Raw genomic sequence first — 64,101 nt, 5'->3', positions numbered from 1 at the left:
GAATCACGATAAGGCTGGTTTAGCAAACATTCAATGGATATTTGAACCACATAGTATATTTTTGTTGCATACAGATTTAGAATTCCTAGGTTCAATCTTGAGTTTGTTCTGACTTAGATGGCATCAGCCAGGACAAAGGTCGTAAACAGGTCCTGTACCCTCTAGGTTTTAAGGAAGTAACTCAAAATTTTCATTCCTTGAAGTCTGTTGAAGTGTGCTCATTTCTTGCAAGAACAGATTAAGCTTTGAGGTGATACTTTCCACAGCCGACCGGTCACGGTCAAATGTGATCACAATCTTGCTGGAGGTGGAGTGTTGGTCCCTCAGGAAACTAGAAGCAGATTAACGAGGAACATTGAAGTAAGAGAATATTCGAGAAACTGAAAATTAAACCTAGTCTGTCCTCAAACTGATAGTGAAACAAGATGGTTTTGGTACCAGGATAGGGGGTTATTGACTTTCAAACTGGAAATCAACATGAAAGGTCACATTACTTCTTTTAACTGAAGAATAAAGTGGATATCACTTTTGACCTAGCTACTCATGGAAGTTTCAATTTATTGGTCAAGTATATAAACTGTACCATTTGTGCAACAAATAACTTATGTAAACCACTCACTACATTCAGAAACAAGTCTGACATTTTATTAGGCAGCGGACAGCAAAATAGAGCATAACAGCTCAAATAGTGATTCACCAGGCTGAAGGGGTGAATGAGACAATTTTGAGAACAAGCAGAATGAAACTGGAGATGGACAGTAAATTAACCAGAGGACTGTAGAAACTGGATCAGATCTTGCAATGACTGTCAAATACAAGTATCAGTTGATGGAGTGTAATGTCAGTGGGACAATCTAGTTCTAAAGTTCTACTTCATTCTTGCTACACACCATATCCAAAGACAGCAGATACCTTGATCCAAGTACATTGCTGCTCTGACCAGTTCATTTGCCATATGGAAACCATGATGCTGGAAGTTGAAAGAGAAAATAGTGTTGTACCGCTCTCCAACAACGGGAAATGGGAAATACATATTGAACAGTCATTATATTCCCTAAGAAGGCATCAATGGACTGGCTGAGTCAGTGAATAAGTGATAAATGGAATCCAATCTGAAGAACTGAGCGGTCATGCACGTGCAAAGGGAAAACAAGGCAAAAGATTACACAATAAATGGGAGGGTACCGAGAACAGTAAAGAAACAGGAGGATTTTGCAGTACATGGCTACAGGTTCCTGAAGGCAGTATGACAAGTAGATAAAATGGGATATTTTCCTTTATTAGCATAGGCAAAGATTATAAAAGGCCGGAAGGTTGTGCTGTAAATTTCTAAAACACGAGTTTGGACGTACCTAGGGTACTGTGCTCAGTTCTCATCACTGTATTTTCAGACAAAAAGCAATCACGCTTAAGAATAGAGAAGATTTACAACGATGTCATCAAACCCAAAGGAAAGACTGGCAAAGTTAGACAGCCATCCTTGGAAGAGAAGGCAGCAGATAACTTAACCAAAATGCATCGAGAGAGAGGCCTGGGAAGTTATTTTCCCCCTGCTCTATTTTCAGAAGCAAATAGACAAATAAACAAGCAGCTATTTAAAGCAATTGGTAGCTGGCTTAGAGGGTACAAGGAGAAATGTTCCATTCAGGCAATGGTGGGTACCTCAAACTCAATACCTGAAAATGGTGGAGGCAGAAACCTTTGTTACCTTCAACAACGGTACTCAAAATCTCTCAAACTACAAGGGTACGGACAAAAAGCTGGAAAGTGGAATAGCGCAGATAGACATGATAGCCTCTACTTGTCCACTTCGAACTTCATCACAAGCCTTGGTCCAAAAATGGACAAGAGAGTTGAATTCCAAAGGTGAGCTAAAAAGACCTTGCCCTTGACATGAAGGTCACATTTAAGAGAACATGAATTCAAGAACCACTGATAAAATGGAAGTTAATGGGAACCAGGGGTATTCTCTTGGGTGGATGGAATCATACCTGGCACAAAGGATGGTGGTTGTGATTGTTGGAAGTCAATCATCTCAGCCCAAGGGAACCTCTGCAGGTGTTACTTGGGATAGTGATCTCAGCCCAACTATTATTAATGGCCTTCATCACAGAGACCAAACTGGGCACATTTAGTGATGATTGCACAATGTTCAGAACCATCACCACTCCTCAAATACTGAAGCAATACGTGTGCATATGCACTAAGTCTTGGACAACATCCAGGATTGCATTAAGTGCCAAGAGACATTTGTACACAAGTGCCAGGCAATTACGATCTCCCAACCATTGTCCCAAGATATTACATGACATTACCATCACTGAATCCTTCGATATTAACATCCAGCAGGATACCGTTAACTAGAAACTGTTCTGGACCAATCATACAAATACTGCGGCTACTATTGTGGGTCAAAGGCTAGGAATTCTGCAAATCACTCACCTCCTGACTGGCCAAAGCCCTCTCCACCATCCGCAAGGCACAAGTCAGGTGCACAAATCATGAAACACATTCCATTTGCCTGGATAAGTACCTCTCCAACAACACTCAAGATGCCTGACACCATTCAGGACAAAGCAAGCTGCTCAATTAACACCACATCCACCTAAACATTTAATCCATCCACCAGCACACAGCTGCTGGGTTTATCTACAAGATGCACTGTAGTAAGTGACCCATGATCCTCTGACAGCACCTTTTAAATCCACAACCACTATCACCTACAAGGACAAAGATAGCAAGTGGAAAGGAATACAATCACCTGCATATTCCCCTCCCAACCACACACACCACCCTGACCTAGAAATACATCATTCCTTCACAGTTGCTGGATCAAAACCATAGAACTGTTGGTTCCCTACACCACATGGACTGCAGTGGTTCAAGAAGGCAACTCAGCATCACATTCTCAAATGCTATGAGGAATAGCACACAAACAATGGCCTAATCAGCAATGCCCAAATCCTACAAACTAACAATAAAATTCTATCACCTTCACTTTTTTTGGTAAATACTCAATAGCCAAATGTTAATTATCTGTTCAACTAAATTCAGATATGGTGCAGAAATTTTATTTTCAAACAATAGCAAATTGACCTTATACTCAAGTCCCTGTATGAAGGCTTTGAAGATTACATAGGACATTTCCTCAGAAATAAATGTTTCATGACTACACCAGACAACTGAACGTATAAAACATGCACAATGGAAATAACCCAAAATGATCAGCTTAAATCAAATGCTTTGCTTATAAAGCAATGCATTACATAAAGGAGACATCAGTTCTGTTAGATCACAATCTAGTTTAAACGTACAAGCACAACTACACTATTCAACCCAGCAGGTCTGCTCCACCATTCAACGAGCTGATGCCTGATCTGATATCCTTCAACTCTAATTTCCTGCCATTTTCCCTATGACCCTTGACTCCTTTAGTGATTAGAAATTTGTCTATCTTAGACTCGAATATACTTCACCTAGCCTCAAAAGGATCTCCCACAACAGAACTAATGGTAACTTGTAGTTTATGACTACAAAGGCTGTTGTGGTGCAACGGTAATGTTCTTAACTCTGGGCCAGAAAGCCTGGGTTAAAGCCCACCTGCCTAAGACATGTGAACAGGTTGATATAAAAATATCCCCCATATGACTACATAACGTAATGGTTGGGAAGACAGGATTATTTCCTTTATCAGACAAGACCAAATAAAGGGTTTTTAGCACTGGATAAATCACAGAGTGTAGGGGCTTGAGTGGGAAATGAATCAAGATCCATGTAACTATGAGCAGATGACTCCGTAAACCACAGGGTTACTAACTCCAGAATCCTTTGGTTATCTGATCTCAGATTTAGGCAACTGGGCCTCTTACTGGATCGCCTGCAGAATAGCACGTGGATGTTGAGTATAGACAGGCAACACCCACTGACACCAAAAGACAACCAGTAGAATACAAGTCAAACTGCATCCTGGCATGAGTCAGCTTCATCAAGGGAAGAGAAATTAAGATTGAAGGGACTAGGTAGATACACCTTCATTTCCATTTGTAACTTAGAGGGTCAGTTTTGGTGTATTCATTTCACGAGTGACAACATTTTGTTCATTGAGTAGGTTGGTTATGTCACCAAATCTTAAAAATGAATCAATTTTCTTGAAAGATCTCACATTCTCCTGTCAGATTTTGTTCAATAAAATATTAATTTAAAACCATTTAACACATCCCCTGGGGGCAACATTTTTAGACTTATCTTATGTGACTTGTCTAATTCAACATTTTTGGATTCAGTTATTTTCAGGCACTGTCCTTGGTGTTGATCACAAAAAAAAGTATTGCCCCATAATTAATCAGTAAGTGTTAATAACTGGTTACAACTTACTTTTTGAACCATTTGAATTCCAATAATCAAGAAAATAAATTTAAAAGGTGAGGGAAAGCAACACGTGAAAATGACTATTTTGGTTTAAAAATCCCACAAAATATTGGTTGTCACAGTCACCACGAACAGGTTGAAATTTCGCGTTAAACACATTGCGAATGAATTGTGATATCATTTTTAAGACAACCAGATCCTCTGAAAAGTCAGCGTTTGTTCTAACATCCAAACACTCACCGAGAAAACAAGAAAAACTTAAAATTTAAATTCCCCATAGTTCGCACCCCCACCTCATAAAACGCCCTTTACAAAGTCAACGGGGCAAGCAAGGAGAAAAAGAGGGGGGAAAAGTTGAGAGCGGGTTGTTAGTACCTTATGGATTTTAACCATAAGGGCAATCTTGAAGGATGAAGGCAGCGAGGGATTAAAGTTTGAAAGGCCGGCAAGGCCCGAAAGCATGAAGGAGGAACAGGCTGCGCGGAGGTTTTTGGGGGGGAGGGGGTGTTGCGGGGTAAAGGAGTACGAAGAGGGGGCTGCATAAGCCCTTAGAGTGTCCCCGATGCTCTCGCGGTGGTACAGCGGGGTCGAGGGATGAGGCGAGGCCCGAGTTTGGGGACAGCGGAGAGCAGGCCGTCTCGCTGTTGAGAGAAGTGGAAAAAAAATAAAACTCGAGGAGAGCGAGAAAAAGGCCAGGGTCGATGGGCCCGGCCTGGGTATTTCCTCCCTCCGCCCCGATACCGCCGCACGTTGAAGGCGAAGGGGAGAGAAAAAAAAATCCTGTCAAGAGATCGAGGCCATTTCCCATTAAAAGAAACGGTACAAACGCCCCGTCCGCCTCCTCCCACACTCACTGTCTGTCCACCAACCCCCCCACCCCCCACTACCAACACCCACCCTCCCACCCCTTCTCCTCCCACCGTACACACTCACTCTCTCCCTCCCTGCCGCTTACCTCGACTCGCTCCTGCTTCTGTCTCGCCGCGCCGCTCCTCTCCCCGAGCCAAGATGGCGCTTGCTTTGGAGAGACAGAGGTTGCGATGTCTGACAGAGGGAGCGGGGCGGCCGGTTTCGCAGCCGCTCTGCCTGAGTCCCTCCGAGCGCCGCCGCCGCCGACCGCCATTGCGGCTCTACCCCCCCCCCCCCCCCCCGCGACAGCGCCTGTCACCCCAACCCCTCCCCCCTTCGGCCGCAGGCCAGGCCAGCCGAGCGCCGATCGCGACGCCACCACGCCCGCGCGGATCCGGCTGCCCCCGCGGCCAGCCACTGTCGGGGGAGTTGGGAATCTCACGCCCGGACACCGATCTGCTCCGGATCGTCAGGGAAAGGGACAAACTCAAGGGACGGTGAGTGTGGATCATCGGTCGGATCGATCATCGACTCTCAGGCCCTCGATCGACGGAAAAAGCCGAAGTGTGCGTGACGGCACTAGGGCGGTTGACCAATCGAGAGGCCGCTTTTTGTTCCTCGTGCGGCTCCGCGAAAGGAGGGGCGGGATGCCAAGGACGTCTGAAGAGGGAAGAGGGCGTGGCGGTGGCCGTGGGTGAGTGGACGTAGTCTCCTCTCGCGATATCTCTCCTCTAACGGTCGGAACATTTCAAAAAGGCAAGAGGCGCGATCGGCTCGTGTCAATCACCGCGGGGGTGGAGTTAACTGCGGACGGCGCTTGCGCGAGCATGTGATGCGGACTGGTGTCGCTCACCCCTTTGCTGGTTTTTGGGTGGCGACACCATGGACTCGGCCTGGCTCCGGGCGCTCCTCAACAAGCGGCTCCGGATCACGCTGGACTGCGGCGCGTACTTAGGTTGTCTCCGCCATGTGGATGCCGCCACGAAGGCCGTCGTGTTGGATCAAGGTGAGAACCGCGTGCTTGCACAATGGGTGTGGTTATGGCAAGTAGGACAGAGCTGGGAGAGAAAGGGCTGACTTTATCCAGCATCAAGCCACCTAGAGGTTTAAGGTACAACTGTGTTGACGTTTTTGCAGAAGTTGAACGTTGCGGACGCAGGAGGATAGGATTCTGTGGAATGTCATTCAACGCCTGTCCACCATCTACAAGTCAGGAGTGTAATGGAACACTTCCCACTGGCCTGAATGAGTGCAGCTCCAGCAGTATTCAAAAAGCTTGATACTATCCAGGATAAAACAACACGATTGATTAGCCTCTAATAATCAACATATTCTCACCACCTTCAACATTGATTCCCTACGCCACCAATGATCAGTGGGAATCAGTTTGTACCGTTTACACGATACAATCCAGTACCTCACCAAAGTTCCTGTGGCAGCACCTTCCAAGCCTGTGAATTCTACTGTGTAGAAGGAGGAGGACATATGGGACAAGGGAATACCATCACTTGCACGTTCCCTTCCAAGCCACATATCATCCTTACTTGGGAATATGTCATTGCTCCTTTGCCGTTGCTGGGCTAAATCTCAAACAGTCCCCCTAACACTCCAGATCCCCATCACCATCATCTCCAGGGCAATCAGGAATGTGCAACAAATGTTGGCCTAGCCAATAATACCTGCATGTAGTTAATGAATGGATGCTATCTTTTGAAGGAGCTGTGAATCTGAGGGAATGTCTGCCTGGTCATTTGATTGTATAAGTTCTGACTTTACAGGCCAGTTAGTCTTACATCAGTGGTCGGCAAATTATTGGAAAGGGCTCTGAGAGATAGGATTTAAGATCACTTGGAAAGGCACAGTTTGATTCGTGATAGTCAGCATGGATTTGTGAGGGGTAGATCATGCCTCACAAACCTTGTTGAATTCTTTGAAGAGGTGACCAAACAAGTGGATGAAGGTAGAGCAGTGGATGTGGTATACATGGATTTAAGTAAGGCGTTTGATAAGGTTCCCCATGGTAGGCTCATGCAGAAGGTAAGGAGGCATGGGATAGGGGGATATGTGGCAGACTGGATTCAGAATTGGCTGACCCTTAAAAGACAAGGGGTGGTAGTGGACGGAAAATATTCAACATGGTGCTCAGTTATGAGTGTTGTACCACAAGGATCTGTTCTGGGTTCTCTTCTATTTGTGATTGTTGTAAATGATTTGGATGAAGGAGTGGAAGGCTGTATTAGCAAGTTCGCGGACAGTGAAGGTGGGTCGCATTGTGGACATTGCGGAGGGCTGTTCTAGGTTACAAAGGTACATTGATAGGATGCAGAGCTGGGCTGAGAAGTGGCAAATGGAATTTAACCCTGAAAAGTGTGAGCTGATTCATTTTGGAAGGACAAACTTAAAAGCAGAATAGAGGGTTAACGGAAAGATTCTTGGCAGTGTGGAGGAGCAGGGGGATCTTGGGGTTCATGTTCACAGTTCCCTGAAAGCTGCCACCCTGGTGGATAGAGTTGTTAAGAAGGCGTATGGTGTGTTAGGTTTCATTACTAGAGGGATCAAGTTCAAGAGCCGTGAAGTTATGTGTCAGCTATACGAAAGCCTGGTTCGACCACATCTGGAGTATTGTGACCAGTTCTGGGCGCCTCATTACAGAAAAGATGTGGAAGCATTGGAAATGGTGCAGAGGAGATTACCAGGATATTGCCTGGAATGGAGGGAAGGTCTTACGAGGAAAGGTTGAGAGTGCTAGGGTTTTTCTCATTAGAATAATGAAGGATGAGAGATGACTTGATAGAGGTGTACAGAATGATCAGAGGTATAGATAGAATGGACAGCCAGAGATTTTTTCCTAGGGTGGAGGTAGCTATTACGAGGGGGCATAGTTTTAAAGTGAGTGGAGGTAGATATAGGGGAGACGTCAGAGGTAGATTCTTTACTCAGAGAGTGGTCGGGGTGTGGAATGCAATACCGGAGAGGGTAGTGGAGTCGCCCTCATCAGGGGCATTTAAGCAGCTATTAGATAGGCATATGGATGATAGTATAAGGTAGGGGTGGAGGTTAGATAGAATTTGGATTAGGGTAAAAGTTTGGCACAACATCGTGGCCGAAGGGCCTGTACTGTGCTGTACTGTTCTATGTTCTATGACTGCTTTGTAGAAGACTGGAGGAGGTACCTTTGTGTTTTGACCAATAATTATCCTTGAGTGACAATTACGGAAACAAATTGTTCGCCATCCCATTGTATAAGGTTGCTGTACACAAACAGCAATTTGACTATCCTATTTCCTACGTGAAGTTTGATTACATGAAATAAGCAAACTTCCCAAATGTTCCCAACAGAAAAAAAACTAATGGTCAAGATTTAACTTGTTAAGATATTTACTGTAACATTCCAGCCAAAATCAACTTGGAAATAACAAGCAAATTGTATTATATACAACGGATAGCTGATATATGCAAAGATCCTACTGGGTCAGAATACAATTTTTCAAGAGCTCTTGGGGTTTTCTCAAACTCATTTTAATTTTGGGGACTATTGATTTTCACACAATCATTTTAAGAGCTGATGCAGTCATGGTCTGTATTTCTATATTTCTGTTGTCAAATGTGGTATTTGGACTTGAGCAGAAAGAAAATTAGAAGAATAAATCAATATCCTCACTAATTAACCCACCATTAAATTTAAAACTGCAATATGCAAGGAAAGCATTAACTTCCTAGATGCTCCACTATTTAAATGGCGAAAGAGAACAGGCATGTCAACAAACTGTCAGTCACTTAGGAAAAAAATGTTCCTTTGCACAAAAAGCCAGTACCCTAAATACCCTGTATGGGTATAGCTGTTTAACAACCTAACAATCAAATTGTAAAAATTCAACTTGAGATACCATCTGCCATGAAAAGCATTTTTGGCAACACCACATGGCAGCCACATCAGCTGAAAAGGACAGGCAGTTAGTTGCAACTGAAAGGGGAGGGGTTAGTGGGGATTTTGTTGCCAAGAATATGAATTGTAACTTCCAATGTCATCATCTCGAAATTGTGGAGCAGCAGAGGACTTGAAACTAAAAATGAGGGTGAGGGATTAAGCTGGAGTAGATGTAGCCAATCAAAGCGTAGAGTCCAAGAAAGAGAGTAAATCAGTGATATGAGCAATGAAGGTCAAGGGACAGGAGAATTAACGCAGGAATATGCAAACAGTCAAGATGCAAAGATGGATTCGGCAAAACTGAAGGCCCTGTATCTGAAGATACGTAGCATTTGTAAGAGAGTAAACAAATTAATAGCGCACATTGAATAGAATAAATGTAATCTAATGACCGTTGTAGTGACACAGCTGCAGGATGACCAGATTCGTTTATGAATATTGTGACCGTCAAGAATAGAAAACTAGGGAAAGGTGTTAATTAAGATGGAATTGATGTGATATTTAGAGATAACCTTGGCTCAGAAGATAAGCCGAATAAAATGAATACTTCAGGTTGATACGGTTTTGGCAATTGACAGTTTAAAAAACAAAGATGATAAATTGAGATAAAATATAGGTCAGCCAGAATCTAATTGAACAGCAGCTGAGGCTCATGGAATGAAATGGCCTTTTCCTGTTCTTGTTTGAAATTGATCAGTTTCTAACATTATTTATCTATCTTTCTGCAGTTGAAGATTTGGAAAATAACAGGAAGCTGCCTGGCATCAAAATGTTTTTTGGTTATGAGATCAGAGACTGTACGTATTTTTATTGATTCCTCCATTTTTCTCTGAAATATGTTTTTGCTGTTTTAAATGAAATGTCCTGATAATCCAATCCAGTGCCATTCCAGAATAGAGGTGAATTCTTTTCCCTAAAGAGGACAGGCAGAATTGAAAAAGCTAAGGATATATACTCACTTGGATTGTCTTGGTAATCAACCTGCAGTCACCCTAGCCAAATTATTTGGCTATTTAGGTTGTAGAATGATTAGAGAAAGCAGCTTGCAAATATGTATTTATGTTAATGTGTACATTTGCTGTTGAGAAATAAGGATAGAATAACATGCTAACTAAATGCTAGACATTAGTGAAACACTTGCATGTAAATAATCTTATTGAGAGCTCAAGTTTAGGTGAAGTGTGTTCAGTTCTGATGTGGGTGACACAATGTTAATACCTCCCTGATCGCAAGTCTACAACAAGAATTTGAGGAACTGATTGGAAAGTAGGTGCAGTTGGTTTTCAAATCGTTCTTCAACTCCTGTACTTCTCAGCAAGATGCCAAGTTCTGTGCAGGATTCAGTGTGCACAGGTTATATACAGAAACATGGGCAGAGTTTGAATTCCATTTGCCTCTCCCATGTCATAGGTGTAAGAATTTTGAAAATGTGGTTTCTGTGTTATTTCGACACACTGTGGTCCCTAATTGATGAAAGTGAGCCTTGGACCACTGCTATTTCTATAGCAGGCAGCTGATGGACCAGAATGTTGCCTACAGAGGTTGCACATGCAGCCTACCAGGTCTTGTCCGAGATGTATAGAAGAACAGCTAGGTGCAATTTTAGATGCTGTAGAAATGCTCATTCATTCAAAGGCTGTTTCTTACCCCTGCTTATGGTCGATAGGCTGGAAATGCAGTGAGAAACAGCAGATGCTTAAGACAAGCAACACAGTCGTTAAGCATTAATAACCAGTTGACGACAAGGGAGTCTGTGCATGCAATATAGTCTGGTTGTTAGAGCAACTCTGACCAAGTTTGTGTACAAAAAGCAAGTTGATCACACATATACATCTTGTTTTATTTCCTGCATTTGTCAAATTTTATTTTCAATTTAATGTCTAATGTTATACCAAATGTTATCATTCTGAATTTACTCATGGGCTTTTTGAATGAGAACAAGTATTGTGGTGTCTCGCACCAAACACTTGGACAGCTGTGCTCTTTTTCTTTCCAAAAAAAAATTAGTGTTACACAAGTGAGCCGTAACATTGCCTCTCAATTTGCTGTAACGACATGAGATCTCGGAGCATAGTAGATAATTCAGCCCCTCAAGACCGTTCTGCCATGTAATACAATCATGGCTGATTTTATTTCAGCCTCAACTCCACATTCCTGCTTACTACCCATAAACCTTCAACCCATTACTAATTGAAGATCTGTCTATATCATCCTTTAAAATGTGTTTTTTGTCAGTGTCCTGGTGTCCACTGCATTCTGGAGTAGTGAATTCCACAGATCACGACCCTTTGAAAGTAATTCCTCTTCATCTCTGTTTTAAATTTGCTGCACCTTGAGTGTAAACACCTATAGAGTGGGGATAAAGGAGTATTTTTCTGGTCAGCGATCAGTGGGTAGTGGTATGACTTTGGGATCAGTTTTGGGACCTCAATTATTTGCAACTTACATAGATTATTTGGAGTTGGGACCAAGGGTAGTGTGTCATAGTTCGCAGATGACACTACTGAGATGAGTGGTAAAGTGTGCAGAGGACACTGAAAGCCTAGCTCGGCTGTGAATGGGCAAGGGTCTAGTTGAAGTACAATGTTGGTAAATGTGAGGTCATCCAGGAATGGCAGCAAAATGGACTATTATTTAAATGATAAAAAATTGCAGCATGCTGCTGTGCAGAAGGACCTGGGTGTTCTTGTGCATGAATCTCAAAGTTGGTTTCCAGGTGCAGTAGGAAGTTAAGAAGGCAAAGGGAATATTCATTGCAAGAGGAATGGAGTTGAAACACGGGGAGGTTATGCTGCAGTTGTGTAGGGTGCTGGTGAGGCCACATTTGGAGTACTATGTGCAGTTGTGATTTCCTTACTTGAGAAAGAATGTACTGGTGCAGAAGAGGTTCACTGGGTTGATTCCAGAGTTGAAAGGCTTGGCTTATGTGGAGAGATTGAGTAGACTGAGACTGTACTCATTGGAAGTTAGGAAAATGAGGGGTTGTCTTATAGAAACATATATGAAATTATGAAGGGATCAGATGAGAGAAGCAAGGAGGTTGTTTCCACTGACGGGTGAAACTAGAACTAGGGAGCGTAGCCTCAAAATAAGGGGGAGCAGATTTAGGACTGAGCTGAGGAAGAACTACTTCTCCCAAAGGGTTGTGAATCTGTGGAATTCTCTGCCCAGTGGAGCAGTTGAGGCTACCTCATTGAATATTTTTAAGGCAAAGATAGATTTTGAACAGTAAAGGAATCGAGGGTTATGGTGAGTGGACGAGTAAGTGGAGCTAAGTCCACAAAAAGATCAGCCATGGTCTTATTGAATGACAGAACAGGGTCGATGGGCCAGATGGCTTACTCCTCTTATTTCTTAGGTTCTTATCCTGAAACTGTGACCCCTCGTTCTAGATTGCTGCACATGAGGGAACATCCCTTTCAATGTCTACTTTGTCAATCGCCTTTGGCACCTTGTATACCTCAAATAGATTTTCCCTCATTCTTCTGAACTCCAGAGCGTGTAAGCCCAAAATGCTCAATCTTCCTTCCTGAGACCAATCCCTCACCTCTGGATACAGTCGAGTGAACCACATACAAACTGATTGACTGTTCCTCTTAATCCTTCCCATTTTTTTAGTATTCATCTAAAAGTTCATCTAAGTCAGTAACCAATGGTCTGAATGATCAATTGCACGATCAGTATACTAAACATGACAAACATGCAATTTACAACGTAATACATTCTCTCTTGCAGTTAGGTTTCTGACAAGTGAAATTACAAATAAGATTATTCCATTATAACCAATATAAAAGATTCAGTTAGATTCTGTAGGACTTTTTTCATCAGAAAACATTAAAATGTCCTTTAAGTGAAAATACCTTGTGCGTTAAATTCTTATTTTGGTGAATGAAACAAAATAAATGTTATAACATAAAAGAAATATGCCAACATCAAAGGAACAGAAAAGCTGGTGTTTCGGGTCAGGACCCTTCTTCAGAAATGGGGGAGGGGTTGGGGGATCTGAAATAAATAGTGAGGAGGGGTGGGGCTGGGGAAGGTAGGCGGGGTGGTGATAGTGAGTGCAGGTAGGCAATAGTGGGGGTTGGTCAGTGAGGTGGGAGGAGCGGATAGGTGGGAGAGAAGACGGACAGTTCAAGGAGGCGAGGATGAGAGGGAGGGTTGGTCGTGGGATGAGGTCAGGTGGGGAGATTTTGAAGCTTCTCTCCCACCTATCCACTCCTCCTACCTCATTGACCATACCCCACCGTTACCTACCTGCACTCACTATCACTACCCCACCTACCTTCCCCAGCCCCATCCCTCCTCTCTATTTATTTCAGAGCCCCTTACCCCTCCCCCATTTCTGAAGAAGGGTCCCAAAACATCAGCTTTCCTGTTCCTCTGATGCTGCATGCCTGCTGTGTTCCTCCAGCTCCACACTGTGTTATCTCTGACTCCAGCATCGGCAGTTCTTACTTTCTCTGAAAGAAATATGCCAACTCTCGCTGAATCTCGTGCTCCCTCAAGTCATGTTTGTTGCTTCCCTCTACCAATGCCACCCCACCTCCCCTCGAAGTGAGTAACATGACCTCCTTTGACTTGCAGAAGGGAGGTTTGACGTGAGGAAGGATTGGCAGCAACTGAAAGAAGGAGAGCTATGGATCAGAAGTGTGAGAAGTTGCAAGAGGATGGCTCAGGGAACAGGAGTGGCATGGTCGGCAGTGACTGGGAAAAGCCACAAGAGGGAAGGTTGAGAAGCAGGAATTTCCACAAGACAAAGGGTTCTGAAATAACCATTCAACCCTCTGTCAGACTTTATGGAAATTATCTTAAAACAAAATTTTCAATGCTAAACAACATTGAACAACTTAGAACAGAGTTTTGTTGTTTGGAGCATGCAAGACCTGACAGCTTGAGACCAGTAACACTGTGTGGCCTCTGATGCCAACGTCAGGGGAATTAGGCCATCTCCTCCCTCAATATTGTGATTGTTACTCACATGACATTCCTGCGCATAGTATTTTGGCAAACTATTTGACTGGGGTATAACAGCCATGCTAGACATTGCTTTCACCTGATATCCATACATGGGTACCTGATCTCCAAATAGGAGAAGAGAACTAGGCTGCTTTTTGAAGACTTGAGACCAATTGCATATTTCCACCCACTGCAATCTGCTGAGTTCACCTAACTTGATTCCGAGGAATGGAATCTTCCTGGTTTATACGGCTCAGCTACTTATTGGATAAGACTATTGAACCAGGAAGTAGTAAGGATCCTCATAGATTTTATTTACGGTAAAGTTGCTGAAATTGCATGCATGTAATGTAACATAGATTCCATTTCTTAATTTGTGAATTTCCTGTTTGTTTCAGTGGAAATCCTTGATGCTTTGCCCACCAGATCCATGAATAAGTCAGCAAATAGCAAGTAGGTGACAGCTTGCTCATGATGCACAGCTTTTCTCATTTTAACTCCAATGACCTAGAAACATATCATTGCTGTTATTTCATTCTTTGTGCTATATTATGCTGATTGAATATTGCACCTTAAAGCTTCAATGATCAAATCCAGTCTAGTCCAGCATGATCCAAGCGTTTTGGAGTAGCTTACATTCCTAATATTACTCAGCAACCCAGTGATGGCAGAAAAGTATTCCTTGTGCTCATTTTCCAGATCGACTTCTATTCTCAAAGACCCTTGGCCACGCTCAGAATTGTTCCTTGAAATGATGCAGAAATTTTTTTTATTATTTTCCACGAAAGCCATCTTTGGAATGACTGAAATTTAGCATTGAATTGGAAGCGTTTTTGTACTGCTAGCTCTTGTCCATTAATGAGTGGATTAACTCTGATACTGCAACCCCTCTTGCTTTCATTCAGAATCTGAAGGACCTTTCAGTGTCAGTTGAATTTGAATCTGGTCACAGCAAAACAAGACTGGTGTACTGAACCATTCTGTGGAGCTGCTAAATTTTGATTTTGATATTTCTGAATTTGTTAGCTCCTGGCAACTGTCTGAGTCTCAGACTGTTGAAGTTTTCATCTCATTTTTGACTCTTGACATGAGATTCCAGTCTTACGTCTGCAATATCACTAAGTCTGCCCATTTCCACTTCTATAACATTGCCTGACTCCACTTCTACATCAGTTTATCCGCTGCTGAAGCCCTCATCCGTGCCTTCGTTATTTCTCGACTTGACTGTTCTAATGCAATTATTTTCAGCTACTTTTCAGCTAAAGAACAAAGAAAATTACAGCACAGAAACGGGCCCTTCGGCCCTCCAAGCCTGCGCCGATCCAGTTCCTCTATCTAAACCTGTCGCCTGTTTTCCAAGGATCTGTATCCCTCTGCTCCCTGCCCATTGCTGTATCTGTCTAGATACATCTTAAATGACACTATCGTGCCCGTCTCTACCACCTCTGCTGTCAACGCGTTCCAGGCACACACCACCTTCTGCGTAAAGAACTTTCCACGCATATCTCCCTTAAACTTTTCCCTTCTCACCTTGAAATCATGACACCTAGTAATTGAGTCCCCCACTCTAGGGGAAAAAGCTTCTTGCTGTCCACCCTGTCTATACCTCATGATTTTGTAGACCTCAATCAGGTACCCCCCTCAACCTCAGTCTTTGTAATGTAAATAATCCTAATCTACTCAACCTCTCTTCATAGCTAGTGCCCTCCATACCAGGCAACATCTTGGTGAATCTCCTCTGCACCCTCTCCAAAGCATCCACATTCTTTTGGTAATGTGGCAACCAGAACTGTACGCAGTATTTCAAATGTGGTCGAACCAAAGTCTTATACAACTGTAACATGACCTGCCAACTCTTGTACTCAATACCCCGTCTGATAAATGAAAGCATGCCGTATGCCTTCTTGACCACTCTATCGACCTGCGTTGCCACCTTCTGGGTACAATGGACCTGAACACCCAGATCTCTCTGTGCATCAATTATCCCCAGGGCTTTTCCATTTACTGTATAGTTCGCTCTTGAATTGGATCTTCCAAAATGCATCACCTTGCATTTGCCTGGATTGAACTCCATCTGCCATTTCTCCGCCTAACTCTCCAATCTATCTATATTCTGCTGCATTCTCCGACAGTCCCCTTCACTATCTGCTACTCCACCAATCTTAGTGTCATCTGCAAACTTGCTAATCAGACCATCTAACTTCCTCCAGATCATTTATGTATATCGCAAACAACAGTGGTCCCAACACGGATCCCTGTGGAACACCACTGGTCACAGTTCTCCATTTTGAGAAACTCCCTTCCACTACAACTGTCTCCTGTTGCACAGCCAGTTCTCTATCCATCTAGCTAGTACACCCTGGACCCCATGCAACTTCACTTTCTCCATCAGCCTACCTTGGGGAGCCTTATCAAACGCCTTACTGAAGGATCATCCAAGATGCTACTGTTACTGAGGCCAAATCTTGTATATCTTTTGCTTATGTGATCACTTACCTACAGTGGCTCTCAGTTAAGCAACGTTTTGATTTTAAGTTGCATCCTTGTTTTCAAATTGCTCTAACTTTGGCCACTCAAACACTGTCACTGTCTCTGGTCCCACAGTCCTTGTATCTGTGCTGCTCTGATTCTGAGCTCTTGAGCATCATCACTAATCACTCGACCATTGGTGTGCCTATAGATGCCAAGTGCCTAAGCTTTGGAATTTTTTCTAAATTTCTTCTCTAACCAGCTCCTCCTCCTTTGAAGTATTCCATTAAAGCATCACACAATATGCTGGAGAAACTCAGTAGATCTGGCAGCATCTGTGGAAAGAGAAACACTTAATGTCTTGACTCGAGTATAGAAACATAGAAGATAGGAGCGGGAGGAGGCCATGTGGCCCTTCGAGCCTGCTCCACCATTCATCACAATCATGGCTGATCATCCAACTCAATAGCCTTATCCTGCTTTCTTCCCATAACCTTTGATCCCATTTGCCTCAAGTGCTATATCAATGTATCTTGAATACATTGTGTTTTGACATCAACTACTTACTGTGGTGATGAATTCCACAGGCTCACCACTCTTTTTGGTTGAAGAAATGTCTCCTCATCTCTGTCCTAAATGGTCTACCCCGAATCCTCAGACTGTGACCCTTGGTTCTGGACACATCCACCATCAACATCCTCCCTGCATCTGCCCTGTCTTGTCCGTTGGAATTTTATAAGTCTCTGTCTCTGTTCTTGCCCCCCCCCCCCCCCCCCCCCCCCGCATCACACACACATTATTTGTCTGAACTCTAGTGAGAACAATCTAACCTAGTCAATCTCTCCTCCTGCACAAGTCCTGCCATCCCTGGAATCAGCCTGGTAAACCTTCACTGCACTGTCTCAAGAGCATCCTTCCTTAAAAGGAGACCAAAATTGCGCACAATTTTCTAGGTATGGCCTCAGTAAGGCCCTGGATAACTGCAACAACACATCCCTGTTCCTGTGCTGAAAACTCAAAACATTGCACAATGAAGACCAACATACCGTTTGCCTTCTTTACCGCCTGCTGCACCTGCATACTTACCTTCTGCGACTGGTGCACAAGGACACCCAGGTCCCACTGCACACTCACGTCTCCCAATTTACAGCCATTCAGGTAATAATCTGCCACCTTGTTTTTGCTTCCCAAGTGAATAACCTCACATTTATCCAAATTATATTGCATCTGCCATTGATTTGCCCACTCACCCAACCTGTCCAGATCACGCTGATGGATCTCAGCATCTTCATCACAGTTCACCCTCCCACCCCGACTTGGTATCATCTGCAAACTTTGAGATGTTGCATTTTGTTCCCTCATCCAAATCGTTCATATTTATTGTGAATAGCTGGGGTCCCAGCACCAAACCTGTGGCACTCCCCTAGTTACTGCCTGCCAATTTGAAAAGGACCCATTAATTCCTACTCTGTTTTCTCTGTGCCAACCAGTTTTCTATCCACCTCAATACACTTCCCCCAATCCATGCACTTTAATCTTTGACAATAATCTCTTATGCAGGACTTCGTCAAACGCTTTCTGAAAGTCCAAATATACCACATCGACTCACTCCCCCTTGTCAACTCTGCTAGTTAAATCTTCATAGAATTCCAACATATTTGTCAAGCATGATTTCCCTTTCATAAATCCATGCTGACTCTGTCTGATCCTGTCACTGCTTTCCAAATGCTCCGCAATAAAGTCCTTGATAACAGATTCTAGAATTTTCCCCACTACTGATGTTAAGCTTGCTGGTACTGTATTTTGCCCTTATTAATCAATCCCTTGGTCCTTTGTTGAATTCTAAACTGCTCCCAATCCTCAGACATATTATTTTTCTTGGCCAATCTGTATACTTCTTCCTTGGATTGGATACCATCTCTAGTATCTTTTGTAAGCCATGGATTGGCCCTAATTGTGTTAATTTCCTTTTTAACCAGCAATGCCACTCCTCCACCTTTTCCTTTTTGCCTGTCCCTCCTAAATACTGAATACAGTGGGACATTCAGTTCCCATTCTTAATCACCCTGCAGCCATTTCTCAGTAATCCCAATTATATCGTACCCGTTTACATCTATCCACATGATTAGCTCATCCACTTAATGCATGGACCATTTGCAATAAATGCATAAAGCCTTTAAGCATGTCTTTTTAACTTTGTCTCGCTCTTATTTTTCTCAATAGTACCGTTTGAATTTGTCCTTGGTTTCTCTGCCTATCTCTTTGTTTATTCCGTTTTCTACCTTTTGTTTTTGTCCTTGCTCCCTCCTTCTCTGACTCCTTACATAGGTTCCCAACTCCCTGGCATATCAGTTTAAACCCTTCCCAACCACTCTAGTAAACACTTCACCCTAGGATATCAGTCCCAGTCCTGCCTAGGTGTAACTCTTCCAATTTGTACAGGTCCCACCTCTCCCAGAACCAGTCCCAATGCCCCAGGAATCTGAAACCTTCCCCCTGACTGTATTTTTTCAGCCACATATTCATCCAATAGATCCTGTCATGTATATGACACTTCTTCTGAACCGGTTCAGAATCAACTTTAGCAGGTGCCAGTCTCTCCCCATAATTTTTTGTGAAATATGTAGTATTATCAAAGGCTTAGAATATAAATGAATGGGACAATGGTGGGTCACTCCTCTGATTATTTAGAGGTGGCTCAGTTTCAGATCCCATATCTGGAGTTCTAAAGGTAGTCTTTGTGATGATAGCAATTTTTATTAGGAAAATCCCATTTGGGTAAATAGACAAGGTCTTTTCCTGGAGTGGCTGGCAGAGTCCAAAACTAGAGGGCATAGGTTTAAGGTGAGCGGGGAAAGATTTAAAAGGGACCTAAGGAGCAACTTTTTTACGCAGAGGGTGGTGTGTGTATGGAATGAGCTGCCAGAGGAAATGGTTGAGGTGTGCGCAATTACAACGTTTAAAAGGCATCTGGATGGGTGTGTGAATAGGAAGGGTTTAGATGGATCTGGGCCAAATGCTGGCAAATGGGACGAGATTTATTTAGCAGGTCTGGCAGCATCTGTGAAGGAAAAAATAGAGTTAACGTTTCAGGTCCAGTCCTTTTAACTCTGTTTTTTCCTTCACAGATGCTGCCAGACCTGCTGGGCTTTTCCAGCAACTACATTTTTGATCCTGATTTACAGTATCCGCAGTTCTTTTGGTTTTTATTTAAGATTTATTTAGGATATCTGGCATGGACCAAAGGGTCCGTTTCCACGCTGTACAGTGTCTCTAAAATGAAGGACCTAATTTCATCAGTCTGAGAGGTCAATAACTAGGTGACATAGAATATAATTAGAAGGTGGTGGAGGAGTAATTATTTTTATTCATTCGTGGGCCGTGGACATTGCTGGCTGGCCACTGTTTATTGCGTGTCCCTACTGTTGTCACCCATAGTATGTTGCATCTTTGGATCTCACTGTCTGGAAAAAATCAGAGGCAGAAACCTACAACGCATTTTAAAGAAAAGCGCTTGTGTTGCCATAACCTACGGAGTTACAGACCAAGAGCTGGAAGGTTAGATTAGACTGAATAACTCTTGAGTGGTAAGGACATAAAGAACTGAATAGCCTCGTGTTCGATGTGCTCGTCTGCAGTCTTGAAATTCCTGCCCCTCTTCAAAGATAGATGCACTAAACTTAATGTTATCGCAGTGTGTGCCTGTTTTCATAACGTATTATTACGCACAATTTGCTTGCAGCATCACTTCTCTGTTATGAATATCATCTTAAATTTGAATAAGATGAAAGTCAGGAGTCCCTCTGGTTACTTTGAAAAGGGTCCGTCAATCAAAATTGAGAGTCACTGGCTTAGGCTATAGAGCAATGACTATTTTTATCACTACAATTTTAGGGCAAATCAATTCAAACACAAAATTTGAATGAGATATTATTACATTTCTTTTTGAAGATATGGACAAGGTACAGGAGCAGATTACTTGACCCCTGTTCTTTCATCTGGAAGATCATAGTTGATCTGATTTGTATTCTGGAATCCACATTTTTATGTACCTTGATAACCTTTCAACACTTGTTTAACGTAAATCCATCTCTACCTTAAAAATATTCAAGGCTGTACTTCAGGAAGAGAGTTCCAAAGAGTCATGACTCTCAGAATATTTTACCTTATCTCTGCTTTAACTGGGTAGCCCCAAATTTTTGGTTCTCCTATAAGACGGAACGCCCTCTCCATCAACCCTGTCTAAAAGACCCCTGACTTCTTGATGTTTCAAACCGCCTTTCGCTTCTAAAGTGCCAGTGAATATAAACCTGCCCTGCCTGCCCATTCCAGATAGTATTTTGTTAAATCTCTGAACTGCTCTTGATGCATTTACATCCTTCTTTAAATAAGGTAACCAGTACTATGCACAGTACTCCACATATGGATTCCTCAGTGCCCTGTATAGCTGAAGCATGACCTCTTACTTTATATTCAGTTGCCCTTACAATAGATTATCATTTTTGCTAAGTCCTAATTACTTCTGTATCTGCATTCTAACTGTTGGTGATTCATGCACTAGGACATACAGATTCCTGTGCATCACTGAGCTCCGCAATCCATCTTTGTTTAGATAATATGCTGCTTTTTCATTTCACACTCTACTTGCCAGGTTTTTGCCCACTCTTACCTTATTTATATCTTTTGTAACCACCTTATGTGTTTTCACAGCTTAGTTTCCTGCTATCTGGAGTCATCAGCAAACTTGGCAACCATACCTCTGGTCCCTTTATCCATATTATTTGTGTAAATTCTAAACAGTTGAGGCTCCAGCACCCATCCCTCTGCTACCACATTCATTACGTCTTGCCAAGCTGAAAAAGATCTATTTTTGCCTTGTCTCTGCTTCCTGTTAGCCAGCTAACGTTCTATCCATGCCATTAAGCTAGCCCCTTCCCTGAAGCCATCAGCTCATAACTTGCACTCTAGCCATATGTCACTTTATCAAATGCCTTCTGCTTTGTTGCAATCCAAATAACTGGCAAACTGTTCCCAGGTAGATGCCAGTACAGCTGTTCAGCCAGCCGTCTGGAGGTTCACGGCATCTCCAACTCCCAGTTTTTCTCAAGGGTCTGTGGTTCACGTAAGATCTTAATGTTGAGCTAATCCATTCATATCAAAGAGTGAGCTTGTCCTTTTGGAATTGTGACTAAGTTCAGCTACTTTTGACTCTACTTTTTAACATACAAGGTTCTGGGTTCAGGCTTCGAGTGTATTTTCAGTACAGCACTATGGGAATGTTGTACAGTCAGAGATGCCATCTTTCAGCTGAGATGCTAAACCATGGCCTTGGTTGCCCTTGCAAATGGATGCACAAGATCCCATAACACTACTGTCAAGTAGCAGGAAGGCAGTTATTCCTCGTTCATATTTACACCTCAATGAACATCATTTTAAAGAAGAAACTGATTATTTGGTCATTATTACGGTCCTGTTTGTACGAGCTTGCTGTGTGCAATTTTGGCAATTTTTGAAGCATTTTGAGATATCTGACGCTTAGAGTGCTACAAGAATGACTGTTTTATAACAAATTTATGCATGTTATCCAGGCATGTGTTGTACAGAAGTTCATATCTGCTTTTGAAGCTGAGAGAACAGGTATAATTTATACCTCACCGTTTACATAAAATTATGGGGAAAGCACTGCCAATCATAATTATTTGTTTGTATTTTTGTTTTGAAGTGACTCAAGAGATAAACTGGAGGACACCACTGCAGGGAAGAATTTTGGAGAGCAGCATTTTTCAGGTACTTGAGCAGATTAACTTTCCAGGTAGCTTTTGGAATGGAGGCACCCATTAAGTGAAATTGATGAACAGCATTAAACTTGTTGGCCTTGAGAATTAAGAGACAAATGCAGTTCTGAAGACGTCAAATCAGGTTACAGCAAATTGTGGCAGTTTTTTTAAAAATCTTGACTTTTCCAGCATTGAGTGGCAGGTTGGGCAGATAAATTTATGGTGTACCTCAGTGTAGAACAATGAGACTAAATCATGTTCTGGAAGTAAACAAAACAGCTTAAGAAATGAAAACATTTTAAATGGGTTTTTGGTGTGCAGATACACATTAAAGAAGTCAGAGCCATTAAATAACAAAGATTATCTTTGAATTTGTGTCTGGAGATATAGATTACATAACTTTAAGACCTGAGGCCCCAGGTAGATTATTCTGTACCTTTTTGGGAACCACCGTTTAAGGAATGGTATAAAAGTGACATAAGGTACAACATGGTTTGTATTCTGAGGTGAACTGGAATTATCAGTCAGATTGGGAAAAACTTGATAAATTTTCTAGATGAAGGACTCATTCGAGCTGTTAGGTTTAGGGAATAGCCTCATAAGAACTTAAGATTGTGATGATTATGATTCGTGATTTATGTCTAGCAGTTGATGAGATGGTAATGTAAAGAATCACATTAAGATAATTGAGGAAGATCTACAAGATCAGTTACAAACTTAGATGGTTAGAATGTGCCAATCTGTGATACATCACTGTAAAAGCAAGTCCTTAAAATTGAATTGGTTGTCTGAAAGAGGTATTTTAAAAGAATACAGTGCAAGTTGGATTGGGTGAGGTGACTGGTGAAGAGACCTGATGGGGTAAATGTACTCTATAATGGGAAGGTCTGTGAAGTTGATTGAGGAATATAAATGTTGTTTATGGATCGATAAAAGCAGCACCTTCTACGCATGTGACTGTCATCTTCCAATGAGCTGATTTGATCTATTCTTTGGCACTTGGTAACCTGATTGTTACTATGGCTGTTCACCTAATTAGGAACTTTTACAGCATTGTCAAATTTGCCAGACGTTCTCACAGCCTTTTTGTGACATTGAAGATCTCTGGTCATAGAATAGTAGAAGCCCTTCAACCCATCACATCTGTGCTGATCATCAAGAACCTATTTACTCTAGTTCTACTTTCCAGCACTTGGCCTGTAGTCTTGTTTGCTATGGTGTTTCAAGCATTTCGCCTAACACATCTTAAAATGTTGTGATGGTTCCTTCCTCTATTACCATTTCAGGCATTGAGTTCAGATACTTCTCATCCTCTGGATGAAAAAAATTCTTCTTTAAATTCCCTCTCAACCACCTCCCATTTACCTTCAATACATGCTTCCTTACTAAAGGGTAAAGCCTCTTCCCATCTGCCGTATCAATGCCCCCTCATAATTTTGTGCATTTCAGTTAGGTCCTTCCACAACCTTATCTGCTCTAAAGAAACAGCCCCAGCCTATCTAGTCTCTCTTCATTGCTGAATCATTCCAGCCCAAGCAATATCCTGGTGAATCTCTTCCCTACCCCTCTCATGTAGTCACGTCCTTTCCATAGTGTGGATACAGAACTGCAGACAGTACTCCAGCTCCACCATAACCTCAGGAACAGAAACCAAATTTGTTGGAAAAGCTCAGCAGGTCTGGTAGCATCTGTGAAGAAAAAATCAGAGTTAACATTTCGGGTCCTGTGACCCTTCCTCCGAGTTGTTCTTTCAGTTTTTATCCACCATAACCTCCCTGCACTTGTATATATTGCCTTGACTAATGAAGTATCCCATATGTCTTCAGGGGCTCTTGTGGTGCAAAGATGCTGCCCTGCCTCTGAGCTAAGAGGGCTGGTTTCAAGTTCCACCTGTTGCAGAGGTGTCTAATAACATCTCTGAACAAGTTGGGGTGAGGAAGATATCTCCTATGCTGCCTTAATCACCTGGCTATTGTATTGTCTTCAAGCGTCTGTGGACATGCACACCAAGGTGCTTCTGATCTTCTGTATTTCCTACAATCCTACTGTTTATTGTTTAATGCCCTTGCCTTGGTAGTCCTCCAAAAAATGCATAACTTCATACTTTTTAGGATTATAGCCCATCTAGATCCTTCAGTAAGCACTCCCAGCTTTCGTGTCATATACTGATCAAACCTCTTACATTAACAATCTAGATATGAATGTATACTTAAAAACAGCAAGAGACGCAGCACCAAACACTGTAAGACACCACTGGACACAGAATTCCAGTCACAAAAACAACCTTCAGTTATCACTTTGTACCTTCTCCACAAAGCAAGTTTGTCAAATTACCCTGGATCCCACAGGCTCTTATCTCTTTGACCAGTCTCCCATGCGTAACCTTGTCAAAAGCCTGACTGAAGTCCACGTGGACTTGACTTTGACCAATTTATTCTGTTTTTCAATAGATTTATTATTAAACTTATTTGATTTTTAATTCTGTCTAAATTCACACTCCCAAGGAGTTCCCCTCATTGGGTGTAGATTTGTGCTCCCATCCCCAGAGATACATTCAAGTCTTTGTCTAACTTAAAGCTCTGTGCGTGAAAATTTTCTTGGACTTGAATTTGGCTTCACAAGCTGTTGCTGTGGTTCAGGGTATCAGTAGCCTTGCAAATCACTGGCTCTGACTAGAAATGTTTTTATAGAATATTTTCCCAGAATGGCTGCTCTGATTTCTGTTCCCATAGCAGGGGAGGAGCATTTCCAAACACTGAACATCAGCATGAAAATAACAGTTATGCACCAGGCTCTGGCTCGGCCCTGATCAGTACAATGGGAAATGTCACTTTACAATTTTCTACTCCTCTACCAGCTTTCAGATCATTTCTCCTTGCCCTTGGATACACATGATAAAGGCCATGTAGTCCATTGCCCACCAATTAATTCCATACATTTTCCTGTCTTTCTCTTCTATTTTTCTGCCTTCCTGTGCCCATCCAACTTCCCAAATAAAAGCATCCAGTTGTTCTTTTAAAGTATTGTGGGATTTCTGATTCTACCATCTCTGGTAGAAAGCCAATGCTTACATTGATCACCCTGTGGCAATGAAGCTAAAATAATTCATTCAATTCAAACTTTTTGTAAGGCAAATACAGAGTGCATTTCTTTATGCCATTCCTGTAGTCCTTCTCTTGCCTCTATAATTTGAAATGGCATTATCATTTTTATCCTGTTTATATATTGAAAAGTTTGAGGTCACTTGAAGTCCTTCCAGGTCTTTAATAATTTGTCCCTTTGTTCTGCTCTAAACTGTTTCCAGGACTTGGCTGTCCCTTGAGCCAGAACTTAGAAAGGTATTCAAGATCTGTCATGAGCATGTAGAATTTGAAGTTTACTCTCTATATTTTGGTATTTTGTTTGCTCTGTGAATTCTCTACCACCTGGTTCCCCTCCTAATATAGAACTAAGTCACCTGCCATTTACTTGAGCCTCAGTGCTATAATTTCATTCAGTGCTTTAAAGGAAAATTGATAAATTAGACTCATTAGAATAAATGTTTGAGACCAGTATGTCCACAACAATTGCCTTTCCTCTAGAAAGAAAAAATGCATTTGAAAGATGCATGACAATTGAGATGATGCTGTTCTGTCCTTTCCTCCTTTTCAACTCCATTCCCCCCGCCCCGGCCCTTTCCCCTAAACTTGTATGTATGGTTATAAATTGTATGCTTGCAATTGCATGGTTGTAAATGCTATTGATTTTTTTTCCAGAGTTGGAGGATGAAAGTCTGAAATATGCAGTCATCGATCAATTTCATCAAAAGTTTGGTCCTGCTGTAAGTTACAGTACCGTTGCCCTTTCCCCTCCAAACACTGATTGTACACTGAGTTTCAATAAGTCACTGCCTGTTTAGTGGAACAGGAAGGGAGATTAGTACTGAGCTTTCCTGACGAGCTCTGTGTAAATTAGTAGTGATCTGCCTTTTCTTTTTAAACTATAACTGAAGGAATTTAAAATTAAGTTTTCCCACACCCTGGAGCACTCACTTATCCTGAAAAAAATCCCACTGAAGATCCTTGCATCTTCTGACTTTCTATCCAGATAGCCATTATTTATTTTCACCCTGCATGTCGGCATTTGGGAAGCTATCTATCACTTACCTAGTACTATCTGTACACTTCCCAGCAAGTGTCACAACAATTCTGCCTTCTTTTTTCCTTCCTCTCCTCCACCGGACCAATTGCTGTATTAAGATCACCTGATTCAGCAAACATAAGGGATCAGCTGTTAACACCCAGCATTTGACCAGTTTCAGACAGGATTAAGACTCTTAGTCCATCTCTCCTGGGTATCTACAGTCTTCATTTTAGAATTTCTCATAACCCAGTATTCCATTTCCTGACACCGTCTAGTTCTTTCGTGAAACCCAAAAGGGTTTTTCTTTTTTTTTGTTGCAGCACCATGTTGAAAATCTGTTCAATGTACTTCTTTTTAGTAAAAGAAAATGTTCTACATTTCAGTTTTTATTTCCTTTATTCCCTTGACCTTGATTTGTATCTATAAACTCATTGTGCTTAAATTGTATATCTGGCAGAAAGGTTTATTTAGATTCTCTTTGTCCATACTTCAAAAGTAAAAAAGTAGGCCGCTCAGCCATCAGTTTGCTTAGCTTCAGTAGACTTCTCACACACTCCCTAACTCCGTTGATTCTCTGTGAGAGCAAAAAACCAATTGCGTGAAGAATTTTCTCTTCTTTTCATTCCTAAATGAAGTACCTGCTCCCCAATATCCTAGATTCCCAGCCAAAGGAAACAACTGCTGCACTAACCCTGCAAAGCCCCTTTTAAAACCTTGTTTCAATTGGATCACCTCTCATTTCTACAAACCTCAGACCTGGGTATCAAAATCCTGCACAATGGTAGCAAGACGACTTTATTGTTGTGCTCCAATTTCCTTACAAAAAAGGCCATCATGCCTTTTTGCTTTCCTAATTGTTTGCTTTTTGCTAACTTTGTTCCCTGTAGACTATCAAGATAGATTTGTAAGTTCAGTTCTTGTAATTTAAAGAAAAGTAAATAAAATCTTCCTTAATTTGAATTCAATTATTTTAATTTGAAAATTGTTTTGCTTTTCTATCTTAATTACCAAAATGAATATCCTCATGCCTCTCCACATAATACCCTATCTGCCATCTTGTTGCCCACTTAGATAACCTTGCATAATTCAACATATTATTTTAACAGCTTTCTGTCTTCTCTTTTTGAGCCCTGGAACACTGAATTGTCAATATTTTCTCCCTTTTAGCCAAGGGCATCAGTGTGTCTTTTTATCTTTAATGTATTAATTTGTTTTTAGGATGTTTAGTACGATATCTGAATTGCTGTTGGTAATAGGTGATTCCTGGAGGGCTGTTTGTCTGACTAATATCATGGCTGAGCATGATTCAACAATTCTACCACCAGTATATCAGCCTAAAATGTACATACCTTATGGACAAAGTTGAGCAGACTCTATCTGTTATGCTTCCCTACAACTGATCATTTCCCAGGCTAAATGTGCTAATGAGACAAACACCTGATGTTCATTTGGAAGGGAAGACTCATGCCTTTTACCTACCCTAATATTTGAGAAAAGGGGAAATGGGGAAGACATACTACAATTTTGTTTTAATAAAAGGCAAGTAAATGGTGGGCAGTTGACTGTAGCTGGTTGCTGATACATGGGGAGGTGGTGGCATCTAATGTTGTCACTGAACTGTAGATTAGAGATCGAGGAATACTCTGGAGATCTGTATTTGTATGCCACCATGCCAGATGGTGGAATTTGAATAAATGTTATCTGGAATTAAGTCTGTTGATGACGGTGAAACCATTGTCAATTGCCATCACAACCCATTTAGTTCGTTCACATCCATATCGGGAAGGAAATGTGCCATCCTTACCTCATCTGGCCTATGTGTGGAATATCTACAGCAATGTGGATTGACTCAAGTGCGTCTGCAATGGCTGAGCAAGCCACTCACTCCTATCAAACTATTAAAAAGTTTCAAAAGAAGGAAACTGGATGGAATACCTGTACTCTACCTAGACACTGGAAGCAGCAGAAAACTTGGCAAAATCCTCCTTAGGCACATGCCTACACCAACCTGCACACGCACACTATCCCCACCTCACGTGCTCACCTGTCCCCCTCTCTCAAACGTATGCATGTGCACCTCCCCCCTCCCCACAGATGTGAAAATTACCCCAACATACACAGTGCTCCCCACATGCACACACACACCCACACATTCCTCCCCACCACACAAAGAACATGCTCACCTCCCCCAGACATGCACTGCCAAACACAGCCCATGCCCAAAACCTGCTGATTGATGTAACAGTGCACCTCCATGTTGAGCACCACTTTAAGGGAGGAGCAAGGGCGTGGAGCATACTCAGCGTGGGCGCCTTCATTGTTGATGACAGTGGCTCTGGGGCACCAGTAGCTGGTAAAGTCAGCAGGGTCTGCAGCAGATGCTGAGGGAAAAACATACTTGACCTCATGGTTTCACCTGTAGATTCATTGGTAGGATTAGCCATATGGAAATGATGTCCATCATATTTTGTGGCACTACCACTGCTAAATGGAATAGATTTAGAATAGATCTAGCACTTCAAGACTGGGCCTCAATGAGGCACTACTCAAACACCATATGCAACCTTGTGTCCCAGAATCTACCCTACTCTACAATTGCCATTAAGCTAGTGAATCAGACCTGGTTCGGTGAAGAGTGCAGCAGGGCATGCCAGGAGCAGCACCAGACAGCTGAAAATGAGGTACAAAACAGGAATCCATGCATGCCATTCAGCATAAGCAGCAAGTGATTAGTTGAATCGCTTAACTCAATCATCAGATCTAATCTCTGCAGTCCTGCTGCGTTGCACCATGAACGGTGGTGGATAGTTAAACAAGTCAGTGGAGGAGGCAGCTCTGCAAATAACCGCATCCTTAATGATGGAGGCATCATATCAGTGCAAAAGATGAGGCTGAAGCATTCACAGCAGTCTTCAGCCAGAAGTGCCAAGTGGATGATCTGTCTTGGCCTCCTCGAGTTCCCTGGCATCACAGATGCTGGTCTTCAGCCAATCTGATTGTTCCAAATGGCAGCAAGCAATAGGTGAAGGCACTGGATTACATGAAGGCTATGGACTCTGACAACGTTCTACCAACAGTACTGAAGACTTGTGCTCCAGAACTTGCTGCACCTCTGGCCAAGTTGTTGCAATACAGCTACAACACTGACATCAACCGATAATGTGGATCATTACCAAGGTACATCCTGTGGACACAAAAGCAAGACCAGTCCAACCTGGGCAATTATCGTCCATTAGTCTACTCTCGATCATCAGTAAAGTATTTGAAGGGATTATCTACTGTGAGCAATAACCTACTCACTGATTTTCAGTTTGGATTGTGCCAAAGCCACTCAGCTCCTGACCTCATTACATCTTTTATTCAAACATTGTCAAAAACAGCTGAATTCTAGAGGTGAGTGAAAGTGACCACCCTCGACATGAAGGCAGTTTTTAACTGAATATGGCTTCAAGGAGCCCTAGCAAAACTAGACTCCGGCAGAAGCTAGGCAGAAAACTGTTGTCAGTTGAAATCATACCTCGCACAAAGGAAGATAGTTGTGGTGGTTGGAGGTAAATCTTTTCTGTTCTGAGACAGAACAGAACTCTGCAGTTTGTCAGTAGATATTTTCTAATCAATCTGTTCGGAGATGTTATTACACACCACTAGACCAGGTGGGACTTGAACCTATGTCTCCTGGCTCAGAAATAGGGACACTACCACAGTGCCACAAGAGCCTCTTGAGTTTCTCAGAGTACTGACCTAGGCCCAGCCATCTTCAGCAGCTTCATTAATGACCTTCCCTCCATCATAAGGTCAGAATTGGGGATGTTCGTTGATTGCATAATGTTCAGCACCATTCACAACTCCTCAGATACTGAAACAATCCATGTCACAATGCAACGAGGTTTGGACAAGATACAGATTTGGGCTGACAAATGACAAGTAACATTGGTGCCACACAAGTGCCAGGCAATGACCATTTCCAACCTGAGAAAATCCAGCCATTGTCTCTTGACATTCAATAAGATAACTGTCACTGAACCATCTATCAACATCCTGGGGATTACCATTGACCAGTATGTGAACTGTCTTGTCCTATGGATACAGTGACTGCAAGAACACATGAAAAGCTGGGAATTCTGCAGCAAGGAACTCTCCTGACACTGCAAAATCTGTCCACCGTTTGCAAAACACATCAGGAGTGTGCTGGAAAGCTTCACATTCCCCTGGATGAGTGCAGCTCCACAACACTCAACTTGACAGTGGCAAGAAGAAAATGGCCCACTGGCACCACATCTACCAACATTCACACCCTCTAGCCTTTGGTCAGTAACAGCAGTGTGTACTATCTGCAAATGCACTACAGAAACTCATTAAGGCTCCTTAGACAGCACCTTCGAAATCGTGGTCATTACCATTCTGAAGGAAAAGAATTGGAAGTTTATTTATTTGGCCAATTTTGCTTATTGTAAATACCTTTTTTTTTTAAAAACCTCTTGGTCTAAAACTCGACAACTAAATGGATTTTTGAATGAAATAATAACTTCAACTCACTGAACTACTGGAAGATTGTGAGAGGTGGTAGAAGATCCATGCTGACTCTTCATGTAAGGCCCATCCAACCAATTGCCACTCAGTCATTCATGAAGCCAGAGGGTGAGCATTCACCTGTGACAACCACTGAGGGCAGAGATCCAGTCCAGAGAGGGCTGCCAGCTGATCAGAGGCCAGCAATGCTAGAATGATCGCTTGCCTTTGATCAAGGCATTTTCCCAATGCCTGCCTGACCTCCCCACCCAATGTTTTCTGAAGACGGGTCTAGGCCCAAAACGTCAGCCTTCCTGCTCCTCTGATGCTGCTTGGCCTGCTGTGTTCGTCCAGCTCTACACCTTGTTATCCCCACCCAATATGTTTGTCCGCCCCATCCCTGTGCGTGCTCTGTTCCCTCCCCTCGTGCTCCCCCACAGACGCACAAAAAAATGCTTGGGCATGCCGCTGTAACTACTAATTTAGGTTTCTATCCTTCTAATAATGCTTCCTCTTGGAGGACAGATTCTAGTTAGTGTATTACTATGGAGTTTTTGAAACCAAATTTTGAATGCACTCATTCAGATGGGATCTGACACCAATTCTGTACAAGTACTGCCTCCCCTTTGAATTCCAACGCCTTTGAAATCAAGAGCAACATTTCATTCACCTTTGTCATTACTTTTTATATCTATTCATTATCTTTCAGTGATCTGTATACAGTGACACCATTAAAAAGGGGTAAAATGATTTCTTTCACTCTAAATCAAAGTATAAAATCTCATTGAGCTCCACCCACTCTAATTTTGAGCACTTAGTTAATCAATCTATGTTGTTGTAGCTTCCTGGTAATGCTTTTACAATTTGCAGTGCCCCCAAAGTTAGTGCCATCAAACTTGGATGTATTTCTTTTCATTCTTCTGAGTCCTTCATATACACAATCAAAAACTGAGGCACAATGCAGTTTACAGAGAGCATCACCTGTCACATCCCACCAATTGAAAAATAAATGGTTCTCCTTAAGACTCTCTTACTTTCCAACTAGTTCCTGACCTGTACCTCAATGTTACTTTGTGAATTCATTGGCTAATGACACTGCTAAAACGTAGCAAGAGATTAATAGCAAATGATTAACTTTAAGAAGGTGAATTGCTTAAGATAGAACAGTACAGCACAGGATGTTGCCCTTCAGACCACCATGAATGCTGACTGTGATGCCATTCTAAACTAATCCCATCTACCTTTATGATCCATATCCGTCTATTCCCTGTCTGTTCGTGTTTGTCTAAATGCTTCTTAAATGTTAACCATCTCTGTTCCTGGTTGCTGTGTGTGTCTTATTTTGTAATCCTGAGAAGAGCTCCTGCAACACTTCTGATCCACCTTGAAGACTATCATCTTCCACATCCAAAAAAAATCCCTAATGTCTTTCCTTGTCTCCTCATCTGCTGGGATGCTTGCTTATGTTTTGTCATCTCTGGACTCAACTTATTCTCAAGGTCTCCTGGCCAGCTCCCATATTACACTGTCCTTAAATTTGAATTCATCAAAATTCTCCTGCCAGTGTCCTAAGTCTGACCAAGTCTTGTAACCCATAACCTTTGTGCTTGCTGCTCATTGACTCCAAGTTGAAAGATAATTATTTTAAAGAAACTTTAACCTTGTTTTCAATTCCCTTGTGGCCTCGTGCCTCGTTATCTCTTGTTGTGAGTGCAGTTTCCCCCATTCTGATCTGTTCTGCGCATCCTTTCATCATTCCACTTTTGGCAGGCGTGCCTCTAACTGCTGAGGTACCAACCTCTGGAATTCCCATCATAAATCTCTCAATTTTTTACTTCAAAACAACACCTAAAACTCGGTTCACCTGTCCTAATATCTCCTTCTGTGGTCTGATGTCAAAGCTTGTTTGTCATTTCACATTTCTATGAAGTGTGCTGGGTCATTTTACTATGTTAGAAGGCAGTTTAAATGGAAATTATTTTTGTAATGTGCTGTAATGGCAGAGTCTCATTCTGCCAGTAGGGGAAGCTGCCAGGCCACTTGATCAATCTGGGTTGAGTTTTCGCACGTACTTTTGAGTGTTTCAATTCCATTATTACACCTTGCACATCTGGTATTTGTGAAATCTGGATTGAACATTGTTATTGAGATGCAAGAACGGACTTGGAAGAATTATTTCAACAAATACTCTTCTATACAAGTAAATTCTGGTCTCATTATAGCAGTGCTGAGTGCACAACAAACATTTCCTCTCTAACTCAAGTGGGGTTAATCGGTCGGTAATTCACCCTGCTGCATTTCTCTTCATTGCCCATGAGCTGCAGATTCACCATCTTTTGGAAGAAGTCTTGCAGTGGTCTTAAGCCACATTTTTGTATGTCTCTCTCCCACTCCAGGCTAGTGGATGAACTTATTAGCTTCAAAATGTAAAATCACAACTTCACGTGAATCTTGCATCCTGACTGCGGAGGGATGGGTATTGCTGAGAGTACAAAGTTGGATTTCAGTTTCTAAAGACTAACAACTTTTTGTCTGATTTCTTGCAGATCTTCCACATTAAAAAGCAAAGTGCAATTGGAGTGGCAGTGGAAGGTATTGATATCTGCCGCTTTGGAAAGCTGTGTTTGATACAGGTACTGTTCTAGCCTTGTCAGTGCTTGGACAGCTGGTGTTGAAATCCAGAAGACTGTTGTTTGTAATCTTTTAACTTTTATTAAGTAGCTATATGATAAAGTTCCATACTGGTTGTTATTCCCAAATATATGTCTGAAGAAAGATCGACTAAACATTTCATGTAGATAGTGCTGGAAGGACGAAAGCTAAAGGCATATATTCCAGTGTTGAATATTGAAAGCAGGTAGTTCAGTAAGGAGTACTGAACCTCTATCAGCTAACACACTTTTTTTTTAAAAAAAAAAGTTATGCACATATGTGTTTGTTTTCAGACACAAAGGTCAAGCTGCTGCAGGATCTCACCGAAATGCAGATAACTGCATAACACAGCCGATAGGCCAAGGCGTCTTTCTACCTTGATAACACTATACAGCACTTTCTCTAGCTGTTGACAGCAAAATTTTAGATTAACTCAAATTTAGGGAGAAGGCAAGAATGCCAGCCAGGAGAACTTGAGATTACATTGAGTCCACAGCAAACAAGGCCAGGGGTGAGGGTCCAAGTGAATGATAAGACAAGGAAGGAGATCTGGGATTTTTTTGATGTGGAAGGTAGGTGGTGTTCACGATGGAGCAGCAATGTTGCCAGAAGCTCTTCTCGGAGTCAAAAAGCTAGAATGGGGCAGTAATTAAATTGGGTTAGTGAGGATGACCGTATTTGGTACCAAGCAGGAGAACTGTTAACAAGCTGTGCCACCCTCTGTCAACTATTTTAACTTTGAACTTCAACCCTTACTTGTGAAGTCGTTGTTTTTGAACCCCACCGCAGTTCTTTACTCAGCCACAGATTTTACATGTTCTCACCTACCACATTTCATTTAATTCACTTTTGCTTTCTAGATAGCAACAAAGGATCAAATTTATTTGTTTGATATCTTCCTCCTGGGACCAGTGGCATTTAAGAATGGACTGAAAATGGTTTTAGAGGACTCTAATATATTGAAAGTAAGTTTCCACATCTACAGAGTAACACCACTGGCAGGAGATACATTTTGCTTACCCTACCGTGTCACATGGCATTTATGATCTTGGGGAGCAGGCAAATGATCTCATCGGATCCCTACAGTGTGGAAGCAGACCATTCTCCCCATCAAGTCCACACCAACCCTCTGAAGAGCATTCCATCCAGACCCAACCCTACTACCTTATCCTCATATCCCCGCATTCCCCATGGCTGATACCTAGCCTGCACATCCCTGGACATTGTGGCAGTTTAGCGTGGCCAAACTACCTTGCCTGCACATCTTTGGAATGTGGGAGGAAATTGGAGCACTCGGAGGAAACCCATAGAGACATGGGAAGAATGTCTAAACTCCATACAGACAGTCCTCCAAGGCTGGAATTGAATCTTGTTCCCTGGTGCTGTGAGGAGGCAGTGCTAGCTGCTATGCCACCTATGCATTCTGAAACAATTATAATTTATTTTGCTGTGCATATTCCCTTGCCAGCAATCTAATCATGTTGAGAGATGGCTTTGAGAGAATCAGGGATGTAATCCTATCCCAAGCGCCCACAGTGTAGAGCTTTGCAGTAAATGATATGTTTTTACCTTGAAGGCACTGAAATGAGCCATTCAAAGATTAAATTTTGTGTGGCCCTTTAACAAATGTCTCTCGGAAATCCAAAGGACTTTGACATTGTCTTAGATCATTTATCAAGAGGTCAAGGCAATAGTTCAAATCCTACCATGAGACCTGGTGGAGTTACAAATTGATTAATATTTCCAAGACTAACTTTCTAACCCCAGTAATGGTTACTATGGGAAAAAGTAGTGTCTGTTGTTGTCGTAAATTCATCTGGTTTGCTAATGTCCTTTAGCAAAGAAATTTGCTGTCCTTGCCTAATCTGGCCTGCATGTGACTTCAGATCCACAGCAATGTGGCTGACTCTTAAGTGCCAACCAGCAAGCCATTCATCTCAAAGGCAGTAAGCAGCAGGCAACAAGTGCTAGGCTTGCTGGTAACATCCACATCCCGTGGGACAAAAATGTCCAATGTACTCATTTGTCTCTGTCCAACCAGTTACAACCTCGGATAACTTGAGTAAATTTGTCAAAATGAATTCTGTTTTGTAAGGACATGTTGACTTTGGCTGACCATACTGTAATTGTATCCTTACTCCTATTCATGCACATGGGAGATGAACCTGAGTGCTCCTTGGTGTGTATACCTCAGTTAACCATTGACCTTGCTTCCATAACATTGCTGTCACTGTTCCTACATCACCCTTGCTGCTGCTGATGCTTAACTAGTCAAATGTTTCCTTTTCAACCTCTATGCTTTAAACTGTTGAAAATTCTGTTGCTTATACTAGTTCTCACTCCCCTATCACTACTGTCCATTTTTACAGCATTTGCTTCCAATCTCCCAACACCACCTCCAATTTAAAATTCTCACCCTTGTATTTAATTACTTCCATGGCTTCTTTACGTCATTAACTTTGTCCATTGCTAACACAATCTTCAATATCACCATTCCTCTAACTGGCTTTTATATAACCTAGCATTGCTAAAGACCTTCGACTGTCAACGCCTCACACTTTGAAACTCCCTGCTTCTGCTGCAAGGCTTTTTGTTTTTAAAAAATCAACTTATTTGACCATGCTTTTTGGTTACCCTAATTTGGCCTGGCATCATTTGTGAAGAACCTTGAGACAAGCTTCTGTATTTTAAGTCCTTCATAAGTAAAAGATTTTTTAATATCCACACTGCCTTCAACTGTTGGTGGGGAAGAAAAATGACAATACTGTCAAAGGAGTCCAATTGATTTGATTTGATTTTTTTTGCAGTATGACATAATTCTGTCTTGTAGACCACCAAATGTCATTACAGTCTTACTCAGCTCACAGTGGAACGAAATTGCTGCACACCTTTACCAGCAGGTTGGTTTCACTGTACATTCCACAGGACTTTGGATTAATTTGCCAACATTTGTTTTGTAAATTATTCAGGTGATCCATGACTGTCGCTTGGTTTCAGATTGCCTCTATCATCAATACAGAGTGGACCTTACCAATGTCTTTGATACACAGGTGAGGGTGAGCTTTGTCATTGGTTTAAGAATGATAACGGTATCTTGAGTAAATCGCTCTGTAGGCTGGTTTGCTTCTGAATTCTACGCAATCTTTTTTGAGTTATTTTTGTTATTGAGAAAGTTGAATGAAGGACCAAAGCTGATGAGAAATAGATGCTGGAGTGGGCTATTTGGTAATCTCTGGCTGGTCCTGCTGGTCAACAAAACTGATCTTTTATGTAAACTTCAACTTCCTTTGCTATCTCTATAGACCTTAATTACTCCATATCTAAAAATTGTATCAATTTTTGTCTTAAATGTACTTAACAACTGATATCCACAGCAGTTTGGAATAGAGAATTACAAAGTTGCATAACTCTTGAATGAAGAGATTTCTCATAACCTCTGTTCTAAATGCTTGACCCTTTATTCTAAGGCTATGGTTCCTCTAGATTTTCCAGACAAGGGATGCATTTTCTCTGACTCCTCTTCAGAATTTTATCTATTTCAATCATACCATCTCTTATTCTTGGAAATTCCAGGAAATATAGGCCTAATGTACTCCGTTGCCTCATTGGATATTGTCATTATTGTTTAGACTTGGGCTGGTAATTTTCACACCAGACAAATGTCAGGCAGACTATTTCCAATGAGATGCAATCTACCTGCTGCCCCTTGACATTCAATTACGTTACCACCACTGAATCCCCTACGATCAACATCTTGGGGATTACCATTGACCAGGAACTTGACTGGACTTGCCAAATAGATACAGTGGCTACGAGACCAGGCCAGCGGCTATGAGTGCTGCAGCATGTGATGCATCTTCCCAACTCCACAAAGCCTGTCCACCATCTACAAGGCACAAGTCAGGAATTTAATAGAATGCTCCCCACTTGCCTGGATCCAAGAAGCTTGACACCATCCAGGACAAAGCAGCCCGCTTGACTGGCACCGCATCCACACCCTCCACACTGATGTTCAGTAGCAGCATTGTGTACTATTTACAAGGTGCATTGCAGAGATTCGCCAAAATCCTTTGACAGCACCTTCCAAACCCACAACCACTTCCATCTAGAAAGACACCATCCTGATTTGAAAATATATCGCTGTTCCTTCACTATGGCTGGGTCAGAATCCTGGAATTTCCTCCCTAACAACATTGTCGTTCTGAGGAAGGGTCACTGAACCCGAAATGTTAATTCTGACCTCTCTCCATAGATGCTGCCGGACCTGCTGAGCCTTTCCAGCAATTGATGTTTGTTTTAAGATTACCTACAGTACATGGACTGCAACGGTTCAAGAAGGCAGCTCACTGTCACCTTCTCAAGGCCAGCTAGGGATGGGTAATAAATGCAAGCCAGCTAGCGATGCCCATGTCCCATGAGTTAGAAAAAAAATCTTCATCTCAGCAACCATTCTATAAACTTTGTTGCAGTCTCTTTGGGGTATTTTTTCTTTGGTTAAGGAGACCAAAACTCTGTTTTACTCAAGATCTAGCATCCTGGTGTCCTATATGATTGTAGTAAGAACCCTTTACTCTTGTATTCCAATCCTTTGTAACACAAGCAAACATAACTTAAGAGCCCAAGAAACAGGAGCCAGGAGTAGGCCATTTGACCCCTCAAGTCTGCCCTGCAATCATTAAGGTAGCAACTCCTGTTTTGTGCCCTGTCCTCTCAGCCTTCAACTCCCTGATGTTTTAAAAAGATATTTGTCTCCTTTTTAAATATTTTCAATAATCCGGCCTCCTCCACTCTTCAAGACATTCACTATTCTCTTAGAGAAGAAATACCTTCACATCTCAGCTCTAAATAAATGTGCCTCATTCTGTAATTAGGTCCCTCATTTGAGATTCCCTCCTTAGTGGAGACATCTTTTCAACATCCATCCTGTCAAGCCTCCTCAGAATCTTGTATGTTTCAATAAGATCACCTCTCATTCTTCTAAACTCTAATGAATAACAGCCTAACCTGTTTGCTGCCCTTAATAAGTCAAACCCCTTCATCCCAGGAATCACGCTTGTGAATCTGTTTTGAACTGCCTCCAATGTCTGTCTGTCTGTCTTCTTCCTGGGTAGTCCTTTTGGAGGATGTTTTGCTTCCACTGTTGGGGAATGGGTTCCTCTGAATAGTTCAGCCCTGCGGACTGCCACAGGTGTGGCAGGTGGGTATTTGAGGAGGTTAATGGGTAGGACACTCGCTCTTTCCATGCTTGGGCTTAGCCCCACATACTCCATTCAGTGATTCTCAAAGTGGTTGATGCCTTTGCAGATGTTTCTTCCCCAGTTTGTGCATTCCAGGGCAAGTGATTCTCACGTGTTGGTGGGCTCTCTTGCAGTTGTTTAGGGAGGCTTTCAGTGTGCCTTTGTAGCATTTTCTTTGCCCACCTCGTGATCACTTAACATTTCAGAGTTTAGAGAATAGCACTAGTTTAGGATGTCTTTTATCAGGCAGGCGAACAATGTCTCCTGCCCATCATAGCTAATCATGTGAGACCACTTCCTCAATTCTGGGGATATTGACCTGGGAGTAGATGCTCACATTGGTTTACCTATCTACATGTGGATTTGCAGGATTTTTGTGAAGGCCGTGCTGGAGGTAATTCTCCAGGGATTTTAAGGTGGCTGCTGTGCATGGTCCATAGCCCATGTTTTTGATGCATACAGAAGGTGGGGACCACAACTGTTTCTGCAGACCATGAGCTTGGTGTTGGGTTTGAGGTCTCAGATTTCAAACACATTGTTCCTCAGACATGCAAAGGCTGTACTGTGGCATTAGAGTCAATGTTGGATCTTTCCGTCAGTGTCCTGTTGCTCGAGGAGGCTGACAAGGTATGGGCAATGATCCCTCAGTCTCTTTTAAATCTTTCGCTGCTCACCTTAAAACTATGCCTCTAGTTTTGAACTCCCCCAGCCCTGTCAGAAGACATCTGCTATTCACCTTATCTATGCCCCTTGTGATTTTATACATCTATATTATGTCACCCCTCAGCCTCCTATGCTCCAGGGAAGAAAGTCCCAGTCTACCCAGTCTCTCTTTGTAACACAGCCTTCAGTCCCAGCAACATCCTTGTAAACTATTTCTGCCCCCTTTCTAGTTTAACATTCTTCTTATAGCAGGGTGACCAGAATGGTATGCAGGCTAAAAGTAACCTCACCAATATCTTGAGAGTGGAGGGTGCTTTAGCATAACATCTCATCCAAAAGACGATGCAGCTATTGCTCGTTGCATGCTACAATTGTCAGCCTAGATTAATCTCTCAAGCAGGACTTGAACATAGAATGGGTCACAGAATACTCTTCAAGCAGCTATGTGTTCTAGGCACTTTGTCAGGAGGAGGACTCCATTGGAGTTTCTTTCCCTACACCACCTTTGCCCAAACTTTTCCAAAGGTTTGCGTTCCTCCTGACTCTGCTATTGAAGTAGCCAAGGGAAAATCAACTTCTCTCTTGGGACTGATTGGTTGAGGCTGGTGTAGACTGCCTCTTTGGTCTCGTCTGCTGCATCTAGGGTCTAGGACGATGGTCATGCTTCTGGGCCAGAGCGAACTACAGGATCATGAGGCACTAACTTGCTGCAAAGAGGGATTAACTGAGACATCCAGCTGGTTCATTTCTTACAGTGGACTCAACCTTGTAGAGATGGTGTTCATGTTTGCCTTTCCAGAAGAAAGTGTAATGCCACCTTGTTTTTTAAGCTGACTTTTGCCAGTCATGTCTTGCTCTGGGTGGTGATATCAATGTTAAAGTGCTGGAATCCTCAGGCAGTGACAGCAGTGTGGTGTTCAGGTTATTGTTGAGATTGTCCATAAGGGTCCTGAAATTCATCTGGATTGTGGGGTTAAGTTGGAAGATTCCTGTGCATGGGTTCCTTTAAAATGAGGTGGTCATTACACGCTAACCACTGTATGGCCCCAGCAGAGCGAAGTCTTGACCCAATAGCAGGGAAAATCCAACACAACTGGAGACCAGGCTCTGCTGTAGGTTGGGGAAGAGTCCAACAAACACTTCACTCCACCATGGTAATGATTGGTGGATGATGAGGGTGAAGCCCATTGTGGCGGCAGCCAGTAGCATCAGGATATTGAAAGGATGATCTGGGCTGGAGGCTGGGGAATGCCAGTATATCTTTTAATTTCCTTGGTCAAATCTCTGAAATGAATTTACAACCCTGCTCTCTCAGGATCCGTGTTGATGTCCAAGTTGAATGAGAGGTGGCCATAGATCTGGGGTGGGGTGAGCACACTTTTACTGTGAGTGCCAGCATATCATTTCTTAAATATGGTGACCAATACTGTACACAGTACTTCTGGAGTGGCCTTACCAACACCCTGTACGGTTGTAACAAGACTTCCCTATTTTATAAACTTTAACGCCTTAGCAGTGAATGCCAAAATTCCATTTGCCTTCCTAATATATTACTTGCCTTCTTAGTACTAATTGACTCCATAATTCCTTGCTCTATCTGTATCATAACTTTATAATTCATATACAAGAATACTAAGATTCCTCTGAATACAAACATTGAACATGGAAGAACAAGAGAGGAGATGAAATAAATCTGGTGGAGTAACATATTGTCATGAACATTGAGTTTAAAAAGGCTGCAAATAGAAAATCGAAAATAGATTTGAGTTTAAAAGAAAAGTAAGAGGGCAGTGCAATGAATCTAGATTTTGACATATTGAGGATCCTAAAAGGGGGAAATGTATTGTAGGATCATATTATTTCCAAGCTACAAATACAGGAAAGGAGAATCTGGCAAACCATTGACTAGTGTATATGGATAAAGTTCAAAGTTCTGTGGGGATAAAAGAAAAGACCCACAATTGGATAAACTGGACTGGGAACAGTGTCCTGATGAATCTGTTAACAGCTCTTTAACATCAGGAAGTTGTGGCAAGAGGATTTAGGCATGGGTAAGTTCATAACCAGCAAGAAAAATGATGGCTGTACTTCAGAACAGGAATTTATAGTAAAAATCATGAGTTGGGAAGGGACACAAAGTCAATGACTAAGGTAGCATCAGAGGAAAAATCAAAATTAAGGCTGAAGGCTCCATATCCAAAAACACCCAGTACTTGCAACCAAGTAAATAAATTCTTAGCACAGGTAGAAATTAATGGGTTTTATCCAGTAGCCATTGTAGAGATATGCTGAATGATCAAAGTTGGGAACTAAGAATTCCAGTATACCATTTTCAGAAGACAGGGGTGAAATGGAAAAGGTATTGGGGCAGGATGAATTTCTGTTCTTAATTGATAGGGCATGAGAGTGGAAAATTAATCTGTCGAATCAATTTGGATGGAAGTAAGTAAGTACATGATGCAGGAGGGGCTTATGAGAAACTCACTTACATGAGTAATTCATCTATTAGTAATTGTTGTCAATTAGAGACACATATGACTAGGGCAAAGCAGTAATGATGGGAAAATGGCCTAATCCTGCTCCTGTTTCTCATGGCCCATTCGTATCTACTTTTTTCACCGATTGATGACTTCACTATGTTCTTTATTTGGTGCTGTACAAGTGCAAGTTGCTCATCTCCACTCCTTTCAACAAATAACCAAGCCATTTTCTGGGTTAGATTATTTAATCTTATGAAATATTCAGCATCTTGGAGATGACTTTCTTTGAACCTTATTAAATAATTCAACCTTGAACAGATGCTAGGAAGTTACATGCTTATAACCGACAGGTTGAATTTGACTATGCATTTCACAGTTTGTCATTTCCAGCCTTGAATGTATAAAACAAACTGAGGGAAGTATTTGTGTTGCAGCTACCTGAGCCCCAGAATTTGTCTTGACTCTGCTCATTTCTGAATGCTTGGAGAAGTGAGGAAGGGAGCAGAAAATAGATGATCAAGAAGATGATGAGTTCAGAAAAGTCAGTCTAAGAGTGAAACTGAATGAGATGAGGATTAGAGACTGAGGTGACGACAAGACCAGGAAGAGTGATGAGCAAGAAAAGGGGAGAGCATTGGAGACAAATCAACCAAATGGAGATATGAAGTCTAAGCTGCTTCTGGTTTTTGTTTGAGGCGGCATCTGGCACTCGAGGAAGAAGCACTGAGATTATCTTTGATCTTCCAAGAGCTTAAAGTATAATAGGCTTTAGACTAGTAGACCTGGGGGGGTTTAATGATGGTCATGCCTGCCAAAGCTGCCTATACCAATCATGTGGCAGGTACAGTTGGATCTGTGCAAGGGAGTGAAGATCAGAGCCACAGCTGGGGAGCAGAATGCATGATTTGGTTTTTTTAAAAAAAAGCATTGAGAGAGGAAGTTAGATGGCTGAATAAATCAGCAGCTGTACAGGAATTGTGTGCCACAGGCTCGGCAATATGGAGTTAGGGCATTTCAGTCGAAGTATGTTTTCAACCTCCGTGAACCTTACTCAATCTGGACAGTAGTTGATTTTTCCTTGATGGTCCCTATCACACAAGCAGCCTACAGTCAAATACTATTCATCAACAAAACAAGGTTGAAAGCAGGAGTCTGTCACAAGTCATTGGTTTGAGTACTGCTCCCAGAACATCTTACATTTATGGGGAAAGCATTTTTCTGCACAGTTCTACCAGACACACCTGCATATTGTTATGATAAAACACATTAGTACACTATCTGGTGAGGGTCAGAGTCCAGAATGTGGACCAACCAGTTATCTGAGAATCTAAAATTGTCAGTGGTCTGTCAATTACTCAGAATTAGAGTCAGTAAGTTACTGATTCCAGTAACTACTGTCTTTGTTTAGATCACTGGCAGGATAAGCTTGCTGCAGCCGACATATTTGAGATTGTCCCAGCCCTTATTGATTTTTAAAGCGTCCAGATAATCTGTCTTTCTCATTTAGAAATGTCTAGAAGGAGTGTGGTTCATAATATTACTTGTGGTTGTAATGGTTTACTTATAATTGTTTCAGATTTGGAAGGGAAGCAGAGAATTTTTCTGGAAGAATTTTTCTTTGGTCAGGTACATGCTTTGAAGTGGTATTGTAGAGAATTCTACTCAAAGGTAAACAGTGCTAGTTTGGAGCAAGGACACACATTGGAGCAGGTGCCGCACAGAACTGAAGATTGTATAAAGTTTGCTGTGTGAAAATGGTTCTTGCACAGCCTGTGAATGCTGACCATCCACCTTTATGGTACATGCTTTCTGGGTTCTTGTCAGGGATTTCTCCCAGTATAATGTTGGAATTTAAATTACTCTTCTCGTCCCATGCACATTACAGTGAATCACAATTAGTTTGGAAATGTTGGAATCATGCCTTTTCGCACTTTCTCCCTGCAGATGGGTTTTTGAGTTCAGTACACGTCCTGCTTGTTGAAAAGCAGCCTAAACATGAAGCAAGCCTTCACACTGTTCTGTAAAATTATACAGAACATACAGCACAAACAGGCTATTCAGTCTAACTAGTTCATGGTTGCATTTATGCTTCACTTGGTCTTCCTCCCATGCTAAAATAACTCTGTTACTAAATTCTTGATTTCCTTCTCTCTCATGCTTTTCTAATTTCTCCATCTACATGCTGGATTTTTATTTTATCTACAGGTTGCAGATGTTCTGCAGTTCTCCTTTGAAGCAGGAGGCCTTCTTCCGAACTGCGTCAGTACATTGGAAGAAAGCTTGATCCGTCACCTCTCCCTTCCCACAACTAAAGCCCAATTTCTGCAGCGCAGTGCACATGCAGTCAAGGTATTTGTTAGCAGCTTGGGTAAAGTTTACAATGCAAGTGTCTCTATTGAATATAATCATTGGTGTTTCAGTGCTCAGAGGATGAATTGTTAGAAACATACAAGACTGCAGCTCAGACTAAAACTGCTCAGGTCATGCCCGTGTGCTGGCTGTTTGAACAAGCTGTCAAATTCACCGCCTTCTTGCGCACAGCCCTGCAAATTTTTCCTTCTCAACTATTTCTTCAATCCCCTTCTGAAAGTTACCATTAAATCAACTACCTTTTCAAGCAGTGCTTTCCAGATGTCAATGTTTGGAGTAGTGGGGATTCATAGTTTTCAGCAACTATTTTACATCTGTATGCTGTTTACTAACCCACCTGGCAGCAGAAGGAGTCTGTCCTTGCTTAGTCTATCAAAACTCCTAATTTACAATGCATTTATTTAAGTCTCCTTTTACTACTATAAAGATCTTTGGCCTGTACTGTTGTCTTGCAAGAAATGACTAGTGTCGGTTCTAACTGTTTGGTACTGATGTAAAAAGAACTATTCTCCCGTTACTTGGCATATTAGCTTAATTTTGATGAATTCCTTGATGTTTTGAAACCTCCATAACCACACAAAGTGGCAAATTAATTGGTAACCAGATTCTATTTGTGAGAAAATTATGAATGTAAAACAAGATACCAATTACACAAGTTGGACATATGAAAAGAAAATTGTACTTTCTCATCTTGCAATTTATCTTAAAATGATGTAGTTGCATTTTCATGCATTTGTTTATCTCTTCCACAACTATACCCAGTCCTTATTTAATACCCTCGATAAGACCAGGAAGCTCACCTCATGGATGTAGATACCCTGAAGATTCCAAACTAACTGCAGGAAAAAAAGACTCCAGAACAATTCAGAAGTTGGGCAACTTTTCTCTCCCAAATTCTAAAAAGCCATTGTCATTGTGAGAAGTCGAGTAGAACCTTGAGCAGTCCAGGCAAGTGAGAAATAAAAGATACGTGGAGATGGATTTTAGCCCACTTAGCTTATCTAGCCTATTCCTTTACACACACTCCTCCAACTTGAGAGTGCGTACAAACCTCAGCCATTTCCAATTGGTGCGCACTGTAAATGCATTTACAAGTTGAAGTTAACGGATCGCAAGAGGTGAGTATCTGGGAGATATTCAGGGGAAGAGAAGATTTTATTTCCCCCCACTTTGGCTCCAACTTGAAAAATCTTTGAAAATGTGTCAATGTTTGTCATAATTAATTTCTTGTCTTTTCTCTCATTGTATGTCTTTGGTGTGCAGGATAATCCAAAGGTATGGACCTACCGTCCACTTCCTACATGCTTGATGCAGAGAGCAGGATTGGAAGTAATGTACCTGCTTTCACTCCGTTCAGTCCTGATGGACAAGTTAATGGTGGATTTCACGACTCAAGTGGACAACTACCTGAGCATGTACAGAAATATGCCCTGTATTAACCTGGGAAGTGCTGAGGTAAGAACTGCTTGGCAATCGGGGGGGAAAGTTTAAGGTTCCTTCAGATGAGGTGTTCTCCTTTCATTGTCTCTGCATGACACAGGCTGTTACGTACAAACGTATGAATTAGGCGCTAGAGGTCATGCAGCCACTCTAGCTTGCTCCACCATTCAATAAGGCTGTGGCTGATGTGATTATTTCACATTTTCCCCCTCCCTGATAACCTTTCACCCCCTTTCTTATGAAGAATCTATCTTCTGCCTGACAAATATTGCATATTTCAATCAGATCACCTTCTAAGCTCCAACAGATACAAGCCTAACCTGTCCAGACCTCCTTCAAAAGACAACTGACCCATTCTGTGTATTAGTTCATTAAACTGCCTAAGAATTATATTCATAAAGTTGCATGTGCAAGCTTATTTAAATGAGGTCAGTACTGTACAGATGTGTACACTCCTCATGTTGTCTCATCAGTACCCCATATTACTGAAACATAACCTCTATACTTTTGTATTCACTTTTCCTCACAATAAATGATAACAATCTCTTGGCTGTCCTAATTGCTCCTGAACCTGAATCCCAGCAATTCATACACTAGGACATCCTGATTGCCCTCTTTTTATTCTGCCTGTGAAAGTAAATAATTTCTTATGTTCCCACATCATGCTCCATTTGTCAGATCTTTGCCCACTCCCTTAACTTGTCTATCTCCCTTTGTAGCCTGCTTATATCCCCTCTCAATTATTGTCACCTATTTTTGTGTCATTAGAAAATTTGGCAATTTCAGTCTCTTCAGCCAAGTCATTTTTACATAAATTGTAAAATGTCCCAGCAACAAGTTGTGACACCACTTGTTATATCGGTCAACCAGAAAAAGACCCATTTATGCCTACTGTTTCCTGTTGGCTAGCCAATCTTCCATTCATACCAATATGTTGATGTCTGCATCATGACCTTTTATTTTCCTTTGATGTGACACCTTATCCAATATCTTCTCGAAATTAAATAAACCCCATTAATTCATAGCATATGTTATTCTTCAAAGAAATCCCATAGATAGGTAAACATGATTCCCTTCTCATAACCATGCTTGTACTGCCTGATAACTTTCAACTTTTCTTTCAATAGCTTCTAACAGCTTCTCTATGGCTGATATGAAGCTAACTGATCTGTAGTTTGCTGCTTTGTCTCCCTTTTTGAATAAAGGAGTTACGTTCACTATTTTTTAATCTAATGAAATCTTGCTCGAATCTTCGGTATTTGGAAAATTAAAACCACTGCATCACCTATCTCACCAATCACTTCACTTAAGACCCTACGATAAAGTTCATCAAAGCCCAGGCACTGGTCACCTTGTGGCTCCAGTCATTTGCTCAGTACACTTCCCTGATAATTTTTGAGTTTCTTTCCTTTTCAATTCTTGATTGCAGTTCTTTCCAGGATGTTACTTGTATACCCCATAATGAAAACTGATGCAAAATACCTGTTCAGTTCTTCTGCCACTTCCTTATTTTCTATTATTAGTTTCCCAGACTCCCTTACTAAAGAACCAGTCCTCACTTTCTTAACTTTAATTATCTATAGAAACTTGAACTGTCTGTTTTTGTACATCTAGCTAGCTTCCTCTCTGTAACTTTCTTCGTTAACCATAGATGGTAGCTGTTTCCCCTTGTAACTTTTTTTTTTTTCTCATTGGAACGTATCAACTTAGTGTTCTTTGTCCCATTAAGTGTCTACCACTGTATCCTTAATGACCTATCCCTTAACCTAAGTTTCCAGTTCTCTTTAACTAGCTCTACTTTTATGTTCTTATAGTTGCCCTTATGCTTAAATTTCCAGTTTTGGACCCACTCTTCTCTCCCTAAACCTCATTGTAAAAATCAATCATATTATGATTCGTGCTCCTTCGAAGCATCTTCACTACAAGATCATCGTTTAATTTTCCTTAATTGCACAATCCCACATCAAGTACAATTTGCTCCTGGAACCTGCTCGAGGAAACCGTCCCAAAAACTTTGTATGAATTCCACATTTGATTTCCTTTGCTGATCTGATTTATTTCCAGACTCTACAGATTAAAATCCCTCATGGTTATTGCTATACCTTTTCTGAAAAGCTCTAATAATTTCTTCACTTATACTCCCACTTATTGCATAGTTATTTTTAGGAGGACTGTACATCACTCCCAAAGGTGACTTTATTGTTTCTCACTTGTATCAATTGTTACCACATCCTGGTTTCCTGAACATATGTCATCCGCACTAATATACTATCATTAACTAACAGACGACCCTCTCCACTTATTGCTAGCTTCCTATACTTATTAAATGTCATGTCCCCTTTGAGTATTAAACGGTCAAGATGCAAAATGTCTCTGTAATGACTATCACACAGCCCAAATGTATCCTATCATATATGTTTCATATAATGATGCATTCAACATTCAAAACAAAGCCTTGAGTTTCATCCTTTTTATTATTTTAGTAGTCTATAAGACCATAAGACATGGGAGCAGAAATTAGACCATTCGGCCCATTGAGTCTGCTCCACCATTCAGTCATGGCTGATAAGTTCCTCAACCCCATTCTCCTGCTTTCTCCCTGTAACCCTTGATCCCCTTGATAATCAAGAACCTATCTATCTCAGTCTTAAATGTACTCAATAACCTGGCCTCCACAGCCTTCTGTGGCGGTGAATTCCATAGATTGACCACTCTTTGGCTGAAGAAGTTTCTTCTTATCTCTCTTCCCTTTACTCCAAGGCTGTGCCCTCGGGTCCTAGTCTCTCCTACCAATGGAAGCATCTTCCCAACATCCACTCTGCCCAGGCCATTCAGTATTCTGTAAGTTTCAATTAGATCCCCCCTCATCCTTCTAAACTGTATTGAGTATAGCCCCAGAGTCCTCAAACGTTCCGCATATGTTAAGCTTTCCATTCCTGGGACCATTCTCGTGAACCACCTCTGAACCCACTCCAGGGCTCTTAAATCCTTCCTGAGCCAGTTTCTAGTCCTACTTGTTGATTCACTCTTGAGATTGAACACTGTTATCTTTTCCTCTTGCGATCTCTATCAGTTCCCTTTGTGTCTTACCATGCTGTATTCGTTGAGTTACGATGTCTACTCAAATTTAATTCCTTGCTTCAAACTCTCCTTCTTTTGTTATAAGGCTTGGTAGAACACTGGCCCCATCATGGTTCCATTGTAGACCGTCCCAGTGATACAGAATGCACTATCCTCGTGCTGATGGCAGTGACCTATGAACTGGAACCCACTTGAATCATTATTTAAGCCAATCATTCATTTCTCTAATTTCTCTGACATCTTGCTCCTGGCTCAGGTTGTCCAGTGATCATTACTTTTTCATAGAATCATAGAATCTGTACAGTGTGGAAACAGGCCCTCCGGCCCAACAAGTCCACACTGACCTTTGCAGCACCCACCCAGACCCATCCCCCTATAACCTCCCTAATCTACACATCCATGAACACTACGGGCAATTTAGCATGGCCAATCCACCTAGCCGGCACATCTTTGGACAGTGGGAGGAAACCGGAGCACCTGGAGAAAACCCACACACACTGGGAGAATGTGCAAACTCCACACAGACAGTCGCCCGAGGCTGGAAACAAACCCAGGCACCTGGTGCTGTGAGGCAGCAGTGCTAACCACTGAGCCACCGTGCCGGCATAAGCAGTCAAGGGGGCGGGATGAGGCTAGTTGGTAGGAGACCTGTCCGTCTTCCCTGGACTGACCTATCCCTTCCCTAACTCCCCACCTACACTCGTCTTTACTGGCTCCACCCCCGCCTCTTTGACCTGTCTGTCTCCTCTCCACCTATCTTCTCCTTTATCCATCTTCTATCCGCCTCCCCCTCTCTCCCCCTCTCCCTATTTATTTTAGAACCCCCTTTCCCTCCCCCATTTCTGAAGAAGGGTCTAGGCCCAAAACGTCAGCTTTCCTGCTCCTCTAATGCTGCTTGGCCTGCTGTGTTCATCCAGCTCTACACCTTGTTATCTCCGATTCTCCAGCATCTGCAGTTCCTACTATCTTGTTTAACTGGAACAGTTGCCAAGCAATATGAGAGACATTTGGAAGCAATTGATTCTGGTTTCTAGGCAGCCAAGGCCTTTGCCAGTGGAAATAGTTGGCATATGGTTGTTGACAGGTTGGCTATTGATGGTTGGAAACATCATTACCTTTCAGTTTCTCTTCGCTGAGAAAATTGCCACCAGTTGTTCTGTGCTCATTCCAGTTGAACTCAACTTGTGTAAAAGAGAATTAGTGAGCCTCTTCAAATGAATCAAGACCACTTGCTTCAGCATGGTCATGCACGCAATCATCAAAAATTCATGAAGAAATTGGAAGAGATACTGATAGTAGCTCTAAGTTTCAAACATTTATTTGGAAAACACCAAGTAAATATTGAATCATATGAGTAAAGACTTGCTTTTTTAAAAAAAAAGCGCCCTAATTCATCTCCTGGCAACATTGGTTCTTGAAGAAATCTTGAATTTTATCAGAGATGTAGTTTTTCATCACCTTTGCCTTTTTTGTGACATCTTCCACACTTAGCCCCTGGGTATGGAAGTGTTGGTTGAAGCTGATGCTAGTGAATAAAGCAAAGTAAAGGATTAAACAAGACTTTCCACTAACATTGCTGAACAATGTAAAAATATGTTCTAACAAAATGACAGTACAGTCTCAAAGCAAAAGCATATGACACCTAAATTAACTTCTCTGTAAACAATTGCCTAAAAGAATGTTTTGTTCCCACCTACATATGCCAACAGCTTTAGAGAATTTCTGAAATGCCAGAAATGATGCACTAAGTTTTTAGATGCGCTTTAAGCCAAGCTTTACAAAACTTAAAACTTTAAATTTACTAGTAATTACTTAGTTTTCTGCCATTTTTTGATACGTGATAACCATCGCTGGTAGCTCCATCATAGAAATCTCTGAAATGCACAGCAAGCCAATCAGCATTTAAGAGTAAGGTAGATTGACTTTTACAGGTGTGACTTGGTGTACTGATAATCAACCTGTTAGTTTCAGGTTTCCAATATTTGCCACTTTGTTTCTAATTCCATTGTGTCAAGCATCCCACAGCTAAATGCTCCATGTGGGTACTTGACGAGTAATTAGTTTGTTTTTGTTTATGGTCAGAGTTAAACGAAAAGTAAATCATGCACTTTCTCATCAACCTGTCTGAATTGACCGAGATGTTTATCACCCGTATTTTTAATGTGTTTTCCTCCCAGTGCACTAAAGTAATGAGTGTCAAAATGCTGGTTAGTGAACAGTGTTCAGATAAGTTTAGAATTAGAACATTCCAGCAGTTTTGTTGTACGTTTTTAGTGAAAATAAATGTAATTAACTTTCAAGTGCATTTGCACCCAGAATATTTGCACTGTAGAAAAGAATTAAGCAATTGAACTTTTTTTTTTGGACAGGATGTGCAAGGAGAGTTCTTATGCGAGTTTGATTACAGGACTAATCATTAGCACAGAGAAAAGGGTTTTAATTTGTGACATTAAAAAAAGTCCTTATTCTTTTTAATGGCACATAACCATTCTGACTGTACTCAGCAAGTCAGGCGGAATGTCTAGGAAGCAAAGTGACAAATTTTGGAGGTCTGGTGTAGGATTGTGCTTAAAACTTTAACTTGTCACTTTTCTTCCACAGAGCCTTTCTGGTATTTTCTGTTTTTGTTACAGATTTCCAGCATCTGCAGTATTTTTAATTAACCCAATGGTTTCTGTTCAACTGCGTTTGCTGAACTTTACAGATAGAACTTTGGTATTCAATGTTTTAAAAATAAGTTTCAAAAATGTAAGGTGTATTGCTGAAAGAAAATTTGATGAATTCAGGATTAATGCATTGTAATTTCCCATTTGTCTATCAGGTGAAGCCCACCATTAGGAACACCACCAGATAACACAGCAAACTCCCACAAGTAGGAAAGTGATGATAAGCAGATAATCTAATGTGTTTTTTTAATGTTAGCCAGAGGATAAATATTGGGTCAGGACATCAAGGATAACTTTCCTGATTTTTCATGTTTGTTTTTTCTTTGTCAGCATTACTCAATGGAGCTTCCATATGAATTGAAGGAATTAGCTGTTATTCAGAGACTGAGAAGAGAAGATGCTATGAAAAGTTATAAAATAGATGAAAAGGGCCTTCTGGTGAGACCACACCCTCAATCTGAGAAAATATCTGAATCAGAAGGAAGGGTAATAAACACAGATGACATTCCAGAGCTTGAGTCCATCGTACCCTCGGGTGAAAATGCTTTCGAAATGCAGAATGATGAGATTCCATTTCTTGAACCAAGCCCTGATTGTACTCAAGACCTTTGTCCTCCCTTGGAACGTGTCAGTCTTTCAGTATTCTAACTCTGACAAAAACACATTGTTGCCAGTGTTCAACTTTGTGCAGAAATCAATTACTGATCCCAGAGATGGTTGAGCTGAATGTTGACTTTATTGTGAAGGTGACTGAGCATTGTTCAATTCTGAAGCCTGAAGACAAAGCTGCTGTTTCTGCCTGACTGTCAAGATCTATAGACGAAACCAAGACCTGTTCTGGGGATGGTACTTTTCAAATCAGTTTCTGTCTCACTTTTTGGAAATGCCTTCAATGTTGTCACATTACAACTGGAGCTTGCTTTGATTTACAGTGGTTTTGGAGTAGCTGAATGGTTTTAAGTTCCTTTTGTGCTGTTCATGAAGTAATGAGACTTTAGTTTCCCACACAGCGAGTACCCATAATTAGATCATATGGAAAGGGAACCAAGTGTCAGCTAAGTGCATCCTTCGGGAAGAGAAATAAAACAGCAGGCTGCCTTCTGTCCCTGTCCTAACTGAGCGGCTGATATCTCGATCTAGGCTTCCAGTTTATTGCTTGTATCCTGACTCCAATGAAAGGGAAACAAACAACTTGAATGGTTAGTTTGGAGAAAATATTTGTGAAATAGGAGCAGTATGTTTCCACTAATAATTGTGCATTCATGTTATGTGTCATATTCTTTGATATACTTGCAAGATATTGTATTTTTAATACTGCTCTGATTTATGACATTAAGATTACTTTTTTCCTAATTCAGGCCTATAAATCTGTATCAAAGTATGACTTTCCTGCTAAATAAATGATTTCCTTTATTATGACCAAAACGTAAATTCTTGGGAGTTATTGAAGAAGGTAATACTTACCAACCTCTGAAATGTTCTGCAGCCTCCCAGATGTAACAGAGCTTTTATTTGTTTAACAAAGCATGGGATTAGTCAACATGAACACTAATAAGCAAGCTATCTCCAACTCAGTTGGGTTTTCATTCAACTACTGAAACAGAACAGTCACTGGATCCATGATTTAAGGTGACCAGATGTGGTGATTTGGGGGGGACATTTTTTTTTGTAAAACTTATCCCCGTTTCCCAACCTTGTTCTCCAGATTTTTACAAGTCCTGGTTTTTTACTCCCACTGAGTCTCCTCTACTTTAAAGTTCCGTTTCTCCTCCACAAAGAATTCAATTTCACATCCATCAGTAGAAAGCTAAATTTAACTCTCTAAAATAGCAGATCCTTTTAAATTATAAATCATTGAGTGGGACTGATGCTCTGAAATCAACCAACCGTCGGCTCATAACAAAATTCTTTGGTTGTTGGGTCATGTGAGGGAACTTTACCCAATAAAGTGCATGGGTGCTGATTGTATTTGAATTGTAGCACTTTCTAATCCGAGGTCTCATTCATTGAGCTTCTCGTGTGTAGTTGGAGCTGCTCCCATCCAAGCAATGTGGAGTATTCCATCACACTCCTGACTTGCGCCTTGTAGATGGCGGACAACATTAACTTAGAAGGGGAAGAATTTTTTAAAAAGTGTAGTTTTTTTATTAAGCCAGCGCAAGGAAAGCCCTACAAGAGAGGGATGGTGCTGGTCCTAATTTTTGAGTGTTAAGCCGGGCAAATAGTAGAAGTGTAAGTGGGGAGCATTTCAGTGATAGTAACATTAACTCAATAAAATTCAAAGTGGTCATGCAAAAGGACAAAGAAATAAAAGTTCTGAATTGGGGGAGGCCGATTTTAATATGAAAGGATCTCGCCAAGGTGGACTAGGAGCAGCTACTTGTAGGAAAAGCTACACAGTAAAGGTGAAGGAATATCAGGGGTAAACAAGTCCAGTGATTCCTGGATAGCAAGGGATGTATAGAACTGGAAAAAGCGTGCATAAAGGAAAGCTTAAGGTAGATACTGAAAGCCTAGAGAAGTACACAAAGTGCAGGGTTTCCTGAAAAATTAGCAGAGCAAAGAGGGGGCAAGATAAAACACTGACAAGTAAAATAAAGGATCACCCAAAGGTATTTTATAAGAATATTAGGGGCAAGAGGATAACCAGGGAAAGAGTAGGGCTCAGTAGGGACCAGCGTAGCAATGTGTGTGGAGCTGGAAGATGTAGGTAAGGTTTTAAGTAATTACTTTGTTCTTCTTGATACTGAATACAGTCACAATGTGAGTTTAGAAATCGGGGAGGGGAGTTGTGATTATTTTGAAAGATGAGTGCGGAGAGGGAGGTGGTACTAATGGTTTTCGTGGGCTCATAATTAGATAATTCCCCACGCCCAGATGAGATGTAGCCTTAGCTGCTGTGGGAGGCAAGAGGAAATTGTAGGAGCCCTGATATTTTGCAAATCCTCCCAGGAGAGTTGCCAGGGAATTGAAACACATTTAACATGGTACCATTACTCAAGAAGGGTCTTTTCTTTTGGGATCACTACTAGGACCTGCAATCATGTTATAACCTTTCCTTAACTACTTTGTCAGAGCCAGGGCATAAGTGGTGATTGTGGTGGCATATGCTTATGGTTGAGCTGAAGGTGAAAAGTTACATGCTTTCAATACGATTGGGGAGCTCAGGCAGTGCATCCAAATTCCTATTCTAAATAGCAGTATCGACACCATGTAATATGTTGCTGCCAATCTTTCCTTTCCAGGAGAACATGTAGTACCTGTTTGTTCCTTCAGCTGCCCCTGCCCAGGAATGTGGATCTCACTGAAGGTGGTCATTGGTTTTGACAGCTCGTGCGTTATGACTGCAGTTCTTATTTCCAGACTTTCACTCTTGAGATTATCTGAGTGTCCCAACATTCCAAGTCTCAAAAAATTTGAAGTTTGTTTTCAGTAACCAGAAAGATAATGATCCTGCAGGGCGTGAATCACCTGCCTGAAGGAAGTGAGCAAGCCTATTTTTAGGGTACCTTGACAAGCTTCATGAGGTGAGCAGACAGTATCTAAAAGGAATTTGCTCAGTCACTGATGCTGCTGCCCAAAGACACCTCTCCCAACACTGGTGCCCAACAGCCTTCATGCATCTGTCACCCCTGTGCAAATTCTTGACCAGGTACTTGCAATTTTTTAAAACTAATTCTCAGATGTGCATTGCTAGCTCGGCCAGCATTCACTTGTAGCAGCCTCCTGGTTGCGAAAAGCACAGTTTGCTAACTTGGCCAACAGCAAGGGATGCTGGGTACATTTGCTAAGTAAAACTGAAATCACAAAACCCAGACAGTATAAACACAGCAGCCGGGTGCTAATGACATTAGTATAATATAAAAGACAACAATTATCCTGGTCAGACATATCCCCAACAACTTATCCACTGAACAGAGGGCCCAGAGAAAGGCCCAGGTTCTGCTACACAAAGAAACTAACAGTAGTGGGCGAACCAAATGATTAAGAGACAATAAGGACTGCACATGCTGGAAGCCAGAGTCGATGGGTGTGAGGCTGGAAAAGCACAGGTCAGGCAGCATCAGAGGAGTAGGAAAGTCAACGTGTTTTGGCCTGAAACATTGACTTTCCTGCTTCTCTGCTATCTGGTCTGCTGTGCTCATTCCAGCTTCATACTTAGAATCTGAATGATTGACTCTGTTTCAAACTATTAAGTGTATCTTCCTGATTGGCCAGAACTGTAGGAACTCGCAGAAAAATCATCTCAAAGGTATAAAAACAGAGTTCACTTGCAGACCTGGCTCTTGGATTCATCTGATGCCTTCTGAGGAAAACAGCATGGCAAGAGGCAGAGTCCAGCCAGAGAGAGAGGAAGAAAGCAGCTTTTCCAAGCCAGAGAGAGTGACTGTGTCAATCTACAAGACTTTTGGGAAGTATCGTAACCTTAAAAAGCCAAATAGGATTAGAGATAGTATGTTAGTATTAGAGATTATTGTAACTTTAGACTAGTAAAGTTAGGACTGTTTTGTATTGGTACCGGCATGTGTTCATATTGATTTGACCGCTTTTGTATTGTGGGACACCCAGTTGGTGTTGTCTGTAACTTAAGAGGAACTAGACAACGCAGTGTACATCCCTGTCCTCCTTTGTGAAAGTAGTGATGAGCTGTAACCTGGAACCCCTGCAGTGCATTTGGACTGGGTACAGCCGGGCTGGTGTTCCCATGTATCTGCTGCCTTTGTCCCTCTAGATGATACAGGTCACAGGTTTGGAATGTTCATAGCTGTATCCCTGGCACCATTTCTCATCCGCATTAAGATTGGCAACTATCATAGAGATATACAGCACAGAAACAGACCCTTTGGTCCAACTCGTCCATGCCAACCCTATTCGAAATAAATCTAGTCCCATGTGCCAGCATTTGGCCCGTATCCCTCTAAACCTTTCCTATTCATATACCCATCCAGATACACTCCCCTTCAGCTCCACCACACCCGGCACTTTTCCCTGCAACCGCAGGAGGTGCTACACCTGCCCCCATACCTCCTCCCTCGCCCCCATACCTCCTCCCTCACCCCCATCCCAGGCCCCAAGAAGACTTTCCACATCAAGCAGATGTTCACCTGCACATCTGCCAATGTGGTATACTGCATCTGCTGTACCCGGTGTGGCTTCCTCTACATTGGGGAAACCAAGCGGAGGCTTGGGGACCGCTTTGCAGAACACCTACGCTCGGTTCGCAATAAACAACTGCACCTCCCAGTCGCGAACCATTTCAACTCCCCCTCCCATTCCTCAGACGACATGTCCATCCTGGGCCTCCTGCAGTGCCACAACGATGCCACCCGAAGGTTGCAGGAACAGCAACTCATATTCCGCTTGGGAACCCTGCAGCCCAATGGTATCAATGTGGATTTCACAAGTTTCAAAATCTCCCCTCCCCCTACCGCATCCCAAAACCAGTCCAGCTCCTCCCTGCCTCCCTAACCTGTTCTTCCTTCCACCTATCCCCTCCTCCCACCTCAAGCCACACCTCCATCTCCTACCGACTAACCTCATCCGGCCCCCTTGACCTGTCCGTCCTCCCTGGACTGACCTATCCCCTCCCTAACTCCCCACCTTCACTCATCTTTACTGGCCCCATCCCCGCCTCTTCGACCTGTTTGTTTCCTCTCCACCTATCCTCTCTTCTATCCGCCTCCCACTCTCTCCCTATTTATTTCAGAACCCCCTTCCCCTCCCCATTTTCTGATGAAGGGTCAAGGCCCGAAACGTCAGCCTCTCTGCTCCTATGATGCTGCTTGACCTGCTGTGTTCATCCAGCCCTGCACCTTGTTGCCTTTTAAACGTTGTAATTGTATCAGCCTCCTCCACTACTCCTGGCAGCTCATTCTTTACACACACCACCCTCTGCATGAAAAGGTTGTCCCTTCAGTCCCGTTTAAATCTTTCCCTTCTCACCTTAAACTTATGCCCTCTGGTTTGGACTCCCCTACTCCACGGAAAAGACATTGTCTATTTACCCCATCCATGCCCCTCAGCCTCCAACGTTCCAGGGAAAATAGCCCCTGGATTATTCAGCCTCTCCTTGTAGCTCAAACCCTTCAATCCTGGCAACATCATTGTAAGTCTTATCTGAACCCTTTCAAGTTTCACAACTTCCTACCTACAGCAGGGAGACCAGAATTGCATGCAGTATTCCAGTGGTGGCCTAACAAATGTCCTGTACAGCTGCAACACTATCTTCCAACTCCTATACTCAGTGCATTGACAAATAAAGGCAAGCATACCAAACGCCTTCTTCACTATCCTATCTATCTCTGACTCCAGGAACTATGAACCTGTACTCTAGGTCTTTTTGTTCAGCAACACTTCTCAGGATCTTACCACTAAATGTATAAATCCTGCCCTGATTTATCTTTTCAAAATGCAGCACCTTGCATTTATCGAAATTAAGTTCCATCTGCCTCAGCCTATTGTACTCTGGGGTGACATTCTTGGCTGTCCACGACACCACCAATTTTGGTGTCATCTGCAAACTTACTATCCATACCTCCTGTATTCACGTCAAAATCATTTATACAAATGACGAAAGGCAGTGGACCTACAACTGATCCTTGTGGCACACCGCTGGTCACAGACCTCCAGCCTAAAAAGTAAACCTCTGCCACTATCCTCTGTCTTCTACCTTCCAGCCAGTTCTATATCCATATAGCTAGTTCTCCCTCTATTCAGTGTGATCTAACCTTTTTAACCAGTCTACCACGAGGAACCTTGTCGAACGTTTTACTGAAGTCCGTATAGATCATGTCCACTGCTCTATCCTAATCAATCCTCTTTGTTACCTCTTCAAAAACGGCAATCAAGTTAGCGAGACACAATTTCCCACGCACAAAGTCATGTTGACTGTTCCTGATCAGTCTTTGCCTTTCCAAGTACATTAAATCCTGTCCCTCAGTACTCCCTCCAACAAATGTTCACCTGCACATCTGCCAATGTGGTATACTGCATCCGCTGTACCTGGTGTGGCCTCCTCTACATCGGGGAAACCAAGCGGAGACTCGGGGACCGCTTTGCAGAACACCTACGCTCGGTTCGCAATAAACAACTGCACCTCCCAGTCGCGAACCATTTCAACTCCCCCTCCCATTCCTCAGACGACATGTCCATCCTGGGCCTCCTGCAGTGCCACAACGATGCCACCCGAAGGTTGCAGGAACAGCAACTCATATTCAGCTTTGGAACCCTGGTATCAATATGGATTTCACAAGTTTCAAAATCTCCCCGCCCCCTACCGCATCCCAAAACCAGTCCAGCTCATCCCTGCCTCCCTAACCTGTTCTTCCTCCCACCTCAAGCCGCACCTCCATCTCCTACCGACTAACCTCATCCGGCCCCCTTGACCTGTCCCCTCCCTAACTCCCCACCTACACTCACCTTTACTGGCCCCATCCCCACCTCTTCGACCTGTTTGTTTCCTCTCCCCCTATCCTCTCCTCTATCCGCCTCCCACTCTCTCCCTATTTATTTCAGAACCCCCTTCCCCTCCCCCTTTTCTGATGAAGGGTCTAGGCCCGAAACGTCAGCCTCTCTGCTCCTATGATGCTGCTTGGCCTGTTGTGTTCATCCAGCCCTGCACCTTGTTGCCCATCATCAATGTCAGGCTCACCTGTCTAAAGTTCCCTGGTTTTTCCTTACCACCGTTCTTAAACAGTGGCACCATGTTAGCCAACTTCCAGTCTTCCAGCACATCACCTGTGGCTATCAATGATACAAATATCTCAGCAAGGGGCCCAGCAACAGCTTCCCTAGCTTCCCACTGAGTTCTAGGGTACACCTGATCAGGTGCCAGGGATTTATCTACATTTATGCGTTTTAAGACATCCAGCACCACCTCCTCTGTAATAGGGACATTTTCAAGATGTCACTATTTATTTCCCCACATTCTCTATCTTCCATATCCTTCTCCACAGTAAACACTGATGCAAAATACTCATTTAGTATCTCCCCCATCTCCTGCAGTTCCACAGATAGGCACCTGATCTTTCAGGGGCCCTATTCTCTCCCCAGTTACTCTTTTGTCCTTAAATGTATATATAAAATTCCTCTGGATTCTTCTTATTTGCCCATCTGATTCCCCTCTTAAGTATACTCCTACTGCCTTTATACTTTTCTCGGGAATCACTCAATTTCTGCTGTCTATACCTGACATATGCTTCTTCCATTTTTTTGACCAAAACGTCAATTTCTCTAGGCTTCAAGCATTGCCCTTCACTCTGACAGGAACATGCTGAATCTGGACTCCCGTTATCCTGTTTTTGAAGGCTTTCCATTTTCCAGCTGTCGCTTTACCTGCAAACATCCCCAATCTACTTTTGAAAGTTCTTGCCTAATACAGTCAAAATTGGCCGTTCCTCCAATTTAGGACATTAACTTCTAGATCCAGTGTATCCTTTTCCATCACTATTTTAATATAATTACGGTCACTGGCCCCAAAGTGCTCCCCCATTGACACCTCCATCACCTGCTTGCCTTATTTCCCAAGAGTACATCAAGTTTTTCACCTTCTCTAGTAGGTATATACACATACTGAATCAGAAAAGTTTCTTGCACACACTTAACAAATTCCTCTCCATCCAAGTCCTTAGCACGGTGGCAGTCCCAGTCGATGTTTGGAACGTTAAAATGCCCTACTACAACCACCCTATTATTCTTACAGATAACTGAGATCTCCTTAAAAATTTGTTTCTCAATTTCCCGCTGACTATTGCCGGGGTCGGGGGGCTGTATAGTAAAATCCCAATAAGGTGATCATCCCTTCTTATTTCTCAGTTCCACCCAAATAACTTCCCTGGATGTATTCCCAGGAGTATCCTCTCTAAATACAGCTGCAATGTTATCCCTAATCAAAAACACCACTCCCCCTCCTTTTTTGTCCCCCTTTTGATCTTTCCTATAGTAGTTATATCTTGGAACATTATGCCAGTCCTGAGCCACATTTCTCTAATTACCATGATATCCCAGTCCCATGTTCCCAACCATGTGCTGAATTTGTCTGCCTTACCTGTTCGGCCTCTTGCATTGAAATAAATACAGTTTAATTTATCAGTCCCACATCATTCTCTACTTTGTTCCTGACTGTTTGACTTGCTGTTTTTCCCAACTGTACCAGTCTCGGACTGATCTCTTTCCTCACTATCTAACTGAGATTCCACCACCTCCACCCCCACCCCCACCCCCAGCAACTAGTTTAAATCCTGTAGCAAACCTCCCTGCCAGTATATTAGCCCCCTTCCAATTCAGGTGCAATCATCATTCTTGTACAGGTCACTTCTACCCCAGAAGAGATTCCAAAGATCCCAAAAATATGAATCCTTCTTTCCTGCACCAGTTCCTCAGCCATCCATTCATCTGCTCTATCGTCCTTTTCCTCCCCTCACTAGCTTGTGGCACTGGGAGTAATCCAGATATTACTACCCTTGACCTTTTTAAATTCCTGCCTAACTTTATATATTCTTTCCTCAGAATCTCATTCTTTTCTCTTCCTATGTTGTTCGTTCCAATGTGTACAACGGCCTCCTGCTGGTCCCTCTCCCCTTTGAGAATATTCTACATCCTCTCCAAGATATCTTTGATCTTGGCTCCATGGAGGTAATACACCATTCTGATGTTTCTCTGTCGGCCACAGAATCACCTGTCTGTGCCTCTGACTAGAGAATCCCCTACCGCAAACAATCGCTTGGAACCCGGCATACCCCTCGTTACATTAGAGCCGGTATCAGTACCACAAACCTGGCTATCGGTGCTACATTTCCCGGAGAGTCCACCCCGACATCTTCCAAAACAACATACTTGCTTGAGATGGGGATAGCCACAGGAGACTCCTGCACTACCTAGCTCCCTCTCCTGCCTTTTTCTGGACGTCATCTGTGCACCTGACTATATCTTCAGTTTATCTCCCTCCCTGCAACTGCCATCCATCACACCTCTATTGCCTCTAACTGCCGCTCCAACCGATCCATGTGATCCAATAGGATTCACAACCAAACACACTTCCTGCAGACATAATCATCAGTAACATGGAAAATGTCCATGATACCCTACATCCAACAGGAAGAGCACGTCACTCTGCTAAAGGCCATCTTTGCACCTTAACAATCCAGAAAAGACCCAGAAAATGGCACAGTCTTACTGCTCTAAAAACACTGCACCAGGCTAGTTTAGCACTTTTTTTTTTATATTTCTGAAGTTTAATCAAGAGACAGATCTGAATAAAACCATAAAATCTACTATTGTAGATTTACAAAAGCTATACAGTAAGGTTACACTTAGCTGCTCCCCTGCTGTGAGCTGCCACACACAGGTAAAGTGCCACTGTTTTGACTTTTTTTTTCCCCAAAGTTCCAAAACAATGCAACAGATTATAAAACATAAAGTACTGCTCCTAGAATTCCAGGAAATTAGCTCCAACACTGAAAATACCTCAAGAAGCCACAATTTTTTACCATCCTCCATCTTGGATTACCCAGAATCCCTTTGTCATGGTAAAACCTAAAAGTGTCTTTATTTAACATTGGGGCACATGATTTTCCACACAACCTTACAATCTGTAAACTGCACATTGATGAGCTTTTTCATCACTGACAATTGTAACACATGGAATGCCACAAGTGATCCATTGTACCAGGAATTATATAAATCAAAGTACAACAGAACACAGCCAAGATTGTAAATTTATTTTGTTAGTTTATTCCTGTGTTGCCCTCTAGGCACTGTGGAAGACCACAATTTTGTAACATGCTTAGTGTTAAATTGAAAAGTGGAAAATCACTACCCAGAATACAAACTAGAAAGGTCCCAAGTTTGATTCCTGCCCTGTACTCAGGTTAGCTAATCTCAGTTGAAGAAGTAAAATTGGTTTATATTCCTAGGTGACCATGATAAATTTCTACAGGAGTGTTTCCACAGTTCCATCACCCTTACTGAAATCCCTTCCATCTATTCTAGTAATTGTGCCCTCTATGAATTTTGATACTGCCTGTCTTTTCTAAAGATTCTACAGCCTATACAGATATGTAGCTCCAAATTAAGTTGCAGCCAGATCTTTATCCTTCAACCATTAAGCATCAAAAATAAAGTTGTTTTAAATATTCAAATATTATTTGTATGATCTTGGCTATGCAGAAATTGGCTCCCATCAGGTTGCTGGATGAGAACAAAATCAAGTCAAGGATGTTTTCCGGGCTTCTAGAATACAGAAATAATGGAAAATCATGGCGGATTCACCAGTGAACGTTTTTGAAATGGTGGCAACACAATGTAATCTAGAATTTGCTACATTGTAATCAACTAATCTAAGTGGGGAAACATACATGTATTAAATTGCCCCTCGTATTTGGTCTGTAGCTTTTCTTCATTTACAATGAATTGAATGAAGAAATAGATTTGTGTATTCTAGTTTGCAGATTACATTAAATTGGGAGGCAGGGGTGTTATAAAGGGTTATAGACTGATTAATTGAGTGGGCAAAAGTAATTTGGTAATGTGCCACATAAAGCATAAGAGTACACGGCATTAGGAGTGATATTTAGCAAAGAAAGAGGATTGGCCAACAAACAGGACATAGAGAGATAAATAGACCCGTATCAGGTTGGCAGATGGTAAGTAGTAAACTACAGAGTTGAGCCACTGGGATCAGTGCTGGGGCCTGAACTATTTATGATCCATATTAATGACTTGAGTGAAGGGACCGATTACATTGTAGCTGAGTTAGCTGATATTGTGGTGAGAGTGGGAGCAGGCAGTCCGGGGTAGCCAGCAACTGGAGCAGGAACAGGCTGCAGCCCAGGGTGGCATTGAGGTCAAGCCCAGAGTGGAAGAGGTTGAGCCCTTGTAAGAAATGTGAGCCTAGCATGTCTAGGCGCTTATGGACTGTATAACTATGTTTCTTAGGTTTTCTATTTTTCAGTAAGAAGGACTGTAATGTTTAACTTTTTAAGTTTGTTTTCTTTATTTTGCTGCTTTGTACAAAGATTCTATACCTCGGTACCTTTGTACCTAAGATGGTGCCGTAAATGTCGACTTGTAAACTTTTCATTACACTCATGAGTATATGTGACTGGAAATTCAGATGGAACCTAGGTCCTCGTACGTGAACCATAAACAGGTAGTATGCAAACAGAGTAAGTAATTTGGAAGAAAAATGGAATTATGGCCTTCATTACAAGTGATGCAGTGGAAAAGTAGGGAAACCTTGCTGCAATTATATGGATCATTGGTGAGACTGCACTGAGAGTTGTGCATGGAATTGGTCCTTTTACTTAAGGAGGGACATGTGTGCTGGAACTGGGATAGGCTGATTCCTGGGACGAAGGAGTGTCCTAGCAGGGAAATTTGAGCATTTTGGGCCTCTATTCATTGGGGTTTAGAAGAATGAGAGATGATTTTATATTCTAAGGAGCTTGACAGAGTAGAAGCTGAGAGGGTATTTCCTCTCCTGGGGGAATCTACAATAAAGGGGCACAGTTTAAAAATGAACAGTCTCAGTTT

At 42.1% G+C, this 64,101-nt stretch overlaps 1 protein-coding gene across 1 annotated transcript; it reads left to right on the top strand.

Moving 5' to 3' along the window:
• Positions 1 to 5,942: 5,942 nt before the first annotated feature.
• On the top strand, positions 5,943 to 52,995 carry exd1 (exonuclease 3'-5' domain containing 1). Its single transcript, XM_020524284.2, has 11 exons — positions 5,943 to 6,223; positions 9,874 to 9,942; positions 14,503 to 14,557; positions 22,296 to 22,360; positions 26,106 to 26,170; positions 33,528 to 33,614; positions 34,494 to 34,598; positions 36,603 to 36,683; positions 44,219 to 44,362; positions 45,647 to 45,838; positions 51,901 to 52,995. Exons 1-11 carry the CDS (start codon positions 6,100 to 6,102, stop codon positions 52,216 to 52,218), a joined length of 1,305 nt encoding a protein of 434 aa, XP_020379873.1. The 5' UTR covers positions 5,943 to 6,099; the 3' UTR covers positions 52,219 to 52,995.
• The last annotated feature ends 11,106 nt before the right edge of the window (positions 52,996 to 64,101 follow it).

This window comes from Rhincodon typus, chromosome 8 (genome assembly GCF_021869965.1).
Source record: "Rhincodon typus isolate 14 chromosome 8, sRhiTyp1.1, whole genome shotgun sequence".
Lineage (NCBI taxonomy): Eukaryota > Metazoa > Chordata > Chondrichthyes > Orectolobiformes > Rhincodontidae > Rhincodon > Rhincodon typus.
Note: the sequence above shows the minus strand (reverse complement) of the source record. Positions and strands in the feature narration are given on the sequence as shown.

Coding starts and splice junctions, on each gene's coding strand:
- exd1 (XM_020524284.2), top strand. CDS start 6,100: ATGGACTCGGCCTGGCTCCGGGCGCTCCTCAACAAGCGGCTCCGGATC. Junction 14,558..22,295: donor AATAAGTCAGCAAATAGCAA/GTAGGTGACAGC, acceptor TTTGTTTTGAAG/TGACTCAAGAGATAAACTGG. Junction 33,615..34,493: donor GAAAGCTGTGTTTGATACAG/GTACTGTTCTAG, acceptor TTTGCTTTCTAG/ATAGCAACAAAGGATCAAAT.